At 37.3% G+C, this 72,089-nt stretch overlaps 3 protein-coding genes across 4 annotated transcripts in view; 1 reads left to right on the top strand and 2 right to left on the bottom strand.

The window, feature by feature from the left end:
• Positions 1–4,021, bottom strand: part of ccnt2a (cyclin T2a) — a 10,715-nt gene extending 6,694 nt beyond the window's left edge. The window contains exons 1-3 of one of the 2 annotated variants that reach the window (XM_048194081.1): positions 3,444–4,021; positions 1,423–1,504; positions 429–557 (exon numbers count right to left, since the gene is read on the bottom strand). In XM_048194081.1, the coding sequence (XP_048050038.1) occupies positions 429–557; positions 1,423–1,504; positions 3,444–3,601 (369 nt within the window). In that variant the 5' untranslated portion in view covers positions 3,602–4,021. The remainder of the gene's footprint in view (positions 1–428; positions 558–1,422; positions 1,505–3,443) is intronic. The other variant, XM_048194082.1, reaches the window with a different exon arrangement.
• A 202-nt stretch (positions 4,022–4,223) lies between these two features.
• Positions 4,224–9,678, bottom strand: acmsd (aminocarboxymuconate semialdehyde decarboxylase). The gene is made up of 10 exons (XM_048194079.1): positions 9,474–9,678; positions 8,872–8,916; positions 7,105–7,201; positions 6,111–6,160; positions 5,711–5,947; positions 5,453–5,546; positions 5,221–5,316; positions 4,879–5,051; positions 4,596–4,694; positions 4,224–4,386 (listed from the first exon to the last, which is right to left on the bottom strand). The coding sequence occupies exons 1-10, from the start codon at positions 9,528–9,530 to the stop codon at positions 4,324–4,326; spliced, it is 1,011 nt and encodes a 336-aa protein (XP_048050036.1). The 5' UTR covers positions 9,531–9,678; the 3' UTR covers positions 4,224–4,323.
• Positions 9,679–11,871: 2,193 nt separating this feature from the next.
• Positions 11,872–58,365, top strand: tmem163a (transmembrane protein 163a). The gene is made up of 8 exons (XM_048194078.1): positions 11,872–12,857; positions 19,473–19,592; positions 47,088–47,131; positions 47,485–47,576; positions 48,854–48,950; positions 52,546–52,657; positions 56,784–56,925; positions 57,531–58,365. Exons 1-8 carry the CDS (start codon positions 12,668–12,670, stop codon positions 57,589–57,591), a joined length of 858 nt encoding a protein of 285 aa, XP_048050035.1. The 5' UTR covers positions 11,872–12,667; the 3' UTR covers positions 57,592–58,365.
• Positions 58,366–72,089: the final 13,724 nt, after the last annotated feature.

Raw genomic sequence — 72,089 nt, 5'->3', positions numbered from 1 at the left:
CTTTATCAAGTTTTTGAAGCATCAACATTTTGGGTGAATACTTTAAATGGAGGGAGAAAAGGGCTTTATTAAAAATATCATTCATTTTATAAAACATGAAATTAATCATGTTTCAAAGATGAAGAAAAGTCTTATGGGTTTGGAACAACATGAGGCCAAGTAAATGATGGCAGAATTTTTATTTTTGGGTGAACTAACACTAAATGTTAATTAGTGGATGTGACAGACATCTGACAAAACAGGACAAGATTTTTTTTTAAAAACATCTGGCAAGTGAGAAACTTCTGAATCAAAGTTGACTAGTGAGACGCCTGATTCTGTAGCAACAGAATCTAAATACTCTTATGGAGGCAAGTGTAGCAGAAATTATTCAGTGTGATGAAATGTTGGTGAAAAAAACAAAAACAATAATAATACCCAGGACTTACATTACTCTTTGTATCCAGTGGAGGCTCCAGTGGGTTTAAACACGCATGCGCTACTTTAATGACATGTTCGAGTTTCCGTGGTTGCTCCTCAACTTTTGCAGCCAGAAATAATGTTGTTGGGGAGATGGTCTGAGGAGGGAAGAAAAGAATACATGGTCATGTTGAAAGATGCACGCCTACTCTAAAGGGTTATTTCACCCTTAATTGAAAATGATATCCTCAATTACTCACCCTTCATTTTATTCCAAGCCTATAAAACTTTTAATTTCAAAACCCAAAAGAAGACATTTTAATGAAACCTGAGAGATTGCTGTCCTCCATTAAAAGTCCATTCACCCAAAACTTTGATGCTTTAAAAAGTTCATAAACACATTGTAAAAGAAATCCATATGAATCGAGCGGTTTAGATTTCTGAAGAGAGACAATTGCTTTATATGAATGGATTTATTTTGGCTTTTATTCATATAAACACTGATCAACGCACATACATAAAGCACATCAAATATGGTAAATGGAAGCTCAAACATGCTTGCTTGACATGCGAGAACCAATGAGGTTTGTTCTTGCGTGTTTTAGATTAATGGACTTCCAATGGAGGGAAAGAAATCTCAACAGGTTTCATTAAAATTATCTTTATTTATGTTTTAAAGATGAATGAAAGACTTGGATCGACATGAGTCTGAGTAACTGATGACAGAATTTTCATTTTAGGGTGCACAAATCCTAAAATGCGATTTCAAAAACAGTGAAAAATGTAATCACAGTTGTGTAGACCAGATATTAGTGTCTCTCACGTTCATTATGACTGCTGCAGGTAACACTGCATCCTATAATGTATCCATTCCACTTTAACTTTGAAAACTGCATTAACAGTTGCACTGACAGCAGTGTGTTCATTCTTACACTTCAGATGAAACACAGAAGCTTGTGAATATTTATATGGTTGAAAAGGGTATATGCAATTGATGCAGGCAGTGTAGGTGGAAACACTTACATTTCTGTGGAATTTGGTGAAAGAGTGGTACATATAAAATCTGTGCATGTAAACAATGGCAGTATTTATTGTGAGTTGAGAACTGAATTGTGAGTTAAGGAAACGTAGGGTTATGTAACTCCAGCCATTTACTTACAATTACGTATTCGTGTTTCGTAACGATACAAGTTGGTAGCAAAGCAAACCTATATTTTTAACAAACATCAAAACAATCACATAATTCATATTTTGACAGGTTTGGTAGTGCAGAGCGGCGTTAATATTTACGGTAACCGGCCTGCTCGCGTGCATAGACAGTAAAAGAAATGGACACAGCGACCCCATTGGAACTCAATTGAGTCAAGTGAAGCCCATTTTTAGCGATTTTTAGCACTTCCGTTTCTGATGCGCAGACTCAAACTAAGCTTGATGACGTCCGCAACCTGTCTGACAGATGTAAATCTTCTAGTAGCTGTGCGTGCAAACTGCCATCGTTAATCTTGCAGAGACGGCGAGCTTGAGCGGGGAGTTCTTTGGCGTGAGTGAGTGTAACCCCTCTAGTCCAGGTCCTTCTCACCCCGCCCTACGCGGGTCTCGAACCTGGGTCTCTGGCATGGGAGTCGGACGCTCTAACAAGGAGGCTAAAGGCTGCAACCTCTAGCGTCAGTCGCTAGAGCATCTCTTGAGATCAGAGGAGTGAGGTTTACTCGCACAGCAACTACTAGCTGGCCTCCGTTACACTCACCCCCCTAAACCTCACTCCCATCCTGGTCACGGCACCAATGTAACCCCTCTTGTCCAGGTCCTTCTCACCCCGCCCTACGCGGGTCTCGAACCTGGGTCTCCGGCATGGGAGTCGGACGCTCTAACAAGGAGGCTAAAGGCTGCAACCTCTAGCGTCAGTCGCTAGAGCATCTCTTGAGATCAGAGGAGTGAGGTTTACTCGCACAGCAACTACTAGCTGGCCTCCGTTACACTCACCCCCCTAAACCTCACTCCCATCCTGGTCACGGCACCAATGTAACCCCTCTTGTCCAGGTCCTTCTCACCCCGCCCTACGCGGGTCTCGAACCTGGGTCTCCGGCATGGGAGTCGGACGCTCTAACAAGGAGGCTAAAGGCTGCAACCTCTAGTGTCAGTCGCTAGAGCATCTCTTGAGATCAGAGGAGTGAGGTTTACTCGCACAGCAACTACTAGCTGGCCTCCGTTACATGAGCAGGAGTAAGTATTCTGATTAATTAGTTTGTATAGTATTTTAAAATGTAACGCCAGTACACCATATTAAGTTAATGCATACTATTGCCTGCGAGCTTCTCCTCCTGTCTGTACGGTAATATTCTCTACTGTGCGACAGAGAGTCGAGTGGTTATGACGCAATCGTTAGCTTATTTTTACAAAAACTGTTTCTACGGGGCCATAATGTAACATAGAAGGTAATGGAGCCCTTTATACATTGTCGTGTATCTTTGGAAATAAATAATGGACAAATGGAGTCTTTAAACGCCTCAGATGTAAAGTTATTCACTGTCAAAGTGACGCCAAAATGAATGGGAGTCAATGGGATGCTAACGCAAGTGAAGTTCTGCTACAAGATGGCAGCACGCGGCCGACTTCAACTTCCGGTCGACTTCCTTGGGCACTGCTCGCGTGCCGCTTACATTACATATGTGCGTGAGCTGCGTGCTGTCACGCGCATGAGCAACTTAAACATAAACATAAATCGAGTTACAACTAGCTCACTATAATACTACGACTAGACAGGCGAAGTTACAGCAAGGTAGCTAACAGGTATATATACAAATTGTACGTCAATCATTTGTAGAACATTAACATTAATCAGCGAAGCGTCTGCGCAAGACAAACGCGAGCTGCTAGCATAAGGGTTAAACTGACAATCTCGAGTAATTTCAGCCGAGTTCACAGCTATTACAGATATTCATGATTAACAGAAATGACAGAAATTACAGGTGTGAAGGTAAAACAAACAGACACAGCGAGAAACAGAAATGGGCCTGCTGTTGATCAGCACGTCTGAAGGATACACATTTAGTCTCTGGCCCATGTCCTGAATAAGATTCGCGGCTTGCTGTCGACTGGACAGCTCTCTGTCTGGCTCCATTCCGCAGCGACGGGACGGGGTGTTTTCGAGCTGTTCCCGGGTGAAAAACCATTTAGACGATGATCCCCGGCACGCCGCCATTACCGTCCAGCAAACGAACAGAGAGCGAGCGTCACGTATTTTCACATACGTCACGCACACGCAGCGTCACGTCCTTCACGTACGTCTCACAATGCATTACTTCTGGGAACTGTAGTTTATTAGGCATAGCAATGTCATAGGTAGACACCAACTGGGTGGTTTGAGAAATACTTTGAAAGACAAAGATGTTTTATCGAAAGCTTTTTAGTGAATTATTTAAAGCAAACACCAGACTCCCCTTTTAAACAGTGGATCATCATTTTGCATTTTGTAGTAAACATTCATATGTAGGTGTACAGGTATATTGTATTAAAATATTACACCATTTTTGTTGGTTCAGCACAATTTAATACATTTTATATTTCATAATTTAATAATAATAATGTTTCATTTAACCAATCATTTTTAAACAGGAAAAAAATTTACACTTTATTTTACAGTGCCGTAGTTACATTGTAATTACTCAAATAAGTACTGTTACTATTAATTAACTACATGTACTTACTATAGAGTTACAGTTAGGGTTTGGTTTAGGGTTAGTTACTTATGCATAATTTACTGTTATTACTATAATAAGTACATGTAGTAACGAGTAACTGCGGCACTGTAAAATAAAGTGTTACCGAAAAAAAAAATGAAGCAAATCAAGTAAGGTTTAGTTTTCATTATCCAGCTCTCTGGTAACATAATAACTTCTGATACACATCAATACAACTGATCAGTCACTCAAACTGTTTTCTTGACAGTCCTAAAAATTCCAGAGCATTCCCAGCAAGCAGTTTATCCTAAACAAAGGAGTAAAATGAAGATAAGATGCAATAGTATTGGATATTGGATATGCTCTACATGCACTTAATATTTATTAACTTAATCACAATATTATTACCAAAAATGAACAGTTTAGCAGCAACATTATAAATTCAATGTATTTGCAATTTATTTTTGAAATAAAACATAGTGTGTTCAGAGAGATAAATAGATAGATGTTTTTTACCTTTAGCAAACTATCAAACTCATCCATGGATTCAATCAAAGCGCCTGGCTCCAGTTCCCCAAGTGGAAATGGGTAATCTGTTCCTAACATCACTTTATCCTGCAAGAAGCAGAATCCTTTATAAAATCTAAAATAGCACATATTTTGTTTTCTGCACATGAAACATCTAGCTTTGCCATTTCATAAGTTAGAGTTCACTTAGTTCATTGCTGTAGCTCATTGGTGTCTCTTCTGTTGCAGGGGGATTTAGCATTGCTGCTGATATAAGAATTAAAATAACTACCTTTCCTATGACTTCCATGAGTAACTTCAGTGAAAGTGGATCATGCACTAGAGAGTCAGTGTAGAAAGATCCCATGTATTTGCGTGGGTTGATTTTGTTGTCGGTTGCACAAAGATCAGGGCGCACTTTAAAGCCATGCTCAATTCGGCCAATGGTGAATGGAAAAGCTCCACCTGGAACACAAAGTATGAACTATAACACCACATCCATCAAGGCAAATTACAGCAAAAAACAAACAAACAAAAAAACAACAACTGTCTTAATAGTTCAAGGTTATCACTCTAGCTGTTTTGCTGCCCATGAAATCATAAAGTGATCTAAACATAACATGAATATGTTTACCTCCATGAGCAAAGCAGACCTTAAGTTTGGGAAATCTTTCAAAAACACCTCCAAAAATCATGGAACAAATTGCCATTGTAGTTTCTGCTGGCATACCTGTCAGAAAGAATTAAAGTGGGGTCAAACAATGACTGGGTATACTAGTCTTCAATAAAACTAATTCAATAAAAATGATCACAATCTGCTATTAAACTGTAGAGTGTCCCATGTCAAGACACTCAATCAAACCCACCAACTAACCAAGGCAGCCAGTATTTTGCCATTCTACCATCTGTCTGCATGTCCCACGGATGCACAAATATCGAGCAGTTGAGTTCCTCAGCAGCCTGTTGTAAGAGGTAAAAATATTGATGACAAAATTTCTGATTTTAAAAAGCCCTACACATTGAGACAAAACTGAATGACTACTTGACAAAATTAGAGAGCAAAAAAAGAGACCAAATACTTTAGTGTGGCTGTGGCATGTTCTACTAAAGACAATTGGACTTACAGCATAGACAGGATATAGCTCTGGGGCATTGAGGTCCCATGTGTTTATATGAGAACCAATTTGCACTCCAGGGAAGCCTAGCTGATTCACACACCGCCTCATCTCTTGTACTGCTAGATCAGGGGCCTGCATGGGCAGAGTGCCCAGTCCAACGAAACGCTTAGGGTATCGCTTCACTGTAGCAGCCAGATCATCATTCAGAATCCCACACAGGTCCAGTGTGTCATGGGGCTTGGCCTTTAGAAATGCAGAGGAACATTGGACTGAAATAACAGACAAGCATCAAAAAGAAATTATAGTAGTGAGGAGTGTAAAAGAGGTAAATATGGGGGTTTAGGTAATCTAAGAGAAAAGTGTCATTGAAACCAAGCATTTGGTTAATTTTTACACTGATTCTTACCCAGTAGCTGAACATCACAGGCACAGTGGAAAGGGCCTGTACTGTCACTCCTGAAAAAAATCAAACAAATCTCTGTAATAAATAAATAAAACAATGAACTTAAGTTGAGCTGGTCTGTAGATAAAGTAGAAATAAACGTGAACATGAATAAAAAAGAGGGCAGAGCTTTAACAGCTTACGCTTCGGTTGCTCAACAACAACAAAGCTGGAGAATCTCACGCAGCCAAAATGACGATTTTCAGTAACGGTGTTCAGCCTTACACTGTTCAAACCGGAGTCGGACACTGATGGAGAGACTCAGGAAGAAGTTACAACTTTTACAATGCAACTGGATGTTTCTGAATGGTTAGTGCATAAATGTATGTAGTTGCTGTGGAGTTGATTCAACTCATGGACTAGCATGTGGCGTCATGTTAATCTTTTGTGCGTTGAATTGACCATCGTTTGTGAAGCAGTCTGGCGTAAAATGACAGCATGGCAACAAGACTCAACAACTCTTCCTCTTCTCTAAAGCAGCCCAACATAGCCTAAACAGTGTTCTGTGCATCTGTGCAGCCAACAACAGAACAGTTAGCATGCTTTGCTCTATCTTTTGCCATGGCAAAAGAACTGTTACAGCATTGTCCCTTGCGAAAACGAAATGTCGGCGCCGTGGCTGGAAACTAAGACTAAGGGGCGGTAATATTATAATAAGATCCCCTTCCTACATCACAAGGGGAGCGAAATCTCGAAATCTGAGCGGCTCGTTTTTTCACATGAAAGGCTTACCAAAACAAAGTTACTGGGTTGTCATTTTTCACATTTTCTGGGTTGGTAGATGCACCGGGGACCTGATTATAACACTTAAACATGGAAAAAGTCTGATTTTTATTCTTTTTCACATTTATTTCTACATTATATTATCTATATTACATTTGTTGTATACAGTAGATGGATGTACGGATAGATAGAAAATAGATAGTACAGAATTTAATCACTGCTTTACTGTATTTACCATGCTTGTCCATATCCCGAATCCGAGCCTCAGCGTCCCAGCAGTTCTCCTGGATCACTCTGAACAATTTCCCATCCTTCATCATTTTAGCTTCTCCCTAGTTCACACAAACCCATGGTGTTTTTTAACAGAAGAAATTAGCTGCATCTGACATTTCTGTGAGTCATGTATCCACATTGTCACATGACAGTTAGTATTTTTAGCCACTTGGTGGCAGTGGAGAGCAAGGTCAAATACAATCCAATGGACTTTAGAATGAGAGGAGGTGCAAAGTTTTTTGCATGACAAGCACATTTTACATCAGGAATCAATGTTCATATGCAGTTAGAGAATATGGATTTTTTTATAAGGAGTGTCATTCATTCAACCAAATATAGTTTATTTAAAAAGTTGTTTTTTTACAATTATCATTATTGCAGTCATTCACTCTATATTGTTGTTTGTTTATTACAAGGTAAACTGTGATTATAAGGCACAGTTGAAGTGGTAAGATTCATCAAGGTCTATGTGTGTGTTTATATGCAGCAACCGCATTGTTGTGCTCAAGGTGATCCGGTTTTATTCTGCTACTTTACTGAAGCTAAACCCCATGTGGAGCTCTACAGCTGCTCAGACAGGGAGCCCAGGGAAGGCCTGCTGTCCTCTTTTTCCACATACTCAAACACTCCTGACTAATATTCTCAAGAATGAGTGTTTTTTTAGGAAGCTTTGCTCATTTGGTTTAAAAAGAAAATATTGCCTGAAGAGGAATTAAAGGGTTAATTCACCCAAAAATGAAAATTCTGTCATTAATTCCTCACCCTCATGTCGTTCCACACCTGTAAGACTTTCATTCATCTTCAGAACACAAATTAAGATATTTTTTGATGAAATCCAAGAGGTTTTTATCCTGCATAGAAAGCAAAATGATTACCATCATTCAAGGTCCAGAAAGGTACTAAAGACATTGTTAAAACCGTCGACATGACTGCAGTGGTTCAACTTCAATGTTATGAAGTGACAAGAATACTTTTTGTGCGCAAAAACAAAACAAAAATAATGACTTTATTCAACAATCTCTTATCTTACTACTTTTCTGGACCTTGAATGACGGTAATTATGTTGCTTTCTATGGGGGGTAAAAAAACTCCTGGATTTCATCAAAAATTTCTTAATTTGTGTTCTGAGGATGAACGAAGGTCTTACGGGTTTGGAACGACATGAGGGTGAGTACTTAATGACAGAAATTTCATTTTTGGGTGAACTAACCCTTTAAGGCAAAAAATAAAAAATGCACTGCCTAATGAGCAGTTATTTCCATTATGTCTGTTTATTCAGTCTTTCAGTTTTAAAAAGGTTCTTCTTATTGCAACAAAGAACAGAATACGTCTGAGTAGACCAGAAACCACCAGAGACACCAGCAGAAACCCAGTACAGAACAATCCAATTACTCTACAGGCCTGCAGGTACATAAAGAGGCTGGCAGATGCTTTAACATCCTCCTGCTCCAAGTGGAGGATCAGATCTGTCTCTGCTGCCCACTCATTCCTCATGGGGGTCGTAACATACTCTCGCACACTCACACTTTCTCTCAGGAAGAGCTCATGCCAGTTGGATCTATGGCCAGGCATGCAGAACCTTTTCCATCCAGCTGGTGTTCTTCCACTATCATTAGACTAAACTGCAAATTGAGCTGATTTTCTCTGTGAGCAATGATCATTTGTGAAAGAGTGTACTAAGAAAAAATCTTTCATGTTCCAGTGCAGATATTTGCATTTTTAAACTTACTTTGCAGTGATGGTGGAGTTGAATGAATCCATCATATCCATACCTCTGTGAAGCACCAAAATGTCAATATTGAGGTAAATTGTATAATGTGATTTTACACTACAAAAATATTACACTTTTGCTATGGCAATGAATGAATGAATAAATAAATAAACTTGGATTTAGTTTGCTTTTTAAGACATGAGAAATGATTAATAGAATCTTCCTCAGCTTGCTCAGATAAACAAGCAATAAAGGTCAGGGTTAGTGATAAATCCCTTTCATTAATGTTTAACAGATGCATACATTTTAAGAGTAAAGCTGTGGTCTTGTCTTAACACTTTTAGAATTGGATTTTTTTTTTTTTACATTAACATGATAACGGACAAGCAGATTTTCTTTATATTAGGATCGGCACATTTTCTATAGGCCCATATTAAATGAACTTTAATGTACACCTGACCAAAACATATCAAAATCCAGCAATTTAGAGGCATGTCAAAAGCAAGTCAACTGGCAAGTGAAATCATTGAAAAATTGACATATATGTTATATAAGCCACTTAAATTTTGGTTAGACCACGATGACCCATAACTAAATATAACTTTCCAACCCCAACCTACCTGTTTCAGGTCAGGCCATTCCTTTGGTAAAATATGATTATGAATATCAATCTTCATTCTGCTGACATTAAGAGCTCAATTCTTACGTCAGAAGGTTTGAGAGCCTTGTAAACTGAATGCTCACTTCTTGTGCAGTTGTGAATGTTCAGCAGTGTGTGAAGCAGAAAACAAACATTCCCACCCCTGAGTCCAGTCTTTTAAAATGGCCCAATGAAAACCCCTGGAAGAGAGACAACAACCAGCATTAGCTTTTTATAACTTGAACACATACCTGTATTTTATGAATTGTCTGAACAAATTCATGTGTTTGAAACATATGCAATACATGCTATGGCAAACTTTTACATAAAATACAAATGGTTAAAACAAACAAACAAACAAACAAACAAACAAACATAAAAATAAGGTTAAAAAATTATAAGGAGAGGCTGCTGTCTGCAAGAACTATTTTCATGTCTGTTTCGATGAATTAAGGAAATATTTGCCCTGCCTCATCTAATAATAACTTTTCCATCCTGCACACCAGTGTCCTCTAGCGGTTACTGGAGGTAGTACGTCAGACGCCACTGGCATTTATCTAGTATTCTTGCTGTTAAATAGTTGAACAAAGTGTCATCTGTTTATTGCCACAGTAATACTAATGAGTAATGTTTACTGAGTTTAAAAATATTGCAAAATAACATAGCTGACTTTGAATCAGAAAACCTCAACCATTTAAGAAATCTATTTTTAAAATCAAAAGCAACTTTGGTTAAATTTATGTAATGTATTTTCGTTTGGAAAAAAACATATGGGACCATTCGCCAGGAGTTTGATTGACAGGCGATCTAACCAATCATAACGCCGAATCCGCCATTTTGTCCGACAAAGCAGTCAGGGGAGTTAGAAGATTAGCATAGGTGGACTTGAAATTGAAAAAGTTGTGTACTGACATCTTTCCGCGATTATAACAACATTATTTGATGCTATAAATGAACTGCTATAAATGAACTAGTAGGAAGAGATGATCGGTTCCGCGATGTATTTTTCACTGCGTGAGAACATGATGTGTGGCGAGAGATCGGCATGGCTTTCCTTTGGAACTACTTTCGTCTCCTTCCGCTGTGTTCAAACGGCATTTTGAATTCGCAATGTCTACGGGTTCGTTGTTTATTTATTTATTTATATTGTATTGTTGATTGAACGCAAACAGCGCGTTTTTGACGTAGGAGTAGGTTTTATATCGTGAATGGAAGCGAAGTTGTGTGCTGTTCCTGCAGTTTGGAGCGTGTTTCTCACCATAGAGGGAGCTCGAGAGCTAACGTCTGTTTTTCACTTGAACCAGTCCAGGGGTGCGTTTCCCGAAAGCATCGTTGGTGAACTATGGTCGCAAGTCCCATTGAACTCTATTGGTAACGACGGAACTTACGACCATAGTTCGCTTTGGGAAACGCACCCCAGAGCGGGTTTCTACTAGTGAGGAAATGGAAACCCTGGACTGGATCAAGCTATGTGCCGCAACCGATTCTAAAGATTTCATTACTCTTGTTAATCACAGTGCTGATTAGCCTACCTGCTCACAAATTATATAGAGAAATCTTGAAATCCTACCTACCCTACCCAGAGCCGTTGAAAAACATTTAACCTATAACTTACCGGTTTTAGGAAAATCACGCATATTCGATTTAATCTAGTACGTCATCGGTCTACAACTCCAGGACGTCCAGCTAAAAGGTTTGGGCCATAGAATGTAAAAAAAAAATGGACAGGGAGGGATTGTTACTGTCGCTCAGTTCCACTTGATCCTGCTTGGTTACGTGCACAGCCGGGCGCTTGAGATTCTTTTTGGATTTCTTTTGGAGCTTTCGTTCGCGGAGAAATACATATGCGGCAAAATTTCACAACAAAACCCGCCCAACTGCTACTCAAAACTCCAATCGCGTTTCAGGGGGACTCTCCCGATAAAAATCGCGTTCCGGGGGGGAAAAAAATCCACGTTTTTGGCGGGGTTCATCTAGTAAAAATTGCATTCCAGAGGCTAATTTTCATGTTATGTGGGTCGCTTCAACCCGAGGACATGAAAAACGACCCGCGGCAATGGTGTAAAAGTATCCCAATTCCGCAGGAAAACCGTGGACTTGGCAACACTAAAAGTCCATTGCCAATAGAATTAAACAGCATTGCCAAGTCCGCAGTTTTCCCGTGGAATTGGGCTACTTTTACACTATTGCCTTGGGTTGTTTTTCATGTCCGCGGGTTGAATCGAACCAAAATAACGTGATATTTAGTCCCTGGAATGCGAATTTGACCAGGGGAGCCCCGCCAAAAACGCGAATTTTATGCGATTTTTTTTTTTTTTTTTTTTTTACCGTGGGACCACCCTGAAATGCCATTGGGCTAGTTTTGAGGAGCAATTGTGCGGGTTTTGTTGTGCAAACCTGGCAACCCTGCACATAAGTCATTTTAAAACCAGATTTCTGTTGGTTACCGCGGCAAATGCCTGACCAACTCGAACTCGTTGCAAAATCGACATGGGGAAAATGGTTCATCCACACTCCATTGAAATAACAGGATTTCGTCCGCAAAAATGTGACGAACAACGGTAAATGTTATGTGACGCACTAACTGGCCATTTTTGTCCGAAAATGAAGTTATTAAAATTAAAATGGTCACTTATGTAGACATATAAAGCAATAGGCTATCACATTAGGCTACTAAATATAACAAGTTCTGGTGTGATTGCTTACAAACACAACTATTACTAATACAAACATTATCTAAATCAAGGTTGGAGACGGCTATTTGTGGCAGCTTTGACTTTGTCATAGGCTATGAAACTAATAAAACCGTTTCTCAGATCTGAAGGAGGAACTAGACTGAGCTTCATCGCCTCTAAGATTAGATGATGTGCAAAACAAAGTCAAGATATTGAAACTAGAGAGCGGCAGCATCTTATCCAAACTATCTCCATGTCAAATTACAGTTGGGTGGCTGCAGTTCTTGCGCTCGGATTGGAGTTGTTCTCGGTGGGAGGGTAGGGTAGGGTGGGGTGGGGGTCCGTTGCTGATGCTGGGCAGATTGCGTTTATCTCCGCATCTCTGCTCCGTTACCCTTAATGCTGCCACTGGATGGCTGCGCGTCGCAGTTCGACGTGAGATCATTTATTGAGGGCTTCATCTGATTTCATCTGATTGAAAGAGAAAAAGCAAACAAACATGACAGACAGTACGACTTCTGATCCATGCTCTGTTCCCAATCCGACTATTGTGGACCCGTCGGCTTTGCGAAACGGACAATGCGCCGCTGCCCAGGATCCGAACCTACCCAAAAGAGGGAGCCAGGGCGATCCTTTCAATATGGACCGGGACCAGGAGATGAAAATTACAGATAGCGTTGAGGGCCAAGGTAAAGGCATATCACCTTTTTAATATATAATAGAACAAGCTGTACTTTTCTAGAGTTATTTCAGAAATGCATTTATAAGACAGTGATATTCTTTAAAGTAGAATTTATACGGGATGTGATGTGAATGGAGGCTCGCAAAGGTTGCGGTCTAAAGAGGCACGCAGGCGTTCTTGAAGCTATTAATAATTCAGGTGAGCACAAAACAATCACAGTTTAAGTTAAGAAAAAGACCCGAGATTAAACATCCTTTGTTTGCGCGTTCAAGAGTAGGCTATTGTTTAACAAAATATATTTAAACTAAATAGCTTTTAAGTGAATAGATGGACATGTTCTGTCTATTTCAATGGATAAACTTCTTTTTTTTCCTCAATTTAGTTTGTCCTGTCGCGCTCTGTAGTATGTCGCATTGAGTCTGTGTGATACTGCACAAAGCGGCTGCCTAAATTTAAAGTTTGAACATTTTCAGGTATCGCATCTATTTAATTCATTATGCTATTATCATAAACTTTCTTAACTCTACGTTTTTGTCAGGATTGTCAGTAGTGACGTGGCTCGGCATGCATATTACGTCACGATGCGATTTTCTCAGTTATTGCAGTTCGAAAAATGTCATTATGTCATTTAGCCTATATATATATATAATAATTTATATATATATATATATATATATATATATATATATATATATATATATATATATATATATATATGAAGAGCAGTAGCTACAGCAAGGCATTATCACTTTATGTGGAGTTTATTTAATGTCCTCACACTTGCTTCGTACCTTTCTTTATTGTGTGTTTTGACAATGAAGTGGTTATATAATTGTAATGGTTGTTTGTGACAAAGAATAAAAATCAAAAGGTGATCAAATGAATGAATTAATTGTAGGCTATTTGAATTTTTTATTAAATCTCCATGAATTCTAATTTTGTACAAAAAGTTTTTTTTTTCAGTCAAATGTATGTTTTTTCCAGTATGAAGTGCTTTTGCTAACCTGCAAGTTATTGCAACAGGCTCAAACCACATTTTCAAGATTTGGGAGGAACAAACGTTATAGTTTATGATCTGGCCATCTATGTTGGTTAGGGTCCTGCTATAGTCTTTGTTTCTGCTATACTCAAACTCAACCTACGGCTGACTCGCACATCAAGTGAAGCTCTTCAGAGGTGCATCATATCTCATATCAGCACTTTCACTCTTAGAAGCAGCATTAGTCTCTGCACCTGCAGGATCTGAGTGTTGCTGTATGCTGTAGCACCCCCCTGTGCAATGAGTTTGAGCCGCTGAATTATTCATAAGACCCTTCAATTCTCCACCAGTGAAATTGTGAGGGCATTAGAATGTGACTAAGAAGTCTAAGAAAATGACAAAGAAAAATGAAGAAGCAAAAAAAAGGAATTTTAGTTAAAAGTAGCAGTCTGTTGTTGTTCAGCTCTCTCTCTCTATCTTTTTCTATATATACACTATATTGCCAAAAGTATTAGGACACCCCTCCATTGAATTCATGTGTTCCAATCACTTTCATGGCCACAGGTGTATAAAATCAAACACCTAGGCATGCAGACTGCTTCTACAAACATTTGTGAAAGAATGGGTCGCTCTCAGGAGCTCAGTGAATTCAAGCGTGGTACCGTGATGGGTTGCCACCTGTGCAATAAGTCCATCCGTGAAATTTCCTCACTACTAAATATTCCACGGTCAACTGTTAGTGGTATCATGACAAAGTGGAAGCAATTGGGAACAACAGCAACTCAGCCATGAAGTGGTAGGCCACATAAAATCACAGAGCGGGGTCAGCGCATGCTGAGGCGCACAGTGCGCAGAAGTCACCAACTTTTTGTAGAGTCAATAGCTACAGACCTCCAAACTTCGTGTGGCCTTCAGATTAGCTCAAGAACAATGCTTAGAGAGCTTCATGGAATGGGTTTCCATGGCCGACCAGCTGCATCCAAACCTTACATCACCAAGTGCAATGCAAAGCATCGGATGCAGTGGTGTAAAGCACGCCGCCACTGGACTCTAGAGCTGTGGAGACGTGTTCTCTGGAGTGACGAATCACACTTCTCTGTCTGGCAATCCGATGGACAAGTCTGGGTTTGGCGGTTGCCAGGAGAACGGTACTTGCATTGTGCCAAGTGTAAAGTTTGGTGGAGGGGGGGATTATGGTGTGGGGTTGTTTTTCAGGGGTTGGGCTTGGACCCTTAGTTCCATTGAAAGGAACTCTTAATGCTTCAGCATATCAAGACATTTTGGACAATTTCATGCTCCCAACTTTGTGGGAACAGTTTGGGGATGGCCCCTTTCTTTTCCAACATGACTGCACACCAGTGCACAAAGCAAGGTACATAAAAACATGGATGAGCGAGTTTGGTGTGGAGGAACTTGACTGGCCTGACCTCAACCTGATAGAACACCTTTGGGATGAATTAGAGACTGCGAGCCAGGCCTTCTCACCAACATCAGTGCCTGACCTCACAAATGTGCTTCTAGAAGAATGGTCCATAAACACAATGGTCCATAAACACACTGTTATAGCTGCAAAGGGTGGGCCAACTTCCATTTTAAACCCTATGGATTAAGAATGGAATGTCATTACAGTTCATGTGCACATAAATGCAGGCGTCCCAAAACTTTTGGCAATATATATATATATATATATATATATATATATATATATATATATATATATATATATATATGTCTACTGCTGTGATACAATCTATTTAATACAACCTGTGGTTGTTCGCTTTACATGTCACTCAAACAGTCTCTTCCTGTCTAAGCTTCAATGCTGACCAAACTTTGTAATTTAGTCAGAGATCTGTTTGCTCAAGAGTTACTTGAACTGGCAGTGGCAGCCATCAGGATGGACAGCTAGTTTAGAGCTCACATTGGCAGCCTTCAGTAAATTCTTTGCACACATAAAGCAAGTATAGACTTTAAGCCACTATGGCCAGTTGGCAGTCAGAATTGTTGGCACTACTGTCTTATAGGCCTACTTTTTATGAAAATGTTCAATTTATTTTACTTAACTGCAGTTATATAAAAGGGGGTCACAGTTGCTTATTAAACTAAAATACTGTGGATTTCCTCATATTTATTCATTGAATTTGAACACTGCCCTGTTGTCAGAAATGATGCATATGTTTTTAAAGGGAAGCATATCCTGTTTTTCTAAGTTTCATCATTAATTCTGAAATGGCTTAATTCCACTTACAGCTTTTCCTACAAGTTGAATAAAAAGCAAATCTTTTAGCCGATGTCCTTTAAGCCATTAAGAGGAATGTTTCTCTCTCTTTCATGCAAACCCTATTAAGCATGGAAGAAATGCTGGGTCATGTGGATGTCCTGCTTCCACATGATTAGCAGACGGATGGAGTGGGGGCAGGCCCTTTACATTGAGTTTCAGCTCATTTTATGTGCCTATAGTCTGGAGTTTGCATGATGGGAAAGTACAAACTGAGGAAATGTACTGTGTGTAAAGGTTTGTGTGGTAATAGATCTGGACAGACAAAGTTCAGCTTGACTGGAGTGTGTTTTTGGTTTGGAAATAAAATAGTTTTGAACTTATGGGTTACATTTGTGCGAGTGCAGCACATGCTCCCGATCCTTACTGATGAAATAAATCATGTGAGTGGCCACATTCCCCAGATCTGTTTTTCAGCTCTTACAATCACACTGACTGACCACCTATTGACTCTGCGCTCATAACCCTCAGCATGTGACTTCCATGGGCTGACAGATCAGTTCGGTGTACATGGGGGAAGATATACACAGCCTCCCACTGTCACAATGACATAGCTGCCATTCATTTTGAACAGATGACAAAGGCATATTTGAGTTTTACCTCTTTAGCAAACACAGCACAATATAAACATTGCTTGGACGCTTAACAATAGACAGTCAACAGGTTCTGTGGCTTCTCTTATTCTTATTCATAATTACACTCACGGATTAAATTTGTGACCTGTGGTGTAGAATTTATCTCTAATAATGCCCTGATAAAGACTGCTGAGGGATACAGATGTATTGTCTCGCACAAACCATCATTTGGAATCTGCATGTCCTAGATGAGATGGAGACCTATCAGCTTGTAAGTTATGCTGGTGTTTGTGGAAGTCTGTTTCTGCCTCAGAGCAAAAAAATAAAAAAATAAAAAGGTAATTGTTAGCCAAAGTTTAAAATTAAGAAAGAATGTCACTCTCTTTCTCTTAATTGCAACTTTATATTTCAGAGTGTGACTTTATCTCATAAAGTCAAAGTGAGATATAAAATTATATTTTCGTTCAGAAGTTTTGGTTTAGTAAGATTTAAAAAAGAAAAGAAAAAAAGATATCAATACTTTAATTCAGCAAAGATGCATTAAATTGATTATATAAAAAAGATTTCTATTTAAAATAGTTGTTCTTTTGAACTTCCTATATTCACAAAAATTTTAAGCAGCACAAATGTTTTCATCATTAAAAGAAGAAATGTTTCTTGCGCATCAAATTAGCAATGATTTTTGAAAGATCATGTGACTGAAGACTGGAGTAATGATGCTGAAAATTCAGCTTTGCCATCACAGCAATAAATTACATTTTAAAATATATTAAAATAGAAAACACTCTTTTTAAATTGTAAGATATGTCATAATATTACTGTTTTTTTACTGTATTTTTGATCAAATAAAATACAAACCTGATTCCAAAAAAGTTGGGACACTATACAAATTGTGAATAAAAAAGGAATGCAATAATTTACAAATCTCATAAACTTATATTTTATTCACAATAGAATATAGATAAGATATCAAATGTTGAAAGTGAGACATTTTGAAATGTCATGCCAAATATTGGCTCATTTTGGATTTCATGAGAGCTACACATTCCAAAAAAGTTGGGACAGGTAGCAATAAGAGGCTGGAAAAGTTAAATGTACATATAAGGAACAGCTGGAGGACCAATGTGCAACTTATTAGGTCAATTGGCAACATGATTGGGTATAAAAAGAGCCTTTCAGAGTGGCAGTGTCTCTCAGAAGTCAAGATGGGCAGAGGATCACCAATTCCCCCAATGCTGCGGTGAAAAATAGTGGAGCAATATCAGAAAGGAGTTTCTCAGAGAAAAATTGCAAAGAGTTTGAAGTTATCATCATCTACAGTGCATAATATCATTCAAAGATTCAGAGAATCTGGAACAATCTTTGTGCGTAAGGGTCAAGGCCGGAAAACCATACTGGATGCCCGTGATCTTCGTTCCCTTAGACGGCACTGCATCACATACAGGAATGCTACTGTAATGGAAATCACAACATGGGCTCAGGAATACTTCCAGAAAACATTGTCGGTGAACACAAAAGTTGCTAAAACTCTATAGGTCAAAAAAGAAGCCATATCTAAACATGATCCAGAAGTGCAGGCGTTTTCTCTGGGCCAAGTGGAAAACTGTTCTGTGGTCAGACGAATCAAAATTTGAAGTTCTTTTTGGAAAACTGGGACGCCATGTCATCCGGACTAAAGAAGACAAGGACAACCCAAGTTGTTATCAGCGCTCAGTTCAGAAACCTGCATCTCTGATGGTATGGGGTTGCATGAGTGCGTGTGGCATGGGCAGCTTACACACCTGGAAAGGCACCATCAATGCTGAAAGGTATATCCAAGTTCTAGCACAACATATGCTCCCATCCAGACGTTGTCTTTTCCAAAATGACAATGCCAGACCACATACTGCATCAATTACAACATCATGGCTGCGTAGAAGTAGGATCCGGGTACTGAAATGATCACCCTGTAGTCCAGATCTTTCGACCATAGAAAACATTTGGCGCATCATAAAGAGGAAGATGCGACAAAGAAGACCTAAGACAGTTGAGCAACTAGAAGCCTGTATTCGACAAGAATGGGACAACATTGAGCAACTTGTCTCCTCATCCCCAGACGTTTGCAGACTGTAAAAAAAAGAAGAGGGGATGCCACACAGTGGTAAACATGGCCTTGTCCCAACTTTTTTGAGATGTGTTGATGCCATGAAATTTAAAATCAACTTATTTTTCCCTTAAAATTATACATTTTCTCAGTTTAAACATTTGATATGTCATCTATGTTGTATTCTGAATAAAATATTGAAATTTGAAACTTCCACATCATTGCATTCTGTTTTTATTCACAATTTGTACAGTGTCCCAACTTTTTTGGAATCGTTTTTGTACTTTTGAACGCTAGTGCACACTGTATAATATGAAGTCATAAATACCTTTTAATATGGTTATTTTACTCCGAGGTGGAAACAGGCTTTCATCGCTGTTTCATCCTCCAGTAGCTAAAGATCTCGCAGGGCTCTTTGCAAACAGCATTTAAAGTCATATCATTTGTGACTTGATACACAATAAACTGAATTTATTAGTGGCATCTAAATCTTGTTGAAACCATTTTGCTCTGCTAATTAAACACAGAGCCATTGCCCCTGTGACAGTGCAGATTCATTTCTGCTCTTTAATATCTCTCTCTCCAGGCTCAATGCCTGTCATGGTCCAGTGAGTAAATAATCAGCCCCTGTTGTTTGTTCTCCTATAGTGCACTTAATTTAATTGTATAATGGCCTTTAACCAGTGTTTTATTTACTCTGTTGACAGGTCTCTTGGAGAGCAGCATGCGCCTGAAGCCTCATGAGGCTCAGAGTTACAGGAAGAAAGCTCTGTGGGTGTCCTGGATTTCCATTGTGGTGACGCTCATCCTGGCTGTGGCAGGTTTCAGTAAGTTCATGGTGATGCTTTTTCTGGCTGTGGCAGGCAGCCTTCAGGATGTTCAGCTAGTTTCAGTTAGAACTAGTCTCAATCACCAGACTGCCCACAGTCTGTTCACCAACTGTCTGATACATATTGCACACAAGACTAATATATAAAATACTACTTTCTCAGTCTGGCAAGCTCCAGTCTGATTAGCTTACTAAATTATGATTACTCTTATTATACATTTTCTGTACAACTGATGCCCCAAAATTATTATTTAAAAAAAAAAATCATGCCACTCTATTGTGGTGTGACAAAGATAAACCTGTCCCTAAACGGCACTGTACATGAATCTCTTCCTGTACAAGTGGGCCGTTCTTGGCCAAAATAAGCTGCAATGTGGACCGGACCTTATGCTGTTGAGTCAAAGCCCTGGCTATGTGAGACATCCATCAGGATGGACAGCTAGTTGAGACTAGAACTGGCAGAGCCAGTCTTCAGTAAATTCAAGTATAGTATAGAACTGACTACTGTGTGCCAGGATAGGCAGTAAGAATTGTTGGCACAGCTGAGTTATAGTTCTTAAATGTTTTAGGTTTTCCTAGTAGTTGGGATGTGTTTTGGTAATTAATTACAGAAAACTTGTATTCCATTACTGTATATTGATCATGTTAGTGGTAATCCATGTGAAGTAGTTTATGACCTGTTTAGGTCATTGCTGTAACAAGCAATGAATGAAAACTCTCCTCTTGATAAATGAAGATAAATATTTTCATGATAAAGATTTTGTGTAATGTAGGTGTTTGCTGCCATAGTAGAACTAAACACATATTTGTATTTTTCTGGTCAGGTAGAAAACAGACAGTTATATGAGTATATAAACAAACAAATAAACAAAATAAAATAGTAAATAATAAAAAATATATAATATACAATAAAGTAACTGAACAACTGTAATGATATAGCATACAAAGTTTCTGTTAAACCTACCGCATAGTGGGCAAACATTTAAAAATTAAATTCACCATAAATTATTCAGAACTGTTAGATTTATTTATGAACAAATTTTATTTTGCCAATATATATATATATATATATATATATATATATATATATATCTGTTTTGCCTGCTTATGTTTCAGCAGTGTTGCAGAAGACAGTTTTGTCAGGTGAAAACTTTAAATGAAGACAGCAGCACCTCTGCTGCTATTTAAAGCTGATGTGTATAATTGATCCGATGTCTCATAGAGACAACTAGTAAACCATTCATAGATTCAATTTCCTGTGCTGTGGCACAACATTGCTTGGTTTTCTTTTTAAGAAATTACACTTTGTGTTGTAAAAATTATATATAAAAACCTAATATGCACATAGTTTTGTCATTTTTTCACTCTTTATTTCTTAAGGCCCTATCATACACCCGGCGCAATGTGATGCCAGGTGCAACGCAAGTGTTTTTTGCTAGTTTCAGCCCGATGCAGTTATCAATTTCATGCGCCATGTTGTTTAAATAGCAAATGTATTTGCACCTATTTGTGTGTCCATGGGAGTGCTGGTCTGAAAACAAGGTGTGTTCAGGTGCATTGCTGGCGTGTTGCTATTTTGAGGCAACTGAAATAGACTGCACTATTGACCAATTGAAACCTGGTCTAAAGTCAATGGCACAATATTTGTTTTGTTATTTAAAGAGTGCAATAGTAATATGTGCCTATATGAAGGTGCACAACACGTGTGTTATTACACACACAGAGACGTGCAGCGGCACACAAACATGCCAAATATTACAAATAAAAGGATTACAATGTAAAATATTATTATTGTGTGCATAAAGATAAAAATGCTTTGGTGGAATCTGGTTTGTCCCGTAGATGGTCTGCTCGCACGCTTTAATGCTTGCGCATGAGCAGATCCGTTTCCTCGCTAGAGAAGCTTTCAGTTTTTCTGCTTGCAAATTCTACCATCTAAATAGCGAATCCGCCATGGCGCGAGCATACTTTAGACTTTAGAGCATACATGCGCCGTGCACTTTAGACTATGCGCTTAGATCGTTAAAATAGGGCCCTTAGTATTCATCTCTCCTTTTTTTGCAATAATAGTTTGCATTGTTTCTTTCTAATGTTTTTTCTTCCCTCTGTTGCTTTTAGTTTGATTGCCTTTAGTTTGTATGACTCTATATACTCTGTAAAGCTGCATTGAAACTAATTATTATGAAAAATTCTGATGTTAGGTAGAAAAAACATGCTTTTAACTTATTACTAATGCTGTTAACTTATTTTTGTATTAATGATTTAATTATAATATCATGTGTACAGTTTTCACACACATTAGCTGCCTTTGTAATTTAGTAGGTGGGTCCCTCTCAGTGGGTTCAACATATTTGGGGCTCCTTGGCATTTCTTGACATTAGCCTCTTAACTGGTCATAAGATTGAGGCAACGTGCAGTCCAGGAATGTTGCTCGTTTTAAAGGTGTAATGTATGTGCTGCAGATACTCATTCAAAAAGTTTAAGCTCTCTGACACCTACAGTTGATCTGAAGATTTTGTTTCTTTGATGCTTTTTCTGTCTTCACACCGTTGATATAGTGAGCACAAGGATGGAGAGGTCTTTTCAATGCATTTTATCATTAGAATGAATGTGCTTTATCATATTTATGCAGTGCTTTTAGAAACACAATATAGAATTTGTCAAATTTTTGATGAATGAATAAAAAGCAGGTCAGTACACTTAAATCAAATCACGATATAGACTAGTATCTGTGAATATTAAACCACAAAAAAGACTATTTAAATATGAATCCTGCATGTCTATGTGTCTCTGAAATTAATGGCGCAGAAGCGCGGTTTCATTTACCTCACACACACACACACACACACACACACACACACACACACACACACACACACACACACACACACACACACACACACACACACACACACACACAGGGGTGGATTAAGGTGGTCAGGGGCCCCTAGGCTGCTCTTTGTGTGAGGCCCCCACTTAATCATTATGCTTTACTGGAAAAATGTATTTAGTGCCATACATGGTCCACACGCAAATAAGGTTAACTGGCATACACACACATTGAGACAGCCAATACTACAGTTTTTCTTCTACATTCCTTCAACTGGTGGACCACCACAGTAAGAAAATTACCAACACACCACATAGGTAAAATGGGAAATTGAAAATCATAATATATAATATATAATAATATTATATAACCAATATATAATGCATAGCCTAATCAGCGCACGCATAAATCTTGCCACAGCGCACCGGCAAACGTAATTATTTTGAATGTGTAACTTAGTGAAAAAACAGACGGAGACTGTCTAAACATTTTAATAATTTATTGATAATGTTTTCTGTTTTCAGCTGCAAAGATGAAGACTACGATGCTGATTCGTCATATCCGCAGTAGTGGACGTGCCTATATGCAGGTTTCATACGGATTACATAATCTGAGAATATGTATTTTCCATTTGAATTGGTTCGATTAAAAGTAGACATTTCAATCTTTCTATAGTTATATTTCTCGTGTCTGTGTGGGAAGTACGGTTCATGTTTGTTATGTGCTCAAGTTCACAGAGACGGCAGAACACGCATCTTCATTATTTTTATTTTACAAAAGCACAGCGTTTTCTGTTAAATAAAAGTAGACCCTTTACAGTTTGTATTACTCTTATCTGTATGTCCAAAATGACTCGAAATGAGTATTTTAAGTGATCGCACCGGCGCCTCCATGTCATGCAGTGAGCACGCTCTCCACACAAACACTTGGATATACGCCTAATAATAGCGCACATTTATCTAGGACTAAGCTAACATTAGCTACTGCTTGCATGTTTCAAGTGATAAGCCATATTTGAGGTCGATGAATGATAGGCGAATGTTTGGATTTCCTGGCATTAACGATCTCTCCCTCAAGAACTGCGTGACTTCGCCACTTCTGTCTTGATGTATCCAATGCCTTTAAGTATCAAGCCAATTTTGGGATTTTTTTCAGTATATCTTGTTCACATTGTTCTTTTAACCTTTTTATTTTCCATTTTTTGTGCTCCACTATCGTAATTTCTTTCTGACATTTTGCCGCAATGCCATCTAGCAATAGCAGTAAATGAAAATTATTGACATGATTTGATCAGCAGCTGATTGGACAGATTTGACCCAAATGTCACATCTAACTTATTTATTTTCTTATGGGCCAATGAGGGTCTTTTTTTGTTCGCGCTGAAGTAAATTTAAAATTATAAAAAAAAAATAGTCTGGCCAATCCGGGGCCCCTGCACACGTGGGGCCCCTAGGCTGCAGCCTGGGCAAGCCTGTGCATTAATCTGTGCCTGCACACACCCACACACACACAACCCACTGAAGCACATGTGACACTCGCGGTGTTTTCATCCTCTGTCGCCTCACTATATGTGGACATGAACACACAAAATTCATCTCCAGAGTCACTCTGAGTCAGTTAATCAGCATTTTACCACTTCGTTTGACAAAATCTATCATCATACACCATAAACACACAGAAACTCAAAGCTCTTGGCAACCTGTCAAAATAAAAGTTTGATTTAACTTGACAGAAACATATTACTGTTGTACAGTAGAATTTAGATACGTTTCAATGTAATAATAATACTAACACTCATAGACCTAATAATAATAATAAATTATTAAAACTATATTTTTAACGAACAATCTCAGTTTTTCTTCCGTTTTAATTTTAACAGTAAAGCTCTGTTGTGCAGCACTTTGTTTTACAAAGTTTAATTTCAAGATTAAAAGATAAATTAAAATACGCAACAGAATTTCTGAAAAAACAAAACATTTCATAAAAAATACATTTAATACATTTTTTTTTAAAGAATTTAATTAATTAGACATTCTTTTTGATTATTAAAATGTAATTAAACCATTAGAATGGAATCCAGAAAACTTAAAACAGAAAACAGAATTTGCTAAAAATAAAACAGAAATTGAGGGAAAAAATAAAACATTTATTATAGGGCCCTAAAAAATGTAATTTTTTGTTAAACTTCTAATAAATTGTTGGTAAATTGGATAAGTTTCATTATTTCAATTAATTAGACATGCTTTTTGATTACTAAAATTTAATTTAACCATTAAAATAGAGTACAAAAAAACGGAATCCAGAAAAATTTTAAACGGAACAAACAGAATTTAGAAAAAAATAAAACGGAATTTTGGAAAAAATAAAACAGATTTAATAGGGCAATGACTCCCCCAGCTGAGTCTTGGTTTCTGCCAAGGTCTCTTCTTCATTCTAACCATCTTTGTAATTCTATCTTGGAATTTTTGCCGTTGTCTCAATCACTAAAGGTTGTAAGGCATTTTTCTATGTAAAGCTGCTTTGGAACAATATGTCAATATGCGCAGGCAAAAAATGTTTAAAAAAGGAAGAATTTTCTAAAGACGTGAGCTCAGAGAGATGGAGATTTATTGTACGGCCCTGAAATGGAGAAGAGCAATTTCTCATCCCCATAGCTTTTACGATTTATAATGCAGCCATCATTCACCTACACCTTACAAACAGACGCACGACACCCTACTTACATATGCACATCATTATGTCATCCCTGTCTATTTGTAATCATTATTTCGTAATATGATGGTTAATGGAGAAGAGGAAGTTGGCATTTGGCCCATACGAAGCAGACAGTCTGTTTATCACGAGTTGTCTTCAGCGATAAAGCGTATGGTTGTTGGACATTTAACATGACAATAGTAACTGTTGTTGGAGCCTGTAAACTTTCCAAAAGCTACAAAATCTGTTTTAAATTCAATATCGACTGTGTCTTCAATTTGTATCAGTCAATTTTCTCTGCCTCCGTAGCCTTCATTTGTGTAAAACCCATGGCTCATCTGTCCACGAGCAGTCTGTAATTCTGAATGTCTCCTGCTGAAACAGCTTGTTTAACTTGTCTGTGTTTTGTAAGACATAATAATGTGGCATGTGGCAGCAGTCACTACACTGTCACTCTTATCATACAGTCACACTCTCACTGTAAAAAATCCTTCTTCACTGAACAGACATCATGACTTGTGATGCCAGTGGTGTGGGGCTTGTGACTGTCTTTGGATTCTTAGAAGAAGAACACCCAGCATTGTTTTTGTGGTTTGGCCTGAATACTTCCATTTTTCCAGTTATTTCATGCAAGTGAATTGGGAAATCATATGACACGCTGCTGAATATGAAAACATCCTTACAGTAACTCATGGGAAAATATAAAATTAAAACTATGTTCAAGCAATGCATCTTATTTGAAAGCTCAGAGATTTTTTGAGACTTACAGCAGGGACTGGCTGCTCACTCTACTAACTTTATATTCAGTGCTAGTCAAGATATTCTCTAGTCTCCAAACTCGGTCCTGGAGGGCCACTGTCCTGCAGAGTTTAGCTCCAACCCCAATTAAACACACCTGAACCAGCTAATTAAGGTCTAATTAGGCATACTAGAAACTTCCAGACAGGTGTGTTGAGGCAAGTTGGAGCTGAACTCTGCAGGACAGTGGCCCTCTATGACAGAGTTTGGACACACCTGCTCTAGTGGAACATTTTAGCAAATGTAAAAGGGTTAGTTCACCCAAAAATGAAAATTCTGTCATTAATTACCCTCATGTTGTTCCACACCTGTAAGACTTTCATTCATCTTTGGAACACAAATTAAGATATTTTTGATAAAATCCGATGGCTTAAGCCAAGTTCAGACTGCGCGATTTTCAAAGTAGTCGGGTCACTGTTCTTTTCACACTGCATGACTATCTTGGCCAGAATTCAGTCGCTGTTGTGTTCACACTGCACAATGGATCGGCGACAGAAGGTTTCACACTGCATGACTATCTTGGCCAGCATTCAGTCGCTGCTGTGTTCACACTGCACGATGGATCTGGGACAGAAGGTTTCACACTGCATGACTTTACAATAGGAAGAATCGCCGACAACTCTGTCTGGCACGCAAACTACGTTTCACAACCAAACACGCGAGATGTGACAAGGAAACAACACGATATCACGAGTGTAAGGCCGGGTTCACACCGCAAGCGGCAGCAGAGCGGAAGCAGCGCGTGAGCGTGAACTGCAGCTGCAGAGACGCGCGAGTATTCACACTGGAAGCGTATGTACAGCGTCACAGCAGCGGCTCGAAGCTACATATAAAGTGAGCATTTCTTTACAAAGACAGCTATAAATTTGTTTTTATAATTGGTCATTGTTAAACTTGATAGTCTTGAAAGTTTGTTAACATGCAAGGTGTACAGCACTCACATATAAACATAAAATAGCCTAAATAAAAATAAATAAAAGCCTCGTGTCATCCATTGCTGCACACGAATGAGGTAAGCTTTGTGTTTTACATCATCTGACGCATGAACATGTTTACAAGACTGCAAACTCGGCGAAAAAGACAGCAAACTCGGGTTTGATTTGGGAATGCAAGAGCCTATATTGCTGTCTGTGTAATAACTAAAATAATGTTTATATATCATATTTTCTGGCTAGTTTAGTTTAGTTTTCTATAATATACCATACTTTAACCCAAACTGAATAATTAAAAACAAGTTTAAATGAGTAAATCTTCTATAAATATTTTTTAATATTGATTTTCTTTCATGACATACTTCAATTCTTGTTAAAACACACTAGATGTGCTTATTCTGTGCATTTTGAGCACTTTTTGTGTGAAATCATATTTATTTTGTCCATCAAAGGTGTACTTTCACTTTAATTGAGCGTTAGCAGCGCAGCAAAAATAGACCCAGCGCCGAAACGATCGCGGCACTGCTGCTTCTGGCTTGCTCCTGCTCCGCGCTGCCGCGCAGCCTCTGAGTGCGGTGTGAACACTCTCATCTGTTAACATGGGCGCCGAAAAAAATACGCGCTGCTTCCGCTCTGCTGCCGCTTGCGGTGTGAACCCGGCCTAAGACTGGAGTTCTCACGTGAGACTGGGATTATTATTTATAATGGTAGCCCGCAAGAAGCTTGCAATACGAATTGCCTGTGCGCTGATTTGCAGTGAAAACAAGAAAAAGAAAAGAAGAATATGAAACTTTTTCTGAAACTAAGCCATGCTTGCTGATATTATGGTCTATAACTCCTCCCCAAACTCCCCGCTGCTCTGTATCTTGCTCTCTCATTGACTGTCAGTCACTTTTCACACAGCAGGATTTTGCATCGCCGACAGGTCCCGATATTTAACATGCCAAATATCTCACGGGTGTCTGCGACTCGTCGGCGATTCTCTCAGATCACGTCTTTGCTCATTCACACTGCGTGATTGTCACTCGCATGAACAAGCACCGATTTGCCTGTGATTTCGGGCATTTGTCGGCTATTTCTCAAAACCTGTCGGCGAGCCAAAATCGGGGCTAAAATCGTTCAGTCTGAACTCGGCTTTAGTGATGATTTGCTGTTTAATAATAATTTGAAACTTAGCAAACTGGCAGCTCTAGTAGTAATGAAAAGATTTCTCTTGAACTCTGTCATGGAAACTAGCATGTATAAAACCTTAATTAAACAATTTAATAATCAATTAAAAAATAATTTATACCTGTATGATATTATGCTGTACCCACTTTGGACCAGTGGTTTGGAAAATGGATGGATGGATGGATGATTCAGCTGTGGGCGCCATCTTATGGCGAGATGCGGAAATTCATTCACCGTGACCGTCACAGTGCACCATGGCTATTCTTTAGCCGTTTAGCGTATATCGGTTGTACAATTGTTATTGTGGTGCATTGTGGGATTAAATAAGTGCACTTAATAATGCCCACTATGGTTTCAGACACAGCCTAGGTCACACTGGCAAATGGGAACAGGGAAAACAGAACCAAAATACCATGAAACTCAACCAGAACAGATCATACATGTTACAACAACAGCTTTGTGTGATGAACAGACTGACATTTCAAAGTTGTTATTCACTGATAATCTTCTAGTCTTGTGAGCTGTATTGATCGTTGTGGATCATTGGTCAATGAACTGACCTTGAGAACTGAATTGGTAAAAAAATCATTCATAATGTTTTAGTGAATTGGATCAGTGATTCATTAAAAAGACTCAAAAGAAAGATATTTTTCAAGACTTCTCTTATGAACATCCCAAAGAAAATGTGAGTTTGAGTAAATTATGAAATGTTTTTATTTTGGTTAAACCTTTTAAGGAAAGTATCAAGTACAAAAAAAAAAAAAAAAACTGAAATCATGCTAAATTACATGTTCTTTGTAATTAACACATTATTTGAAACTTTCATGATTTAATTGATCCTTTAAGCTAGACATCTATACACTACAGAAGAATAAAGCCCCTTGTTCTGCTTAAATGTCTAATTTGTTTTCATATATTTTAATGAGAGCTGGAAAACTCTTATCTAGGGCAGAATTTTCTGTGAAAAAGATTTAAGTCTTAATTAATGTACTTATTTTAGATTCAGTGTAATTATATATATGATGTTTCCCATAAGGAAATTAGTCTCCACTCCAGTCTTGCTCAGTAGTTCATCTGAATTGAGTAGCAAGAAAATGCATTATTATCATGCACTTAACATATGATATGTGTGCCAGCCTTTAAAAATGATTAAAGCTAAACAATGATTTTCATTGGCAGTTGGATAGAAATGATCAACCTGCAGATGTCATGCATTGCTTAAAATTTCTGCAGTTGTTTCGATCAGGTGCTGCGTAAATGATTTGCGCTATCAATGAAACGCTTCTGCCTTCAACATTGGCCAGGTAGCTTTACTTCCATAAGATGCCTGATGGAGTGTTAAGCAAGATTTATCTACATTTCCATGTCTCATTAGTTCCACCACCTAATTACTTTTTTCAATGCAATGCACCTTCATCAAAAGAGCTTGATATTTTATCAGTCATTATCATGAGTAGTGGTTTGGTATCTCTGTCCAGCAGTGACTTCACAGTAAGTGCCTGTAATATATAGGCTATCGTTGTTCCTGGTAGACATGCTTTTCTGGCTCTGTTTAAAAAAAAAAAATCCTCTTATATTCGATGTCACTTTTATATGATTTTTAGAATATGAAATATTTGGCAACATCTCAAGTCGATTTCAACTACCTTAAAGGGTTAGTTCACCCAAAAAATGAAAATGTTGTCATTAAATACCCACCCTTATTTTGTTCCAAACCTGTAAAACCTTCATTCATCTTCAGAACACAAATGAAGATATTTTTGATGAAATCCGAGAGCTTTTCTGATCCCCCATAGACAGCAACGTGAAAAGTGCTGCATTACATTTAGATCTATGGCATTATATTTAGATTGTGGCATGAAAGGTTGCAGAGATGAACATTGTAGCTGATCACAGACATGTTGTTGAGCGCATGAAAGCAGTGATCTCCTCATTGCAAGTCAATTTCTGTTCATTAACAAATGCTTTCATTGTCACTAACAGTGCAAACGCGATATAACTAAGAGATTCATTGAATAGAAGTGGAGTTTTGGCGCATATCCAGGACTCAGTCACTGATAAACTTGTGCTGTTTGATTGACAGCTTCAACGATTGCAAAGGGAGCTTTCTTTGATTGCTTTCTTAATCTGTTATTTAAACGGTGATTAAGTTATACAATTTTCATCCCATAGCCACTGGTTTGATTTACTGACACATAGATAAAGAACATCTGACTCTACATGAATCATTACATATCAGATCAGGCATTAGAATTAACAGTTACTTACATGTTGTTGCATTACTGTCAAGTTCATATCTGGTGTCAATAAAAGCTTTTATTGGACTAACAAGGAAGTTTTCAGTTCTAAAACTTACAGGAAATTCTTATAGTACGATGACCTCTTACATATCAAAAGCTCAAGGAAAAGTTGATTTCTCAATTCATGACCCCTCTAACCAAGTTGTAGCTTGTAGTAATGGTTAAGGGCATAGCAACATATAGCCTAGTAGTATCAGCAACACTGCCCAATTTAAATCTGGATTTTTTCAGTGGCTAAATGCCAAATGAGCTCAGAGAATATTTGCCTTTTATGCAAATTATTGTGTCTCTTGTTCCTTTAGTGTCATACATTAGCTGTAAAAATCAGAAAGCAGTTTTTTAAAGGAATAGATCACTCAAAATCTAAGTTAATCCAAGATAACAAACTAATATTTTACATGAAAAAAAAAAAAAAAAAAACATTGACGTGAGACAACATTGGTGTCAAAGAAGGAATGTGGCGCTCATGGAAATTCAGTATTCTAGTATAAGTCATAATATGTGGAATAATAAGTAGATCCCTGAGATTTCCTTTTAATTAAGCCCTTCCAGTGTGGACCCATGTTGCTTGGTACCAAAATAACACTGAATGTGAGAAAAGATAATGGTGAGTCATTAGCTTGTCATTTCAGCCTTTTTAGTGAACTAACATGTTGTGCTGTATCGCTGCAGCAGTCACCGTACTTTCAACCTCATTAGTGTCCTATTCCATTTCAATTTTGTTACTTACAAAGATCAAATATCTTATGATGACTTCACATTTCAAATGGGATTGTAGGCAACATCAGATCCATATTTAACATTGTTTAATTGAACTGTCATTTAGCCAACTGAAGCCAAGTTCTCCAGATACATACAGCGCTGGTCAGAGTTAATTAGGGGTTATGAAAACAGTGTGTGTGTGAAATATAATATCCCCCATTAGAGCATCTTCAATAAGAGGTTGTTGGGACTTGTTTGAGTGCTGTATCTTTACACTGGGACTGTCTTCATCAGCCTTGTCCTGACATGCACTACAGCTATTAGTTTCACACTGTAATGGATTATATTCATGCACGCAGTGCCAGAGAAGATTTATTCACTGCTGTTGAACTTTATTCCCAGCTGTCTGTCTTTATTCCTGTCCTGCTGACAGGCATCTTATATCAAGTTCAACCAAGCTTTCCAGAGAACATTTTCACGTCAGATGCATTGCGAGTACTTTAACTAATGCTATCCATGTTGCTCTCTTCAGTTACTCACATATAAGCCCAGCTCTTTGTAAATCATTAGGCACTCTCTTTCACTTGTGAATCATCACTGAGATGTGACATCACGACATCACCTTTAAAAGAACCGTGGTTGGTGACATTTTCGGTGCAGCAACACATTTCACCTAAAGTCACACCCCATTTTCTGCACGTACTGAATGTTCTTCTCACCTTATCAACACGTTGCGCTGCCTGAGGCCGGTTTTACGCCGCAAGCGTAAACAGAGCGTAAGCAGTGCATTATTTTTTTCAGTGCCCATGTGAACAGATTAGCCGCTTACACTGAAATAATTGTTCTTTATCAAAATGTACCTGACTAACATGAAAAATAACACATTTCACCATAAAATCATGTAAGTATGACATTCAGAGCTGTGAAAAACTAAATAAAATACACAAAAACAACTTCAAAGGCCTTTATAAATTATTAAAACTAGAGGCATATCTTAACTTTAGATTACTTTTATCATGTAAACTACCTATATCTGCAGCATGTTAGATGCATATGTGTGTGGGACAGTGTAAACACGGTCACATTGCAGCAGAGTATGCTGCCCAAAAATCAAAGCACATGGCAGACAGTGGTTGGAGGAGAACACCGGAAAATGTGACAGAAAGGATGATACTTGTCTGTATTTACAATACACGAGCCGCGGTTCTGCTGTGTGAGACAAATGCTGCCAGTGTGAAAGCACAATGGGCGAGTGCTGCTCCCGCTCTCATACACACATCTTCTGTGCTGCCTCTACACTGCTTGCGCATCCAGTGTGAAACAGGCATGAGACTGTTTTGACCATGTTGTTATAAGATGATGATGATGATCATTTATTGTTTTGTACTAGATTTGTCATCCCTGCTGTTGTAAGCTGAGTATATAATGCTGTTGTCCCTCTGCAGGACCTGCTTAAAACATCAAGAAAGGGTTGGCTAAATGAGTTGCATGTATTGTACTGGCCTTGTAACCTGAGCAGGGCACTGCAGACGTCTGCCGTTCTGCTCCATTAGGAACCTGTCTAAACACATTAAGTCTCTGTGTTGAGTTATCCTTCGAGTCCATTTACCGGCATCACAAAATTGTTTTCTGATAATGGAACCAGTGTCCTGCTGCTAGGGTTTATGGGACACATCATCAGTCACTGTGAAACTATACCTGAATGACTCGGGAAGCTCTTTCTTTCTTTCTTTCTTTCTTTCTTTCTTTCTTTCTTTCTTTCTTTCTTTCTTTCTTTCTTTCTTTCTTTCTTTCTTTCTTTCTTTCTTTCTTTCTTTCTTTCTTTCTTTCTTTCTTTCTTTCTCACAAACATAATGTCTACTGAATATGCATTTGACGGTATCAAATTTTCATGTTGTGATAATTGCTGAAGCTTTTATCACGTTATACAGTATTATCACAATATTGAAATAAGTTGCAAAAAAGTGTTGTCACAGTGTAACAGGTTTAAGAACTCTTTGTTATTACAAAAAGAACTCTGAACATTTAAATACAATAATGCAGTGCACAAAAAATGATAAAGTAAATGTTTCATTAAACTGCAAAAGAATTATAAAGAACAACAGGTAACACTTACAATAAGGTCTCGTTATTTAATGTTAGTTAATGCATTAACTAAGATTAAAAATGAGCAATAGCTACAGTTAATGTTAACTGATCAGTTTTAGCTCAGATTCATTAAATAATAGTCACAACTTTTGATTTTAGTAATGTTATTAAACATTAACTAAGAAATAAACTAGGGATGCACCGATAAGATTTTTTGGGGCCGATACCAATACCGATATTAACAAACAATTATTGGCCGATACTGATACCGATATTTGTCAGTTCCTCTCTTATTTGAAATTTTGTCATTAAAATAGATAGTATTTTGATCATGTTTTCAATAAGCAAAATTCAAAAACACCTACATCAAATATAATAACAGGTTTATTGTTGCATCATCAAATAATTTTTAATGAACATGGATTGGATCCATTTAACATTCAGCAGGCCTACATAGGGCACGTACACAGTACAGCTAAATTCGGTCGTCAGTTCACCTTTTAGTGCTTAATCGCGTTCTGTACACACACAGTTCAGTAAAATACGAGAGTGACAACCACATTCTACAACCGTATTAACTCCCGAAAAATACAGGTAGTGACAACCGCATTTACAGAAATTCTATGCAGTGTGTATGGAACCAAACTGAACAACTAGTTGTTAATGACGTTTACGTGCACCGGTAACGTGTGTCTCTCGTGTATGCGCGGCGAATCACAGGGAAAGTATAAGCCTATCCAAATGCTTTATGCTGAAAATCGCGATTCATGTTTGCTCACTTTAATAACTCCATAAACCCGTTTGCTTTATGAGACGAGCTTAAACAACAAGCCCAAAAACGCTTATAGTGAGTGACCATGGCAACACAGAAAGAGCGCGTGCTGTGTGAAACAGGCTGTCCAAGCATAAAACACGACGCCTCCGTCGACAGTGTTAGTGTGTTTAAATTGCTGAAAATAACGAGTGTTTTGTCACTTTAATATTACTTTGGTCACGATAACGGATACCAAACATGAGAGACGCCAGAACGTCGCTATGGTTTCCAAGCTGTCAATCATCGCAGTTTCGAGAGTGAGTCGTGTTCCGTACACACACGTAACGATAATTTAGGGGATTCACTCCCGCATTTAAATGCGGTTGTCACTCCTGAAACTTACAGTGTGTACGTGGCCATAAAGACAGCAGAACAAAGATACATATGAAATAAACAGTGCTTTTTAGGTAGGTTTAATAGTTTTCAGGTACAGAAATAAAATAAAGTAAACAAATGTACACTTATGAAAGTTACAAAAGTTATTTAGTCAAGAATAGTGTGTGATTTTTTTGTTATTTGATTAACTTTAAAGCGCAGACAGCAGCGCTAGGATTACATAACAGTCATTATCAAGCTTAGTGCCTTCACGCAGTTAATTTATAAACCATCGGTTTGTTATATCGGCCTTTTTACTCCTACAGCCGAAATGCCGATGGTTGTAAATTGAGCAAAAATCGGCCGATAAATGTCGGCGGCCGATACATCGGTGCATCCCTAAAATTAACATTAACTAAGATTAATAAATGCTTTAAGTAAGTACTTTTCATTGTCAGTTTGGTAATAATGAATTAACATGTTAACTAATGAAACCTTATGTCGCTAAATTTTACTGAACAATAACAGATAGCCTAATCAGAACATTTTCAGTCATTATAGGGCTTGTTGTAGTCCACATTAAAATATAAAAATGTTTAATTTTGAAAATAATTAGCCTATTAAGTCTTTTGGTGCTGTGATGAACAACACTGCGAATAAAACAAACTGAATGGCTATTTGAAGCATTTTAAATTCTGTTCAGTAGTGCAGCTGCTTTGTTTATGGGGTTTACGGGGTAACCGCTGTATTTCTGCTGTTCCCTCTGCACCCTCTGCTGTCAGAAAGTTAACTTGCACTTTCATTCAGCTCGTGTCCTTCACTCGTTCCCACCATGTGCTTCTCAGGCACGTTGGGCTTGTTTACATCTGAGTGCATGTGTCCTTTTGATGCAGCATACAGCGGTGTTGTGCATTTTATACGGATGATGGCGAAGGTTTTCTTAAAATGTATAATAAAAGTTTGAATAATTCTTAATAAATAATTATCCATGGTATTTTGAAGTGCCCGCGATAATATTTTGCATATTCATCATCATGATATATTGTATTACCGAATATTGGCACATCTACTACTGAATTTATTTCCAAAAATGTCTATTAGTGTTATCACGGTACCAAGATTCCAGTAGTTGGTACCAATAACCATTAAAATTGTACAGTTCTCGGTACCAATTTCAGTACCACATGAAAATCTGTTGGAACTATTTTATTATTTTATTTAACTATTTAAAAAAATATTACATTTAATGAGTTTATTATTTAAGATTTTAATCATAAGTAAATAATACATATAAACATTTGGAGTGTGTGTGTTTGTGTGGGTGTGTATATACAATCAGGTTGTGAATGTATCCCTATGCCTTTAGGTTTGGTATCTTTTGGTTCAGTGATAAAATTGCCAATCTGAATGCTAATCGGCGCTATACAAATAAACTTGACGCGCCTTATCAAGTCTAATAACAAGCACAAACTGTGTTAAATAGAATTTGACGTGCAAGCAAAAAGGTTTCTGTCCTACAGTGTTTTTTCTACTAAGTAATGCGAATATAATAGGCTAATTAAAAGTGAACCAAAGGAAGAAACATTTATAATCCTCTGCGAAAATGGGCGAGACGTGTGTGAAGATTTGGGATAAAGAAACAAGAGATTCCATGTCCAGTGGAATAACTAATAGAATATTGTTAATATTTGCTGATAATCAGGTGACCAGATCGCGATTCGCAAAACAGAATACAAAGCTTAAATTTATTGAGTCACATACCTCATTCGGCATGAATCCAATGTCACATTTAATTGCTAACCTAATATTTCTTTTGTAAACAAAGCTTTGTGCTTCACTCGTGTCATATTCAAGTAAATACTGGCACAGCCCTATCAGTGGGTACCAAATATACCCAGTACTCGGTACTCCCGGTACTACAGAAATGCTGGTATGGTCACATTTTCAAAATTTCAGTACCGACGTGATACCGAAGTACCGGTACTTTTGACAACACTAATTGCTATACATATGTGTTTGTTTGATTGTAAATTTATTTATATATTTGTGTTTTTTTATTATTTTTATTTATTTTATAATCTGGACAGAATGGTAAATCATTGCCCTGCAGTTGGAAGAATAGCTCTTTACCCACTGAGTATTACAGATATTGTTAGAATTCAGTGCCATCAGTCAGTTCATATATTCCTCCAGAATGTTCTTCTGGTCTGTGTGTTCACATTGTTTAGCTCAAAGGTAGCAAACATCACCTAGTGGACTTCTGCTGTCCATGGTCCTGAACTCCCCCTGGCTAGTGCAGTTTAGTAAGCCTAGACTGAGGTTGAATATTTTTGTTTCAAGTAATGCTGCAAATTAAGTAGCTGCACTACTATAAGTTTTAAATTATAGTAGCCTATGAAAACAAAAAACCATTAGTACTGTTACCTTAAACAAATGGTGGTTAAATATAACTAAATACATGATTTAGGAATGCATGAAAGGACACCATATTTAACACTAGGACATTACAGTCTATTTCACCTGAACTCCTGTACTGCTGATGTTAAAATATGGACAGGAACAGCTGCTCCTCTGAAAGCTTGTTGTCATGGCCTCAGACATGTGTTCACGAAGCCTATAGCACACAAACACACACTGAGCAGGTGTTCCTAAAGCATGTCAGCTCATCAGGTCAGCTTTCAACCTTAGAGGAAGTTAGATTTTCAATGTTAAAAAATAATTTCTTCTGTCTTTAATATATAGCCAGCTATAGATATGACTCCCTATCAAAGTGTACTGTAACTCTGTGGTGTTGTCAGCATTACCTACTTGTTTGAGCATTCCTTCCAGCTTGACTTAACCAATGAGTTTTGGGCAGAACTATGTGCTTGGTTGACCAAAGGCAGACTTTGTGTGTTATGTAATCTGCAATTTTTACAATTCTGTTTGATGATGTTATTTAGTTCAGAAATTACACACTATATTACCAGAGTCCTAAAGCCCTTCAAATTCACCATAACGAATTACATGTCAAAATGTTTCACTTTTTTAAATAATAAAAAAGATTAATTTTAAAATGTATTTTAAAGTGATTAAATATTTATCTAGAGATGTAATTATAGTTTCCGCTGTGCCACAGTCTATAGGCCACCATAGAGGCTTTTGAGTAATATGAAACATTATACCAACAAGCAGGTCCTATCTATTTAAACAGGGTTGGTAAACTAATCTTGTTTTTGTAAATGTTTTGTCCACTATCTCTCAGTTAGCAGTGACCATTAAATGAATTTGTTCATTCTTATTTTAGACATGCAATAAAAATGACAAGCTTCAGCTGTCAAGTATTTCTTAATTCATTACACACAATAATATTTTCATTTTTTTTTTGTTTCCAAAAAATATTTTACATCTATGTGACGTTTATTATTCTTTTCAGTCCTGCAGAATTCATTCAGTTGTGCAGTCAGCCGAACACCATTGGGGTGTTTACGTGAGCGTAAACTGGGGATCAGATATGTCTGTGGTGGGCATGCCAATCCTGTCACATGCTTCACACGCATGGCATTAAATCTAAAGGCCTTGAAATACATACAAACCATAAAATTGCCTTAAAAACACTCTGTATCTCAGTCTGGCATGTCCTGAAGCCTATATCAATATAAATTTCTTAGCCTTCTGCAGCAGAAAGCAGGTGCGGCGCTCTTCCTGTTAACAAATGGCAGCCAAGCAAATCTGCTCGACCGGCCATATTGGCTGAGAGTCTCTGGTCTCAAGGGGCTCCTGGAAACCGAGCTCAGACGTGAGCTGCATGTGCTGTGAGTGTGACCTCAATAAATCAACCTAGATTAGGGCTCTGGAACCTGGATGCCGTACCACAGAGGAGGCGTGTCGGACGTGTGGCGGGTCCCACAAGAGGGAATACCTGGAATCTGTGAATAATGCTGGGAATAAGGGGAATTCTTTCTTGATGTAGGGTATAAAAGAGCTTGTTCAAATAACTAATAATCAGTAATCACAGAAAAAAAGTTGCATTTTGATTGAAATGTCACGTTTTATAATATTACATAAAGTTATTTAAATGTATTATATTTTGAACTGATATAAATCTCAGTATAATATATAATCTCAATTCATAATAATGATAATTACAATAATAATAATAATAATTTTCAAGAGTTTTATTCAGTACATGCAATGACTAAAAAGGTAGCTAAATAGGCTTTTTAATTTAATAACATTATTATTAATTAAGATTTTATTATATTGAGATTAATATATATCAGTTAATAATTATTTGCATTGTTTAACACTAGCACTACCGGAATTCTATAACTACTAGAACTGCCAATAGCGGTCATTTTGACTGTTCATACCAGACAGCAGTGAATGTCATTTTTGTCATGTTATATTTACTTCAAAGCTTCTATGGTCATGTTTTATGAAAAATGTGGGGTAATTTAAGCATACATAATATAATATGTTCGTGATATTATTGTGTAAGAGCTACTAGACCTCCCACAAAAGTGCATGCCGCAATTTGCTTTCCGCAATTTGCATCCGGCAAGCTGGAGATCAAAGTTTTTCACCGCAGTTAAAATGTTGTTTTTGAAAGTCAAAATGTCAACAAATATAAAATGAAGCAGAATATTTCGTTAGATAAAAACATATTGTGAATTTTGGAAATGATTACATCTGTCTTTATTCAATACATTTTGACTTTTGGAGTTTACAATGCTTTAGCATTATCGGAAATGTTTGGACCACATGAATCGGAAACAATTTTATGCAGCCTCTAATGAAATCTAGAATGAATAAATAGTTCTGTTATATTAGGACAGATAATAAACATCATAACAGACCAAGAGACATCGCTCTCTGCTCCTCCATCAGACTCTGCATCATCAATGTTCTCAAGCAAGGATAAAACCTCAGTGACAGTCATTTTCTTTCTTGTTGCCATTTTGATGGTAAAGCTAAGTTTTAGCTTAGCAAAAGCATACAAAACTGCCAGAGAAAGGTTGCTAGGCAACCGCTACGCACATCTTTAACGGCGGGAAAAAGCGCTGAGGAGATACAACGCCTGTAATATGTGCGGTCAAATTGACCGCTATGGCCATTCAAGGTAGAAATACTCAGAACTCTTTTGTGTTTTGTAATTTTAATAAAATAACAATGTTAAAATAAAATTTACATTAATTTAAGAAAAGTCATGGAACTGTAGTTATATGGGTTTTATTTCAACAAAGTTATTACATTGCAAATCTTTAAAACGGTCAAAATGACTGCCTTGGTAGTTCTAGTGAAATAAATAAATCTAAAGTGTCATGTAAAATAAATCTAAAGTGTCATGTAAAATTCAAATCTGGCATTATAAGCAAGCTAAAGTGTAGTGGTTTGTGAAATGCAGACATATACACTTGCAACTTTTTTCATGTTTGCTAAGCCTAGGCTAAATGAATGTGTGTAATGCAGTGTGTAAATTCTTGTTGTGGATAAACACATCAATTTTAAAGTCATACTTTTCCTCCAGCTCCCAGCTGCACACTAATATAAATATACACAGTCAAGTCACTGGGGCAATAAGTGACTGTTATGCTGCTTCTATATTTGCTGTGTTTATTTGTCTTTTGACTAAAGGTCTTAGCAGTACAACTTTTCTGTTGAAGTACAATGACTCTGTGAAAAAGTGTCTTAGTTGCAAAGTTGCAAAGTGCCTTAATCCTTCTGGAATAATATTGCTAATACTGCAAATGTGTTTGCAAATGCTGTTTTCCCCCTCTGATTCAATTAGTACTTTTTTCCTTTCTAATAAGACCTGTGGTTGTTTGGTTATTTTTGTTTGTGGTGAGCGTGTTTCAAGAAATCATGTTATATGAAACGTATTTTAAATAAGAGCAAGTTGTTAGACCCTCCAGGTATACATTTAAGCTTCTTTATTCAATGCTAGTCTCACCCGCAGAGCACATGACTTTAAATGCCTGCACCATATGATGATCATATTTCATATGAAGCCTAAACTCCACTGTTTCTCAAATCAAATTCTCTTAATTTGATGGCAGCGCTGGTGAGTCGCACTGAGGGGTGGAAGTGCAGTAAACTCCACTCTGCATGTGGCAAATGGCCCAGCACTGTAGGCTGTGAATTATTAAAGACAACATATTGCAGCAGAGCTGAGGAAGAGCATTGTTGTGATAGCCAGGGTCCCCTAACGTGGCTGTTACGTGAGGTCGAGGAATTTGCATTCATTTGCATTGGAATTGTTAATTATGTCCTTTGCAGATATACACAGACTCTCTTATGAGGTAAATGTTGATTATTCACATAGGCCTGTGTTGGATGGCTCAGTCACTATCCTTACTCAAAGATATTAAGAGCATGTTATATATTGATATTCCTTTAAGTCCATCGATTCTTTCAAAGTGTCGCTTTCTCAGGTGCTCCTGAAATTGATTTCAAATAGATTACAGTAGAATTAGTGAGACACTGACTGTTGATTTACACAGTCTGTTAGTAATATACTGGATTTCCACTCAGAAAATTCCTTTCATAACAAATTAGCTGCACTGCACCACAAATAAGTCATTAAAACATGGAATCACGGGACAGTTTAAAGCTTTTAAACAGTTCTGCCTTTGGAAATCTGATCAGAAAAGCAGCAAATTCTGCTTTCTATTTCATTGACGTCTCTGCTTCTTTTGAAATTCATAGCACACACAGTCTAACAAGAGGAACAACATCCTCAGTGAGCTCTGGTCCTCTGAGATGGGGATTAGTGTGATGAAAAGCAGGAGAGGTGGCCATTATCAGCCTGAAGCACTGAGAGAGGGGTTCTCCCACCATTCCTCATTCATTACGGAAGCAAATTTAAAATCTCAGTGTCGTTCTGTTGTCAGGGGTATGTTCAATGGGCCATTCATGAAACTTTCGTAAATATAGCAGTAAATTTGGAGTAATTTGTGCATAAAACGGACCACCCCGATTTCCTACGGATTCACAAACGCTTTGTAAACATCAGATTTGATAGTTAAACGTGTGTATGTTAATGATGCTAGTTTATTTCCATGGTTAACCATTAGTTCCACACCTGTTCTTAGTTTTGTTAATTACTCTATGTGTATTCAAGCCCTTAGTTTCCTCTGTTCATGGTTCAGTCTCGTCTATGTTGAAGTGGTTGTGCTGTTCTGTTTTTCAAGCGATCTCCTGTGTGTTACGTTTTGTTTTTTTGATTTATTCATTAAAGTGGACTGCTCTGGACTGCTCCAGATAGACATATTGCACCAGCCTTAATGAGTGGTTCAAGGCATGCCTGCCTGTGGACGGTCCTCAGGGAAATTTCACCATCTATGTGGAGTGGGTGCTGGTGAATTGTGGGTTGCCCTTCACTGTCTGCCCAGCGAAATAAACCCTGCCAGCCCCACTCCACAACCATAGCCCAGCCAGGCGCTTCCCACACCATGCACAGACGAAAAAAGCCTGAGCCCACCACAGACTCGGAGCCCGAGCCTGCCGCGATTCCAGTGCCAGAGACAACATTTGAGCCAACCATAGTCAAATTGACAATTTAATTAAAGGAATAGTATTATTTACTCATCATAATGCCCTCATGTGACCTTTCTACTGTGGAACACAAAAGAACATATTTTGAAGAAAACCAAATCGATCCGATTCTGAACAAATAATTCAGACTTATATCAACCTTTTCATTGAAAAGAATCAAAAGAATGATTCATTCAAAAGAATGATGTGACTGGCTGAATGAATGATGACTTTTTTCCCACAAAGCTATCATATGACCACAGAAGACATAATATTAAGTAGTTTGTGGCCAGGATATTTTCCAAAAATTCACGTTTTGCGTTACATGGTAGAAAGAAAGTCATACGGTTTTTTTATTACATGAAGGTGAATATGTGATGAGAGAATTTTAATTTTTAGCTGAACTACCCCTTCAAGCTTATTCATTCTCACTAACTAAAGCAGACAGACCATATCAAAGACTATATATGAAGATTTATATTGCTATAAATCAGAGAAACTGCAACACATAATGTGCCAGCCCTAGTGCAAGTTGGCTACAATTTCGGCGACATTTTCTCAGCCAAAAAAGTTAATTGAATATTGTCAATAGTGTATTAATATATGAAGCACAACTCACACAGAAGTCACTTTCAAACCAAGCAGCTTTCTGATGGCCAACACGGCAAATATGTGACCAACCTTAACCTGTTGTGAGATCTATGGGGAAGTCTTTGCTGATTTGAATGTAGATGGATGTTATTTAAATGTGAGTTTGGCAAGCATTTTTGGAGATTTCACTATTCTCCTTTCAAGTAAATTGGATCTGGTCTTGCATGCTTGAAATAGCTGCCTGGAGGCATTGTCAATATGACCACTGAGTGAACTGAGTTTCCTTGAAAGGGTATTTGGAGCAAATACACCTGAGACTGGTAGAGATTGAAAGTGAAAAAGTGACTAAGTGCAAATCAGAGATGTGCCAGCCATCTCTCTCTCTCTCTCTCTCCTGTCTCGGCCTCTACAGCTTTTCTCCTGTTAATAGATGTCTTGTATCTTGTTAGCAAACCCCCTAAAGGGAGTTTTTTGTTAGGTGTTAGGTGTTCAAGTCAAACCTGCATTTGTCAATGATCTGGACAAACCAACACTTCCCACCTCTAGTTTCAATCAGAGCCTTTATAAGATACACTACACAAATTATTGACACCTGAAGTATAAAGGCCATACTTCGGTTTATATACTGCCATATAAAGTATACTTCGGTTTTTTATGCATAATTTCATCACCAGAATAGTATGCGTGCTGCCTAATTTTTGTAACGCATATGTGCATTGAAATTTTTTTGCACTAATCAGTTCCCCATGGTTAAAACACTGGGCCAGGTTCACAGAAATAAAATCGAAACTGAAGAGATAGAACAAAAACAACAACAAAATACAGAAGACTGCAACAACAACAGAAAAAGATATTAACTTCTGGAGAGAAATATTGCAGACACTGGACAAAGATGAAACTTTCTAGAGTGCATGTGTCGACCGCCTGCGTTTGTGCACGCTATCAAATGGAGTACCCTTTGAAAGACTAAGCGTTCGATTGTACGCATATGCTAGTGTACGCTTAAAATACTAAGTATACTTTGAACTTAATAACACCTGAACACCACACCCATATGTGCTTGTTGAACTTGTAATTTCAAAATCATTTTTCATCCGCAAAAAAGACAATAATGCTGTAATTTTTTTTTCTTGTTAATATCATTATGGATATAATGCAGGACATGAGAGTCAATACATTCACACTTATTTTGACCTACTTCCTCAAGCATGTTTCTTCTGCTGCAACTACACTCACTGGGTTCTTTGATCATCACATTCCTGTCTATGTGCTCAGTTTTGTGGCAATATTTCACATGCATATAGGCCATGTGAATGTGAATGTTATCTTTTCCAGATCCTGTACTTTTTTGTCTGCTCATATTGGCAATTTCACAGATGCCAGCAACAAACAATTGCACATGTTTAGAATTAAGCTTGTAACCTTGTTGTTCTTTCTAGTATTATGACCCTTCAGCCATAAAAAATCAAGGAATCTAGAGCTACTTCTTTTGCTGTGCAACTACATTCATAAAAATAAAGATTCCAAAAGGGGGGAGGGGGAAAGGGGGGTTTACAGAGATGCCATAGAAGAACCATTTTTGCTTCCCCAAACAACCTTTCATTGAACAGTTCTTAAAGGAACCAAGTTTTCCTTAGTGTAAAGAACATTTAAAAATGTTCTACTATAAAGAACCTTGTGTGGAATGGAAAGATTCCATGGATTGTTAAGGTTCTTCATGGAACCATACAGTAGATGCCAATAAAGAACCTTTATTTTTAAGAGTGTAGTAGTGTTTTTTTTCCCCCTCATTTTTATTGACCAAGAGTTAGGAAAGGAAGAGAAAGAATGGGATGGGAGCATATCTGGGCCAAACTATATTGAGTGGTAAGGTATTGGTATCTGGTACTGACCACAATGCCACCATTCTGATGTTGTTGCTGTTGGATATTATATTTTATAATACATTGACTAAAAAATCTGTTATGGGCTCTGTTGTTTTTATCAGTTGTTTTAATGAACCTAAAATCGCTACATGTTTTCCATACATAACAGATCCAGAGCAGAATTGTTGTTTTGTTTCAAGGGCATGTAAGATATCATGCGCTGTGCAGCCCCTCTGTTGCTATGACACGTGGTGGTCGAGTCTGTCTTTAAAGTTAGAGATCAATAGAACAGTGAGAGTTCTCCACTCAAGAGGGGGGCAGCAAATAGAGCCTCTCAAATGCAAGCTCACGGTTGGTAAAATGGAGAGCCTCACATCTCTGCAGTCAGAGAGCTTTGTCAAAAAAGTCAAAACACAGTGGGCAGCCTTTTTCAATTCACATTTTAATAGATGCAAAGAGAGGGGCGAGTTGGCTCTGCATTCTGATAAATGTAACGAGGGATTTGACAATTACACTTTCAACTGATAACAACAGCAGACAGACACTGTAATGTGAATGTACCCGTACTGTGAAAACATTATAAATGGACCTGTACTGTGAATGACCCTTCAGTTTGGGCTCAGAGCTGAACATGTACAGAAGGCATCTTCTCTCTTTGTGAAACTCGCTGATGTTTCACAAAAGTAACAATCCCCTCAACAGTCTTTCCAAAAGCAATCATGTTATATTATATTACTATTTTATTATTATTTAGGTTACATTTTATTTTAAGGTGTCCTTGTTACAGTGTAGTTATAAATTTAAATACGTAGTAATATTAATTAACTTTAGGGTTAGGATTTGGTTTAGGGTTAGTTTCATGTTGTTTCTGCATAATTTATAGTTATTACTATGTTAACTACATGTAACGTGTAACAAGGACACTGTAAAATAAAGTGTTACCGTTATTTATTTATTGAGTGATATGCTTTTTGTGTGACTTATACAAAAAAGTACTGTGGTGGCACCTTGATGAAGGGAGGACGACGATCCCCTGGTGGCGTAGGTAGATGACCGCTGGCACAGACCCAGAGCTCCCCAGATCCGACAGTCCACGGCCGGGTAGACGGAGGGCAGAGTCCAGAAGCTGTAGGGCGGACTGACGGCTTCTGGGGGATGACCGACCGAGACTCGGCAGGTGGACACTGGTGCACAGACGGAGAGCTGGCCAACTCTAGCGACGTCGCTGGCCTGGAAGACTGCGGCGATGTTCTGGTGACGATTAGCGGAGGTGGAGCTGGAGATCCTGAGGGCTGCGGTGATGTCGGCTCGACCGAGGACAGAGGCGACTCCGAGGGAGAGGAAGAGCCCTCTGTAGCTGAAGGGGTGGAGGGACGGAGAGTAGTTGACGTCTCGTAAGTCCGTAGCGGAAGAGGAGGGATGACTGACCAAGGGGGAGCCGGCCGGACGAGGGAGAGCGGAGGAGCCGTCAGATGGAGGGTCTCCGGCGGAACCGTAGCTGGGAGGAGCCTGGATGGAGCCGGCAGGTCGACGGGCTGAGATGGAGCGACGAGGAATGCAGCTGGAGGCGGAGCCACTGGAACCTCTGGCCTACGTGCTGCTGGTGGGAGTGTGACCTGCGGCTCGACGTCACAGGGGTTCCCCCGGAGACGGTGCAGGGCAGATGACATCCAGCAGCGATGTACTAGGAGGACTGGCTGAGCGAGATGTTAACTGTGTCGGTAGAGAATCTGTAAATAGAACACAGTCCATGGTAATGTCTCTGTTAAGTAACAAGGATGAAAATGATGGGTGGGTTTGGGTGGGCGTTGACTCATCGCTGAAGTCAATGAGCCAGTCCTCCCTCTCCGTAGTCGATTCCCCCTCGTCCGCAGATGTCGTGGGCTCACACCCCTGGTCAGACGTCTGGTGGAGTTCCACTTCCTGGGCGCTGGTCACCTCTGTCCTCAGGGTCTCGGGATCTGGCTGACCTTTAGCTGCCGGTGGTAACTCTCCGTCTGCGGGGGGCTCGCACGAGTACTCCGCGGTCTGTGGGGGAGATACGGGCTCTGGGTCTGGCTGTGTTCTGGATCGGGGACGAACACTCTCCAGACACCTAACGATATATTCCCTCCAGTCGAGTCCGGAGGTGTCTGGGAGGTCCACGGGATGATGGTAGTTGGCCCCGATCCAGAACAACGACTTCAGGGTTTAGTCGTCGAAGGGGCAGGCAAGTGCAACACTGATGAATTCCTTGGTGAACGAACAAAAATCGTGGTTATTCCGTGCTACGAGCGTGAACATGCCGCCGAAATCCATTTTCAGTATTCGGTCCGGTATTCTGTTACGTTAGTACACTATCGAAGACGAGGAAGGCAGGATAAGTAACAATAACGCAGTTTAATCTCATAGAGGAGTCAGGATACATAGAAATACATGTAACATCAAACAATACCGGACACTGGACTAAACATAGGGAGGAACTTAAATACACAAACTAATGACAAACAGCTGAGGGTGTAATCAGTGTCCATGGTGAATAATGTGTGGCGGGAACAAAACAAAGGATCACGTGACAGTCAAAGACAACCTAGACGAGACAGTAGATGTAACACATATAATGTATATGTAATATAGATGAAATTTACATGGAAATTTGCTACTCTGGAAAAATACATGTTATTTCCATGGTACCATCTCCAAAAAACAATGGTTATACCATGCTACAAAGAGTATTTTAATGTGTTACCAAAAATTAGTTCAGAATAATAAACATATGGCCTAAGCTAAAGTTCAGAAGCTGCTTTACAATAAAATGTAAATGTTCTGTGTAATCTATATACTTTGACTTTACAGATCTCTTCTTCTTCTTCTTCTCTGTTCTTTTGCTCTTCCCATAGCTGTATCCTTCATGAGACACAGTGCATCAGCTTTTGGATTTGCTGTAAGTATAATTTTCAGTGTTATTGCATATATGCATATATTTGTCATGAAAAATAATTTTCACTACATCTCAGGGATCATATTAGAGTTACATTAATGTCAATGCAGGAATGAATTACATTTTATTCTTTAGGCAAAAATGTCTGGAACTGTGTGTTATTGTGCTGTTGTATATAATCTTCAGTTACCATTCTATGTGTGCATTTTATTAAATGGTGGTACCATGCTTGTGCTAAAGGCAGCTTCTGGGAATGTTTTATTAGAGTAAATATATCACTGGATTTCAGTTTGTGACATAGTGAGATGCTTTGAGCATAATTTCTCTAGCACTGAAGAATCACTGTTGTTTTTCAGTTTGATGCGACGTTAGATGTTCTTTCCTCCATTATAGTGCTGTGGCGCTATAGCAACGCTGCAGCAGTGCACTCTGCCCATAGAGAATACATGTAAGTAAACAAAAGATGAGCTGTCTGTGGTATGTAGGGCACTGCATGGTACAGAAAACCTGCAGAAAATCACTAAAAGGGACTTAATAATGCTTCCTCTGTGACCAACATTCATAAAATACATTCCAAATATATTACAATATAAGTCAACAATTCACTGGCAGGGCTGTTCTTTGTAAAGCTAGTACATTTGAGATTGTGGTAGAACATCTTAGAACACAAAGTCCTGTCTCTTTCGACTGAATTCTACTAACATTCAGTGCAACGTTTTTCAAGTCTGAACATGGTTGCTTTATCAAGTCTGTTGAGTGATCTGCCTTGTTTCTGGCTTTCACCTTGACTGTCTCAATTCGAGACGTATTACGTTGATAAAGGTCTGTGCTGCTGGTTTCATCCTAGGTCTGTGGGAGCTTGTGAATCTCATTTTTCTGGTCGACGTGTCAGAGTGGGAGATTTATATCGCAATACTAGAGAAGAATTGCAGGTCTCTGTAGGTGTACCAGTGGCCGCTTGTCATACAGGGAATATGAACATGTATTGTGGACAGTTTTCATATATTTCAGAATGGATCAGGTCTCTGTAGGTTTACTATAAAAATCAAAGCATCGTTTTTGCTTCAACCTTGAACCAACATCAGCTACACATATATACAAAGAATAGATTTAATATGTACTACCGTTCAAACATTTGGGGTCATTAAGATATTATAATGTTTCTGAAAGAAGTCTCTTATGCTCATCAAGGCTGCATTGTGAAATATTATTACAATTTAAAAGTCAACTGTTATATATTAATATCTAACTGTATATGATTTTCACCATCATTACTCCAGTCCATAGTGTCACATGACCCTTCAGAAATCATTCTAATATGCTGATTTGGCACTCAACTAACATTTCTTATTATTATCAATGTTAAACAGATGTGCTGCTTAATATTATTGTGGAAACTGTGATGCAAATTTTTTTTTGCAGGATTCTTTGATAAATAGAAAGTTCAAAAGAACAGCATTTATTTGAAACAGATTATTTTGTAACCTTGTTTCTATACTGTCACTTTTGATTCGTTTAATGCATCTTTGCTGAATTAAAGTAATAATTTCTCTTAAAAAAATCTTACTGGCTGGTGCACGGTGAGATTCTACATAATAATTCTAAATTTAGACATTTTATGCATCTTATCAGATACTCAAAACATAAAAAATAATAAATCTGTCTGGGATTTGATTAATTGAATCATTTTATCAATATACATTTTCTGCTTTTCTCCATCCACAGAGCATGTGTGATCCTGGGAGTGATTTTCATCTTGTCGTCTTTGTGTATTTTGGGGAAGGCCATCCATGATCTGGCCACCAAACTTCTTCCTGAAGTGGTGAGTTCAGTGCCAGTGTGTCATATTTATAATTTTAAGGTTAGCTTTCCAACAGTAAATATAATAGTTGAGACAAATAGATGGAATACAGTCCTCTTCACACACTTCCTCAACTCACCCTCATGTTGTTCCAAACCTGGATGAATCTCTTTCTTCTGTTCAACAGAAGATATTTTGAAGAATATGGGTAACCAAACAGTCGCTTGGCCCCATTGACTTTCATAGTATGGAAAAAAAGAAATACCATGGAAGTCAGTGGGGCCCATCAACTGTTTGGTTACTGACATTCTTCAAAAGATCTTCTTTTGTGTTCAGAGGAAGAAGGAAATTCATACAGGTTTGGAACAACTTGAAGGTGAGTAAATCATGACAGTATTTTCACTTTTGGGTGAACGAACCACCCCATTTAATGCTAGTTGCTACCTCTTCTGACCCTTGAATTAAGACAATTTTAGGTTACCCGACAAACACTTTGTAAACTGCAGTATTTCATCTCAAAGGTCAGATGTGGATTTTCCCAGCAGTCACAGCTAACAGCAATGTGTTCAGTCTTTATCCGTTAATTAATCAAAGACTGGCATCATTCCAAAGAGCTGCGGGATAATAATTTCAGAGGTGGTGATTAATGGTATTGCGAGTTAATCTCTCTCTCTATTTTCATCTCTTTTACACCACTGATAAATCTCTGAGGACTGATACATACCCTAATGTGACATTACTGAACAATATTTTCATAATCTTCAACGAACAAAATGTTAATTAATGTCCAGGTCTAGAGACTTCCAGTTATCTCTGCATCACAAAATACTGTCTCTTTTTATGTTGAATGAGGAAACATGTAAGGGAGGGAGAAAATGATGAAAAGATGAAGAGAATGAGAAAATGGCTATACTGCTTGAAGCTAAAAGCTATTCATTTTTAATGACAATCTAAACACTGTATTTTTTTCCATTGTTGTCCATCACCTCTCTAATCAAAGAAAATCTAAATGCAAATCAGTGTTTTCACTCAGTGTTTGTTTCTCTGGTTGGAAAATAGCAGCTCCCACCCTTTTCATCTTCCCAGACTATGAAATGCTAATGAGCTTGAGGAAACGGCAGTAATTTGGAGTCAGACAACAGGAATAATAGGTGTCAGGGATCTGTTATGTTTCACTCCAGCAGCACAGAATGAGGGTTAAGATTAAGTTTATATCACTGTCCTCTGCCATTTACTTGATGAAATGTGCAAAAAAATCGTTAAATACAGTTTGTTTGTTTTTAGAGGAAAAATGTTGCCAAGATCCTGATTGGTAGTAATTAAAATCTGGAGTGGAATGACTGACTTACACCCAGGGTTGCTATTGTTAACTAAATAATTTTCGTTAAATCAGTTTTGATTCTTTGATAAATAGAAAGTTCAAAAGAACAGCATAATTACAGCAGTAAATGTTTAGGTTTAAAATAAGTTTAGGTTCTAAAACTACAAAAAAAAAAAAAAAATGAAATAAAATAAATGAAAGCTAACAAATAAAATAAATGAAATAACAGTGCTTGCACTGAATGTAAATACTAAATTACTAACAGACTATTTGCATTGTGTTTACTAAAAAAATAATAATAATTGGTCATTGCCATTATTTAATTATTAAAATATTAATTTAAATGGCTACATCAATGTCATATTATAGTAGTTTGATTAAGCTGCAGACATTAGTAATGTAAGAATGTACTCTAAAAAATGCTGGGTTAAAAACAACCCAAGTTGGGTTGAAAATGGACAAACCCAGCGATTCGGTTGTTTTAACCCAGTGAATGGGTTAAATGTTTGCCCAACCAAATCGCTGAGTTTGTCCATTTTCAACCCAACTTGGGTTGTTTTTAACCCAGCATTTTTTAGAGTGTAGCTACGTATAATAATGGTAGATGACTTATATTGAAGTGTTGTGTTCAACACAACAGTTCAGCCATTAAACACTAGAGGGCGCAGGCTGATAGGTCTTTTACATGCAATCTGCAAACAATCACATCATTACCACATGACACAAGCTGATTGGCCTCTGCTGATCCAAAGAGATTTCTTACTCAACATTTAAATAGTCTGTTCAGTGTTTGCTGTAGGCTTGTCCTTCAGCACGCTATCAGAGTTCCTCTGAAATGTATCAGCTCCACCTGCCTAAATCTGCTACGGGATTTATGTATGTCTATTCATGCAGCGGCAGCATATCTTACATGCTCACAGCAGCGTGTCTGTGTATCTTAGCAGTAGTAAGTCCATACTCGCTCTTCAGCAGCAGCAGTGTAGCAGATCTAGTCATTTCTATTTTCAATAACATGCTAAAACTGTTATATTATAAATCAGTCACTACTGAATGTGTGAATGTCACCTCTTCCCTGAAAAGCTGAGCTGATGTAAACATTAACTGCCATCACGGATACAGTTTGATTACCTCATTTTCTTTCAAGCCTTGTTTTGCCCCATAAGTGCTAATGAAACATCACCGCTGCAGCTTTAGTGATGGATTTGTGCTGGCCGTAAGCCATCTATTCTTTTGGTCCTCTCTTGTTGCATTAGGATGGATGATTCGGAAATGGGCTCCCAACTTCTTTAATCTGCTGTCCTTCTTTTCATTCTGTCAGCCTGCAGCTCCTTTCTCACATTCATTAGACCTGGCTTCTCCATGTCAGCACCCTTCACTGGCATATAGCCATCACACTAAATCTCTCAGGTGGCCTTTTTGAAAGCTGTGTGGTCCAGTTCATCCAAATTGCCAGTCTTAACTAGCTGATCTACAGCTTAAAAGATGAAAGTCTGAATTTAAACACACTTACTGTCTCTCAGCTGTTACGCAGAGATGAAGGTCTCTGAACAAACTGTCTTATTAGAAATCTTAGAGAAGCGCTTCTGGATGTTGTGTGGGTGGGAAGCAGACACTCGCAGTTTGGAGAGAAAGAGAGAAACAAGAGAGACAAAAACAGGTTTAGTTCATATTTGATGCACCTGAAAATATCCTAAGGACTGATGAGAGACATTTGTGCTATTTTTACCTTTTGTTTTCCTTTTTCTTGATGCTTTAATGGGTTTGGAGATCTTCACCTAATGTTTTTTCAATCTACTTATATGTAATTTTCTAGGAAAGATCTGTATTCTGTTTTAGTCTTTATTCTGATACATACATGTTCATTTTCCACAGCCATTGGAATAGTTCTCTTAGCTTGTTAGTTTTTGTGTATTTATAGCCTTCATGTTTAAATCAGTTTTTGTGAGTCCTCCTGGTCTGTAGTCCAGTCTAATCCTTGTCATGTCATGCTTTTTCGATTCCTTATTAAATATTAAGTTGGCTACTTTTCACTTGTGCTTAAAATGAACTGCACTTCATCTCTACGTTGCCTCAAGAGCCCCATGTTACAGATGCACAACTGAAAGACCTATTTATATTGTTATACTTTTATCCCACCTTTACTTCTACTGGCCATCAAGGGTTCTGGTTTTAACATCTCCAATTTGGTATTGCCTGTGCCTTCACTTCCAGTTTATGATTCATCCACATGGACCTTGCATCATTTCTACTGTGAACACTTTTTTTTGTCTCTGTTACTGTCTGTCTCTCTGCCAGGATGACTTCCTGTTCAGCGTTTCCATCGTCAGTGGCCTCATGTGTGTCATTCTTGCGGTTGCCAAGTTCATGCTGGGAAGGGTTTTGACCAGCAGAGCCCTAATCACTGATGGTATGACACACACTCGTGCGCACAAACACAGACACACACACACACATACACACACGTTTGTTTTTGTGAATTGTGGGGACATTCCATAGGCGTAATGGTTTTTATACTGTACAAACCGTATTTTCAGTTGCCCTACACTACCCCTACACCTAAACCTACCCATCACAGGAAACTGTGCACATTTTTACTTTCTCAAAAAAACTCATTCTGTATGATTTATAAGCCTTTTGAAAAATGGGGACATGGGGTAATGTCCTCATAAGTCACCCTCTCCTTGTAATACCTATGTCATACCCATGCCATTATATAAATTTGTGTCCTGATATGTCAAAAAAAAAAATCTGCACACACACATCCACATCATGTTTGTCTTTCAGTTTAGGTTATTAGCTCATGGTGCCTCCTGTCTCTGTGTCTATGAACATATTAAAAAGCCCAGTGACTCTGTATCAGTGTTATTGATATTCAGTTATACTATATTGAATTGATTAGCTTTTATTTTTACATTTTCCGTTCTCATTTTAATTTTGGTTTAAGTCATTTTGTTGTGTGCTTTTGTCATTTATAGTTTTTTTATGTTTCTATTTACCTTTCATTTATTTTTATTTCAATTTTAGCATTACTAATTTTAGTACTTACAGGATTAGTCCACTTTAAAATGAAAATTACCCTCAAGCCATCCTAGGTGTACACTGTGTGCAGAATTATTAGGCAAGTTGATTTTCTGATCATATTTTTTTCCCAAGCACATTTTACCAATTCCAATCCACATCAATCTTAATAACTACTATTAATATTGTTTTTAATCATTTATAAGTGATATATAATTGTTCATGAAGGCTGGAAATGAAAAATGCCTTATATTCAGGTGTGCAGAATTATTAGGCAGGTTTTCTTTTACAGGCAAAATGAGCCAAAAAAGAGATTTAACTCAGACTGAAAAGTCAAAAATTATTAAATACTCATGAGAAGGACGCAATACTAATGCAATACTAGAAATTGCAAAGTTAAAGCATGACCAAGGGATAGCAAAATGCTCATTGGGTCAGCGGGGTCAGACAAAAACAGGTGGAAAAGAAAAGACACATGTTAACTGCAAAAGAATTAAGAATTAAGGCGAAGAATTAAGTGTGAAACCATCAGGAACCCTTTAGTCTCCAGCGCCACCATTTTCCAGAACTGCAACCTACCTGGAGTCTCCAGAAGTGCAAGGTGTTAGGATCTCAGAGACTTAGGTTAGCTAAAGAATCCTAAAAAATGACCCGCACTTAATAAGAATCACAAGCTGAAGTGTTATAAAATACATGAAGACTGGGTTTTTATAGGGCTTATAGACAGACAGCTTGAGAGTGACTCCTGAAGGACCAGCACCACATCCTCTTGAACCAGTTTATCCAGAATCTGGCAGTAAGGTGTTTGAGTTCACTTTTAGTCCATCTCTTATCCTGAAATGTCTGTCTTGCAGAGATGGACTAAAAATGATCTTCCAAAACTTACTGCCAGATTCTGGAAGATAAATTCTTCAAAGAGTGGTTCAAGAGGATGTGGTGCTGGTCCTTCAGGAGTCACTCTCAAGCTGTCTGTCTATAAGGCCTATAAAAACCCAGTCTTCATGTATTTTATAACACTTCAGCTTGTGATTCTTATCAAGTGCGGGTCATTTTTTAGGATTCTTTAGCTAACCTAAGTCTCTGAGATCCTGAGACCTTGCACTTCTGGAGACTCCAGGTAGGTTGCAGTTCTGGAAAATGGTGGCGCTGGAGACTAAAGGGTTCCTGATGGTTTCACACTTAATTCTTCACCTTAATTCTTAATTATTTTGCAGTTAACATGTGTCTTTTCTTTTCCACCTGTTTTTGTCTGACCCCGCTGACCCAATGAGCATTTTGCTGTCCCTTGGTCATGCTTTAACTTTGCAATTTCTAGTATTGCATTAGTATTGCGTCCTTCTCATGAGTATTTAATAATTTTTGACTTTTCAGTCTGAGTTAAATCTCTTTTTTGGCTCATTTTGCCTGTAAAAGAAAACCTGCCTAATAATTCTGCACACCTGAATATAAGGCATTTTTCATTTCCAGCCTTCATGAACAATTATATATCACTTATAAATGATTAAAAACAATATTAATAGTAGTTATTAAGATTGATGTGGATTGGAATTGGTAAAATGTGCTTGGAAAAAAAAATATGATCAGAAAATCAACTTGCCTAATAATTCTGTACACAGTGTATATTACTTTCTTCTTTCTGATGAACACAATCGGAGATATATTAATAAATGCGCATGACACATCTGAGCTTTTAATGGCAGTAAATGGGAAACAATGAGTCTGAAGCTCAAGAAAGTGCATCCATCTAAAGCACAATGTAGTCCACGTGGCTCCGGGGGGTTAATAAAGGCCTTCTGAAGTGAAGCGCTGCATTTGTAGGGATGTGCACAAATAGTCGAATATTCGAATATTCGTTCTGTAATTAATATTCGAAAAATAAAAATACTATTCTAATTTTACTATGTTGCTAAAACTCGCAGTTATAACTAAATGCACTGGGTGGCGCTGTGGAGCGTGTTTAACAAGTTTATTTTATTTGAACGTCACATAATGTTGTCGTCTGCCTCGCAAAGTTTGGAATTACTTAGATGAAAATGATCTTACAAAATGGAATTACTTTTGATCAAATTAATTAATGAAATAGAGTCATCATAATATCAACACCATAATGAGAAAGCACATGAAATCTAAATACCCTTCGAATGAGGAAAGACAGCTGTCCATCACTGCATTCACGACAGGTGCAGCTGTAAGTTATCCCCTAGTGAGCCAAGATGATAACTTATCTGATAGCAAAATGATTTTGAGACATGTGTTTCCTTTAAGTTTCGTGGAGGGAGACATATTTACGAACAGAAAACAAAGTGCTACTGTTAGAAACTTAGCTTAGCATACAGTTATATAGGCTATTATTATCTTTGTGTCTCTGCAACGTCTGTCAGCATGGCTCGTTTTCTCACCCGAGCATGTGGATATTATTGTTTTTCTCAACATGAACATGTGAAACAATATAAACACGATAACTCGAATGTATTATGTACGTTTTGTACAATAACTGGCGCTGTCTGCTTTATTAGTATTTTTCCTGCTCGCGCTGCTTGAGATTAAATGCTTTTGTTCTTAATGTTTTCTGTTTAACGTTACACATATTGTTTAATGCTTTGAACTAAAAGAAAACCTTAAGATATAATGTAAGCTTGTTGTGTATATTGCCTAATTGTAAGCTTGTTCAGAAATGGTTACAAAATATTGATGAATTTAAAACAATAACGTCTTTCTCGTTTAACCTCATTTAAATAAATGAATATTCGAATATTCGTTTTTTACGAGCCCAAATATTCTAATACAATATTTTGGAAAAATGCCCATCCCTATGCATTTGTGTAAGAAAAATATCCATATTTAACAAGTTATAAAGTAAAATATCTAGCTTCCTTATTCAACTTATTCAACAAAGTGTAACGTCACGTCAGTTACGCATTTTTCGTAAGTTGAATATGGAAGGCATAGGACATACCGTAAGTGTTTTGAACTGCGAGAGTTTTACACTTTCTTAGTAAGTAGAATACGGAAGTCTGGCGGAAGCTAGATATTTTACTTTATAAATAGTTAAATATGGATATTTTTCTCACACAAACGCATCGCTTCGCTTCAGAAGGCATTTATTAACCCCCCCCCCCCCCGGAGCCGTGTGGAGCACATTTATGATGGATGGATGTGAACAGATGCACTTTCTTGAGCTTCATACTTGTTGTTTCCCGTTTACTGCCATTGTAAAGCTTGGATGTCAGGATATTTAATAATATACCTCCGATTGTGTTCATCAGGAAGAAGAAAGTCATATACACCTAGGATGGCTTGAGGGTGAGTAAAGCTTGGGGTGATTTTAAGTGAACTAATCCTTTAAAATTGTTTATTTTGGTTAGTTGGCAAGGTAACTTTACTAATTTACATTTAAGTTTTTAAGTTAATGTTTTTCATCTAATATTTATATTTTATATGAAGTTGTCATGAAGATAAAATTCATAATAACACATAAAATGTAATTGTTTCTTCTTTCTGTTTTTTTTCTGAAGGCTTCAATTCAATGGTTGGAGGCGTCATGGGCTTTTCCATCCTCATTAGTGCTGAGGTGTTTAGACATTATCCCACCATTTGGTACCTTGATGGAACCATTGGGGTCCTGATTGGACTCATTATTCTAGCTTATGGGGTCAAGTAAGTGTATTTATTGCGATCACCTATTTATTAGGGCTGGGACAATACTATCGATTCGTCAATCAATTCTCATATTTTTCATATGCATCGCAAATCCATTCTGAGCTTAGTTTTTAATAGCAGATGGCGCTCTAGGCTAGTTTTTAACTGCACGCTCAAATGCTCACGAAGAAGAGCGCTCGTGCGTTCGTCAGAGTCTGACAATGTATTTGCACCTCAGAATACTTTTATGACGCAAGATTAATGTAAACATCCCACTGAAAACACCCTTGTAATTCGCTTCAACCTTTTCGAACTTTATGAATGCTTATTTTATAGAAGGTTCAAGTGGTGTGTGCAAGGAATTGGAAGAAAGCAGAATACGGCTGTTTCTAAAGCATCTGGCAGTCATCGATCTGTTGTTGAAAACAGCTCCGAATCAGTTCGAGAGAGAATTGATCCAGAATCATTTCTCGATTTGCGATGCATCGATGTATTGTCCCAGCCCTACTATATATATACAGAACATACCGATAGTTTTTGTTTTCTCCATAACATCAAGACATTTGTCATCCGCACTACAACGTCTCTAATGTGGATATTTTAATTGTTCCTTTCTCCTGCAGGCTATTAGTTGACATGGTACCACGAGTAAGACAAACTCGAAACTATGAGCGCTTTGAGTAATGCTGGTTCAGAGAGAAAAAGGCATTGTATGGATCCATCCACTCCTTTCTGCTCCTGCTGCTCTCTCAACACACACAATACCAAAATACATCCAGGAATAAAGTCTGCTGGCAGCCAATTCAGCATCAGGTACTTGTAGAATCATCACTCCGATCAGCTCCTGATGTCCTCTTTCACTCAGCACAACATTTAAAAGGAAGGAGGAAGGGGAATGAGCTGCTCAACGGATCGGTGTCACTCCAGGCACTCAAACATTTATACTATCATCATGCTTTGGTCACATCCATGAAATTCATTTCTGTTATATTCTATGTTCTTTGTATCACTATTTAGTTTTTAAATGATGGAAGGAAAACTTTAATTTATACTCTTTGTTTAATGAAAAATCATGTGTATTTATAACCACACAACTCTTATAATGCATTTTAGCTCAGTTTTAGAGGTAATTATAGCTATCACCATGTAAGGTGTGTTTATATTTTACTGTACAGTATTGTAAATAACCTCTCAGGCTACAGATCAGCCACATTTCCAGTGTAGAGGTAATACACATTTCAGTGAAGAAAGCACACCGGAATTTCCAGAGGTAGGCACAAATACACTGTAGGCTAAAGACCTCTCAGAACCACAGTTCAGGGTCAGCAAGATAATAATATGTGACCCTGGACCACAAAACCAGTCATAAGTCGCACGGGTATATTTGTAGCAATAGCCAACAACACATTGTATGGGTCAAAATTATTGATTTTTCTTTTATGCCAAAAATTATTCGGATATTAAGTAAAGATCGTGTTCTATGAAGATATTTTGTAAATTTCCTACCATAAATATGTAAAAAATGTATTTTTGTGAGTGGATATGCATTGCTAAGGACTTCATTTGGACAACTTTAAAGGCGATTTTCTCAATATTTGGATTTTTTTTGCACCCTCAGATTCCAGATTTTCAAATAGTTGTATCTCAGCCTAATATGTCCTAACAAACCATACATCAATGTAAAGCTTATTTATTTAACTTTCAGATGATGTATGAATCTCAATTTCAAAAAAATGACCCTTATGACTGGTTTAGTGGTCCAGGGTAACATATGAAATATTGATATTGGAAAATAGCTTTAATGTTAACAGAAAAGTCCACAATACATCAGTGACCTGTGACACACATTGAATCTTTATGAGTCAATAGTCAAATTGACCCACCAGCACAAACCCCCTCAAAAAAAGACCTGTAAAGTTTTTTAAAAGGTTGTAGCATCTTGAACATCCTGACTGTTGCACCATTTATAGCACTACAAACAATAAAAAAGACGACAACTAAATTACAGAAATATTCCTAAATCTATCTACTCGTCTTACTGTAACTATTTCGCTTGTATTTCGTGCTGTGCAATTCAATGCAAAATATCTTTGTTCATGTATTAAGCAGCACTATTTGTTTCATATTTTAAATCAATCAATTAATCTGACCTTTGCTGTGTAATGATTCACTAAGTTTAACCAGTGATTTTCTTGGCTTGCACTGCTGTGTCTTTTTGCCGCTTACAATTGAATTCATCAGATATTCCTTTCGTGCCAAGACAGAATGAGATTAGAATGGCCTGAAGTATCGTCTGATGTAGAAATGATTGATTTGAACTCCAGCAGACAGAATTAATGATTGTTGTATTATAGAGGATTTGTGAGAGAGGGCAGCTTATTTTACAATGGAGAGCAAATCATTGGAAAAACAAAGCACATTTTAGTTTTTTTTTTACTACACTGTTTGACAATACTAATATATAATATAATGAGTTTTCACCTTTTTTTTTCTCCACAGAGATTGAGGCATAAATACAAATGTTTGTCATTTGTGACCTACAAATCTATACTACCATTCAAATGTTTGGGCTCTGCAAGATAATTAGAACATTTTTATTCACCAAGAATGCATTAAATTGATCAAAAGTGACAGTAAAGACTTCAAATAAATGCTGTTCTTTTGAACTTTCTATTCATCAAAGAATTGCTGAAAATTCAGCTTTGACATCAAAGGAATAAACTACATTTTTAAGTAAGCAATAAGGTACGAGAGGCTGTGCTGTATCGTGAAAAGGTTGTGACTTATTCACGATACAGCACTAGCCTCTCGTACCTTATTGCTTTTATAAAACGGTTACCACACAATACAAATACTAAAACCAAAAATATGTCTCAATGCAACTTTCATGAAGTAAACTGTCACTAAATTATTCCTTCCACCAGAAAAAATAGTCCCTGACCATGAACAGCAACAGAAGTTACATTATTATGCCATTAGATGGCGGCAAAGACTGACTGAATGAATGTGTCAGTCAGTAGTGAAGACTTTTAAATTGAAAAGACTGAAGAGTTGTGAACACAGAACAAGATGCAACTGACAAATGCTCTGACTAGCGCTGTCAGTCACGGGAAAACCCCTCAATTGTTAAAAGGACAAGATAATACATTGGACATTTAAACAGATTTTTATTATGAACATAGGACTGACCTGAAGGAAAATGCTAAATCTGAATGCAGGTAATACAATACATCTCTTTCTCACATTACTCTTCTACATAATACAGAAAGCATCAATGAACAATATCAATTGAGAACATACAGTTTATGTTGCTAAGGGTGTTGTGTAGTGATACACAGAGCCGTTAGCCGTGTTTTATCATGAATAAAAAACAACTATTGACCAATCAGAATCAAGGACAGGAACTAACCGTTTTATACATTTATTTAAATAGAAAACAATTATGTTAAATTGCAATAACATTTCACAATATTAATGTTTTTATTGTATTTTTGATCAAACAAATGCAGCCTTGGTGAGCATAAGAGACCAAACCCCAAATATTTGAATGTTAGTGTATTTTAAAATCTTTTCATTTGATTAAAAACCAAATCAGCAAATATAAAAATGCCCATTAATTTGAATTAACATCAATTTTTCATTCACACATTTGACATGTCCTACTTCGTAAGCACAGAAATATGTTTTTTTTTTAATCTAAAGCTTATTTACAATATGCAGTTTGACCATTCCATTACAATTACTCACATTTCAGTTACAGACAACCAAGGTATTTGATGTTTTTAAGCAAATAAGCTTCTGTGGGAGATGTTTTTACTATTTTTTGTTTTGTTTTTCACACACAGGGTTCCTGGTTCATCTTTTACACAATTAATACTGATCAGAAATCATATTTTCTAACATTTTATACATCTTATTTTTGCTTTTGTGTTTTTTGTCTCATATAATTGGGACGTAAATGTAACTGAATGTAAATGACTGTGATCAGTTAGGTTCACAGCCCAGCTACAGCACACCTACTGATGTTTCTTACCAATATTACCAGACAATCACGAGTCGACCAATAACTGCAGCACAGACTCCCAAAGCCTTTTGTGTACTGCTCAATGTGATCTCATCTGAAGAGGGAAACATTTCATATTTTTGTTCTTTTTATCCTCATGGCAAAGTTGTTTTTATTTATTATTGATTTTTACTCAAGTGCCGTGTTTGTGTCGTAATGGAATAGCGTCATGCTCATTCCATATATGAATCAATGGACGTCCTTGTGTTATAACTTGAATTTTTTTCCTTCAAATTCAGTGTTCCAATCCTATATAAACTGTACTGACTAGACTGTATAGCTATGTGTATAGACTGCCTATGGTAACTGATATTTCAATGTGCTGAATAATGCTGTATTATGTTTACAAAATTTGGTATTGAGTACTTATAATATTCAGATGTCAGGTCACAACTGCCAGGATAGGCAGGTTGATTATTATGAGTCATTTGCTTTAATATTCATTCTCATCAGGCATATTGTGCTAGTTTGTAAATCTAAGCATGTGTTAGGCTGAAACGTACCATCAGCTGACACGGTAGGAGAGCAGTGCTGTCTGTTCATATACTTCAGTGGCTGTAGTCGCTTGTGCATTAGGCCTACTATAAAGATCAACAGGGTCACACAATGGGATAAATTATTACATTTGCTTAGTATAGGTCGTGATGGTTGTCATAAATCAGTCTATATTCCAAAGACAAACTGACAGCTAGACCCTGTTTTAGTTGGCTCAGGCCTTGTTTGTACTAATGCTGTAGTTTAGTCTTAAGCAATACTCACTGCTCAGTTAATACTGCTACGCTTTGCATGAAAAAACACAATGTACCCACAAAATGCTGCACAAACACACACTGACACACAAGCACACGCATGCACAATGCACACACAGCACATTTCTAATGTCTGGCACATAGACGAGAGGTTCTGAATGTACATTTATTTCAATAGTAATACTGATCTATATTTCTGTAGAACATGTGAAATAGCTTGACCTAAAGGTTGTAAAAAATAAAAACTCTTAAGAAAACCTACCTGATTATGTGTAATTCATTTTGACTAATGTCACAACAAATATATGACAAACACAAAAGACAAAAAAATCTCCATGAATTCAATCTGTTAGACATGCATGATGGAGCAAAGACATGCTTATAATTACAGTATGTACATAAAATTTATACCAGTCAAACGTTTTGAATAATTATTATTTTTTTTTTTTATGTTTTTGAAAGTCTCTTTCAAAACGCTCAACCAAGCATTTGTTGAGCAGATTTGTTTATAGTAAAAAACAGTTGGCCTAATGTTGTGTTATTACATTTTAAAAGACTTCTTTTCTGTTTTAACATGTTGTAAAATGTTGTTTTCCTGTGATGGCTTTCATGTGAAGTATGCTTAGCCCAAACTTTTGAAATCAACATTAGAATGATTTCTAAAGAATTATGTGACTGCTGAAAATTCAGCTTTGACTAAATGACATTTTAAAATGTGTTAAAATAGAAAATAGTTAATTTAATTTGTGATAATTTTTCACAATATTACTGTTTTACTGTATTTCTGATAAAATAAAATGCAGATTATAAGATGCTCCTTTCAAAAACATAAAAAATATTAATTATTCCAAACTTTTGACCGTTAGTGTACAAAAATTGATAAAATAATAATAATAAATCTACCCTAAGAAACATTCACTGGAGTAAAAAAAAAGTGTGACAAGTAGCCCCTCTCTTCCCTATTACAACAACGCAAGCAACGCTGAAATGATTGTTTCTCTTTCTGTGAATGCAGTCTTGATTCATTTCAGTAAGTGTTCTGTACTTTTCATTTATGACCACTAGATGGGGAGATGTTAACACGTAGTTACATACAATTCAACAGGACACAACACAACTCTTGTTTGTGTCCGCTTTTCTGACCGGTATCTTAAAAAAAGGGGAAAAATCGTTGTTATAAACTGTTCTTTCACTTAAACAAAAGCTATGCAGTTTACATGTAGCCATATTTAGTTACCAATTGGTTATTGTAGGCTATAGCCTGCTCTATAGCTATTTATTGTATGAAGTAATACAAGTACACATGTTTGTGTCATTGTTTGTGGCGATTTGATGTTTAGTATGCATACATCTTCTACAACATAACATTTCATATAACATTTGATAAAACAAGTTTTACCATATGTGTTGGTGAAGTGAATGTATTTAATACTTTATACAACCAGTAGGAGGCAGAAACGAATATAAAAGATTTGTTTCTCACATGTGACCTCTGCAGGAAAACAATGGTAATACCTTGGTACCTTTTTTGATGGTGAAAGATGGGTGAAGCAGGGTGTTTACAAAAACCTCGACAGAAGATAATGTAAGTTTGTAGAGTTACTGCATTGAGTTGTTTAACATCACGTCAATGCTTAACAGATAGTTCTGTTGTTTAAGTCAGTCACATGTAGGCCAATAAGCAGTTCTCTGTGATTTTTTATCACAGAATCTGTGTAATTTCAGCTTTATCTAATAGTCAGCACTTGTGGAAACTACCATATGCATTTTCAGCTGACAGCACTTGGATTTCAGAGTACTTCCGCAAGAAACTCTGACTGCGAGACACTGAAGTCTGACTGTGCTGAATGAACAGATTTCACACTGGATGCAGGCGTAGAGTCAAACTCAAGCTTGGAGCCATGGTGACAGACAGACCACAACAGACAAATTCTCTTGGGCATTTGGAAGTGGTGTTCAGAGAGAAGTCGAGCTTTCAAATGTTGCCCCAAAGCCAGAGGGAATGGTTGGAATCTCCTGATCCATTCCACCCCCGCAAGACCCGCCTCGAGTGTAAATCCCAGACTGACATGTTTGAAATGACAGTTACAGCTGTTCAGTGTTGTTTTTGGACTCTGGGTCTATATGCAAAATGGAGTTTGACTTATCCAGATTCCATTACTCTCACATGTCAAAGACACTTACTTATGCTTACTCTCTCTCTCTCTCTCTCTCTCTCTCTCTATATATATATACATACAGTACAGTCCAAAAGTTTGGAACCACTAAGATTTTTAATGTTTTTAAAAGACGTTTCGTCTGCTCACCAAGGCTACATTTATTTAATTAAAAATACAGTAAAAAACAGTAATATTGTGAAATATTATTACAATTTAAAATAACTGTTTTCTATTTGAATATATTTCACAAAGTAATTTATTCCTGTGATGGCAAAGCTGAATTTTCAGCATCCTTACTCCAGTCTTCAGTATCACATGCTGCTCAATAAATGTTTATTGAGCAGCAAATCAGCATATTAGAATGATTTCTGAAGGATCATGTGACACTGAAGACTGGAGTAACGATGCTGAAAATTCAGCTTTGCATCACAGGAATAAATTACTTTGTCAAATATATTTAAATAGTACACAGTTATTTTAAATTGTAATAATATTTCACAATATTACTGTTTTTTACTGTATTTTTAATTAAATAAATGTAGCCTTGGTGAGCAGACGAAACTTCTTTTAAAAACATTAAAAATCTTCCAAACTTTTGGACTGTACTATATATATATATATATATATATATATATATATATATATATATATATATATGTATATATTACAGAATTTTTTTATCCCCAAAATACAAAATTATTATTATTTTTATTAACTATCAAATGAGAATTTTAAATAAGAAACTAAAGTTGCCAGTAGGTGGTGGTAAATGTCTAAATGTATTATTTCAAATGGCTAAAGCCCAAAGTATACTTCACTTTTCAAGCGTACAGTGCGCGAATTTCCTCATCAGAAGAGTAAGAGCGTACTGTCAATCTCAGCTGTCAATCATGACATCAAAACCCATGTTTTTATAGCATCAAATAACTAAAACCAAACTTATTTAAAGAACGAACACTTGAACTAACATCAGCCTGATAAAAACTTCCAGAAACCATCTTTGGGAAAAAATATTTGATGTGTAATTTGATTGTTTAGTTTGTCTCATGTCCCATTACATTACATGAAGAGGGCGGGGTTTATGACCTACACTGCTTCCAACCACCTGGGGGTGATCGAGACGCTTTGGCTTTACTTTTCAGGACTCGTGTGGCATGCTTGGCATTAACAGAACAGACTGGAACACATGCAAGCTACAACAACAATGGAGGCCAATATAGACGACAGATTGTGCGAAGAGGTTAGAAAGTACCCTCATTTGTACAACTCTAGCATGAAAGAATACAAATATATTTACATGGGTTGTAACTCATGGTGAGAGATTCCTCAAAACTGCGCATGCTTCGAACGTCATGCATCGAAAAACATTGTTTTAATGTTAATGTTATGAAGCAATAAGAATAATTTTGTGCACAAAAACAAACCAAACTTTATTCAACAAATTCGTCTCTCCCCTGTCATTCTCCTACGCTATTTTTGTTGCAGTGCTTCCAGGTTCTTCGTAAGAACGCCAACTCAGTATTGGCCAAACCCCTGATAACGTGAGCAGCACGACGCATTTGTGTGATACTGACGCAGGAGCCGGCCAATACTGCGCCCGCGTATTAAAGACTATTTTAACAATGTCTATAATAGCTTTCTGGACCTTGAATGGTGGTAATTACGTTGCTTTCTATGGGTATAAAAAACTTGGATTTCATCAAAAATATCTTAATTTGTGTTCCGAAGATGAATGAAGGTCTTACGGGTTTGGAACGACATGAGGGTGAGTAATAAATGACAGAATTTTCATTTTTGGGTGAACTAACGCTTTAACTATATCCTATGACATAAATATGAAACAAAATCTCAAACAGGGACATTTCTATAGGTTACATCATGCAGAGTTGTCACCAATCAACTGTATAAAATGTAATATGACCTAAGTCTGGGGTGGGGCGGGTGTGTTAAATCATTTTTACAGTACATGCCTTAGGATCTGACTAATGTGAAGGCAGTTCACATTTCTCATGTTCCCAGGCTGGTCAGGCTGCTCCAGTAACGTAGAACATGTTCGATACTCTCCTCCCCTCTGAGGTGGATGAACCTGAAAGCAGAGGTGAAGCTTTGTTCACTGAATGGAACAGCATTCCAGAGGTGATGTGAGCATACCACAACACACGATCATGTGAGCTACAGCTCACAGCTGCAGATCTTCATCTTCTCTGACCTTGGTTTGGCCTCCATGGCCAGAGAGCTGTTAACTTCAAAATGCAGGGTCTTTTATGAATTACAACTCAATTGTACAACTCAATTGTATTTATTCTTTATGTTTTACATTGATATGGTGTAATAGACTTTCAGGGGGTAGACTTTTCTAAGGATTTTTGTTAGTATTTCTTCTGAAGTTTGTCTCTTTGAACTATTTTGGTGTCATTAAGCATTATCCTTTGTTGTAATTTGTTTAGAAAACACTACATGAATTTATTATATATTGGTTAAGTGTAAATCTGTCAGTACTTGTGTTATGAGTGCACAAGTACTGTTGCTGTGGCTTAGTCAAACACTGATCATAAGTATACACACTCCAGTGTATATATATAGTAGTTTGATGCTGTTTACCAGCCAGAGTGACTTTATTTTGGCCTGATTTAGTCTGAAATGGCATCACACCAATTCGTTCTTCGATTTCACTTTAAGTATATCAAGGTCTAATCATGGCTGAAAAGGTATTTCTGCAAACTGAACCTCACAACTTTCATGTGGTGCTGCATCCACACCAATAGGTGTCAGTATAAAGTCCAAGACTGCCAGCAACATAAACAAAACATAACTGTGTGCACATTTCTGAAGCTTGTCAGTTGATGTAACAGTGATTATAATTAATATAGAGTTAATAAATAATATTTAACTTGTCAGTATGGTTGTACAATACATTTTACAGGTCTTCACAGCTTCTTGTTAATATTCTTATTTCTGTTTTAGGCTACCATAGTGACATGCTTAGAGTCTTTGCAGCCACATGCTCTGTTATGAGGAGTTGTGTACTTTGTCAGAATTAGGTCAAGTCGTCCATCTTCCACCAAACAATCAAATGATGCAGTTTCCTTGATGAAAGTCGGGTATCATGGGGCTAGACCCCAGACAAAAGACAGCACTGTATTGATTCAAAGGCCCATAGGATCAACACTAATAGAAACTGGTGTTGCACTGTACCAGATTTATATTAATATACAGTGGTTCAAAGACATGAACAAATACACAAATGCTCCTAACATACCCATCAGCACACACACTGACACTGACTGATTGAGACCTCAGGATTTGCTGCTTATGCAATGTCTCTATCAGCCAATGGGGAGCAGGAGGGGGGAGCAGCTGTTGCCATGACAATAGCCATAAGCTTGACATATGGAGGGGGAGGGGGAAAACAGGCATCTAATAAATGCCAATGAGTGGTGGATGGAGACGTCTGCAACATGTTGGATGCAAGATGGACTCAATTTACCATAGGGAACATTCACATATATATAAACTTGTGAAATTATTTAACTGTTAGATATTAAAAGTTTTTTGGGGAATTATCAGAATTGTTTTTGGAGATTTCTAATGAACCCTACAGTCAAATAAATTAACCTGAAAGCAAGGGAAACCACAGATGATGTCAAAACAACAAAAAACATACACATTCGGGTTGCATCCGAATATGCATACTTCCAGTCTATACAGTACGTACAAAGAGTATGTCTGAAGTCAGTATTTTTGAAACAGTTGCCAAAAAGGATGACCTAGTACATCTGACAAGATTCTGCAGTGTGCATTTAACAGACACTTCACTATCCCATGAGGCCTCGGGAGAGGAGTTGTGAATGGCAGTGAAATGACGCAAAAGATACTGTCACATACATTCATACTGAACACATTCATAGTTTTTGTGAAGCAATTACTTTTTCAATAGAAGTACATTATGAGCCATTTTCACTTTATTTTGAACATCATTTGTAAATTCAATGTGCCTGGCTACCTGTACAAAACAGCTTGTTATGCTGCTTGATATTGCAAACTTGAATTTCTTACCATATAATATATTGTCATAATTACAAAAACACTGGTTTGTAGCGCAAATAGTTTTACTTTTACTGCACTTTGTTATTCTTCTAGTTATTTACCTATAGCGACTAATGAATAATGGCTAATGCAGTCTTGAAGTCTTGCACATTCACAGAAAATAGCTTATTTCTGCTTGATATTCTATTATTCAACAGTCAGTTCGGTAACACTTTACTTGAAGGGGTGTGCATAAGACTGACATGACACCTTCATAATCATGACATGACACGTGTCATGAATATGAAGGAGGTTTTATGAATGTTTATGACAACTGTCATTAAGTGTCATTCGCTCAGTTATGTCATTTTTAATGCAAAGATGACATTGTTTGAGATGTCCGAGTTATGACAACTTGACATAAACCAATACATCATAACCTGTCAGTGTCTTTGTCATGACAACTTGACATCATTTAGCTTTATGGGTTAACATTGCATTAAACTGTCATGTAGTTGGTTTTGACATTGGCTGTCATGAGGCCATTATAACAGTGTCATGAATATGTATCTTGAGCTCAAGTACAGTGGTACAAATTGAACTTGTCATTAAAATGTCATTAAGTGACAATACTCTGACAAATAATTTTATAACAGCGTCATGACTATTTTTCATTTCATGTTTTTTTTTTGTTTGTTTTTTGTTTTTTTAAGTTTCCTCCAACAGAAGGTCAGATAATAGACAATTTCAAATTTCGTAAAAAAGATGACACTGTTATAAAATAATGGTAACACTTTATTTTAGGGTCTTTTAACTAGTTGCTTATTACTATTAGCATTCATATGGCTAAAATATTGGCTGTTTATTAGTACTTATAAAGCACATATTAATGCCTTATTCTGCATGATCTTATTCTACATTCTTAATCCTACCCAATACCTAAACCTAACAATTAACTATAATAAGCAGTAAATTAAGAGTTTATTGAGGGAAAAGTCATAGTTAATCGTTTATATATGTGTTCCCTATACTGAAGTGTTACCAAAATAATGTAATGTAATGTTAACCCATAAAGCTAAGTAGTTTTTTAAGTTTGATAATTAATCTGCTATGTCATGTTTATGACAGGTTATGATGTTTTGCTAATGTCAAGTTGTCATGACAAAGACACTGACAGGTTATGATGTGTTGGTTTATGTCAAGTTGTCGTAACAAAGACATCTCAAACAATGTCATCTTTGCATTAAAAATGACATAATTGAGCGAATGACATTTAATGACAGTTGTCATAAACATGCATAAAACCTCCTTCATATTCATGACATGTGTCATGTCAAGATTATGAAGGTGTCATGTCAGTCTTATGCACACCCCTTCAAATAAAGTGTTACCAATGATTCATTGAATCATTCACTCAACCGATTTGTTCAAGAACACTGATTCATTCCTGAATGAAACATCACTACTGTTTGTGTGTTGTTGTGTGGAGACACCGAGTGGCTTCGTTTAGAACGGAACAAAAATAGATGAAGTAACTGGCAACGTGTCTAAATGTAAGTTGCTCACTATTAACTTCTTGTTTAGCTTCTTGCTATCAAACTCGTAATCGTTCTGATTATCAGCACGGCTGATATTGCCCTTGTCGTGTATATGGTTAATTGTAGGCTACTACTTCTGAAATATAAGTTGTTCTATGTTTCCATGTTTTATATTAAATTTCCAACATCATTAAATTAAATAACTAATTGAATTGACTGAATTAGCAAATGCACCAGTGCCATAAAATGTTCCATTTGCCGCGGGAATAAAGGCACGAGTGTGGGCAGGGCTGGGTAGGTGTCATGATCATAGGTCTACAGACCTCGCCGTACGTACATAGCACCTCTGGGGATGTTAATGTGTAAACTTTATCATTGAGTAAATGTTTCACCAGTGTCCTTCATATCCAGAATTAAGGCCATTCACACAGAATGTGTTTTTTTTTTTTGTCTAAAATAAAGTGAGATGTAGGGTAGGGGAAATGAACATAAACGCAAGGTCTACGACACGATTTTATCTTTTAAGACGAGACATGTGATAGACACAACCACACTTCCACAGTTGCAAACTTTTCTGAAATGATATGCAGAGTTATTATCTCATTAAATATGCACTGATTTTCATACATCTCTAGTAGACTATACAGAAATCTGAAAACTGGATAAGGCCAGGTTTAAAATTGTTGTTTCATTTTGTTGACATAATAGAGACAAAGGTTTTTAGTCAGGGGATTTTGAGAGCCTATCTCTTTTTTATCACTCCATAAAAGAAAATATAGAGAAAACACTGTTTTGAGCAAGGCGCTGCAGAAGACGCAAGATGGCAATGGTCAAACACAAGGCATTCTAGCATGTTTACATAAAAAAAATTGGAAAGCAGTGCTGTGGAATACAAAAACGCGTGTGAATGGACCTTAGAGTGTATTGGTTTCCAAAGCACTGTTTACAAACAAAAGAAAATGGAGTGAGGACATTGAGATCCGAGCCTTTAAATCTATGGCAAACACCTAAAGATTCCAGTCTGACCTCAACAGACATAATGAATGAACAGAGAACAGGTGTGGTAGGTCTGGATTTGTGCCTAGATTATACGCAATAAATAGGCTAATCAACATACTTCTGTGTGTTACGACATGCCATTGAAATAACTGCGTCAAGGGTGCTACGGACAGAGAAAATAATTGACTAACGATTAGGTGTGCAAACTTATTCATATTTATATAAGAACAACTATTTGGCACCATCCTACCATAGAAACATTACGTTTTCTGTTCAGTTCACTCATGAGAATTTATGTAACTGTGAGTTCAATCTAGCAAGAACATATTTGGAATGGAGAAATACAAAGAGGTCAAAAAATAGTTTACCTACTCTGCTGGGGATTTGTAGAACAGCTTGTGTGGATATATCAGTTAGTATGGCTTAGATTAACTTGAAAGTTTGTCTGTAATCTTTTCCATCTCCTTCAAAACATTGTTGACTTTAACATGCCATTTTGGGCTTTTCAGGTTTATCAGATATGCTTATCTGTAAATATACCTGCTATTTTTGGATAGTCAGCAGGTTGTGGTAAATCACACATTGTCATTCAGCCTTTGCTTTAGAGCGGTTTGCAGTAAAAGAGGAGCTGCAGGCTTGATGTGATTATTGTGGGATCTCTTGTTGTAACATGATCTCATAAACCACATTTTCCTAAACATGTGATTAACAAATCCCTATACTTATCTTTCATGTAAATCATAAAGCCATATATACATATTTTTTAACAAAAGAAGGTTATAAATATATAACCCAAAAATAACCTGCAGCGAACATTCTGGAATCGTTCTCTTTAGGTTGCAAAAAAAGAACCAATAGAACGTTCCCAGAACGTTCTTATTTGGTTCTCCAAAAAATAACCAAATGGGAACCATATGGGAATGTTAGGGGAACGTTCGTGTTTGCTGGGATGCTACAATAGCCAAGTTTCCATCCAAGGATAAGTGCATCAAAATGTTTACTGATAAAGCTGATGGAACTGCTAATTACTGATAAAATTTCGAGTGTCTAAATAATTTTTCATGTAACTTTAGCAGAATTTTATATTGGGCTGTCACGATTCCTTGATTAAATTTGAGTAGCTACTTGATTTTAAAAAATCCTCGATTGCAATTACCTGTGTTGATTAACCAGCAAAATACCGGAAGTGGTGCATTCTATGACAAGAATCCATAAAACACATTATTAGACTGTTATCGAAAGTTACACGACATTTTAAAGCCATGTTAAAAATCTGTTCACAGTAAACGCTGCTACACGTGAACTTAATCTTTGCTGTTTGTAAGGGTTTCTAATTAAGTGCATTTGAGAAATGCATATAAAGTCTGACACACTTTTTGTTTCATAGCAAAGTGTTGCACATGCGTGGCGCGTGTCTCTGCGTGTCTCCATCTCTGCATATACTGTGAATTTGGGTTGCTTATAACGTTCATCTGGTAATGCAATGTGCGCAATTTTACTAGATTTGTAGCGTAAATCATTTTTAAATCTACTCCAACACATTAGAATACATCAATATGTTTCTAAAAATGCCAATTGTTGCTCACCGTGATTTCAAAATAAAAGCTTAAACCCTCTCTCTGAGTTTGCATGGTTGGGAGTGAGAACG

The sequence above is a fragment of the Megalobrama amblycephala genome, linkage group LG6 (assembly GCF_018812025.1).
Source record: "Megalobrama amblycephala isolate DHTTF-2021 linkage group LG6, ASM1881202v1, whole genome shotgun sequence".
In the NCBI taxonomy this organism is placed as follows: Eukaryota; Metazoa; Chordata; class Actinopteri; order Cypriniformes; family Xenocyprididae; genus Megalobrama; species Megalobrama amblycephala.
This window is presented reverse-complemented; position numbering and strand designations above follow the sequence as displayed.

What these genes read in the sequence shown, in the direction of transcription:
- acmsd (XM_048194079.1), bottom strand. Translation starts at nt 9,530, where the DNA reads ATGAAGATTGATATTCATAATCATATTTTACCAAAGGAATGGCCTGAC. An exon ending in AGCTATATCCTGTCTATGCT is followed by an intron (nt 5,547 to 5,710) that starts GTAAGTCCAATT and finishes CTCTTACAACAG; the next exon opens with GCTGCTGAGGAACTCAACTG. An exon ending in TCATGGAAGTCATAGGAAAG is followed by an intron (nt 4,695 to 4,878) that starts GTAGTTATTTTA and finishes TGCTTCTTGCAG; the next exon opens with GATAAAGTGATGTTAGGAAC.
- tmem163a (XM_048194078.1), top strand. Translation starts at nt 12,668, where the DNA reads ATGACAGACAGTACGACTTCTGATCCATGCTCTGTTCCCAATCCGACT. An exon ending in AGATAGCGTTGAGGGCCAAG is followed by an intron (nt 12,858 to 19,472) that starts GTAAAGGCATAT and finishes CTCTGTTGACAG; the next exon opens with GTCTCTTGGAGAGCAGCATG. An exon ending in ATTCTAGCTTATGGGGTCAA is followed by an intron (nt 56,926 to 57,530) that starts GTAAGTGTATTT and finishes TTTCTCCTGCAG; the next exon opens with GCTATTAGTTGACATGGTAC.